Source organism: Fukomys damarensis, unplaced genomic scaffold (genome assembly GCF_012274545.1).
Source record: "Fukomys damarensis isolate Sample0158 unplaced genomic scaffold, DMR_v1.0_HiC HiC_scaffold_30, whole genome shotgun sequence".
Classification (NCBI taxonomy): Eukaryota; Metazoa; Chordata; class Mammalia; order Rodentia; family Bathyergidae; genus Fukomys; species Fukomys damarensis.
This window is the reverse complement of record NW_022900942.1, coordinates 31,466,072-31,538,160: the sequence shown is the minus strand read 5'-3', so window position 1 is coordinate 31,538,160 and position 72,089 is coordinate 31,466,072.

The window sequence follows — 72,089 nt, the reverse complement described above, 5'->3', positions numbered from 1 at the left end:
TTTCATGAAAAAACTTTTTCCAGATTTCTGTTTTTCTCATTCAATGCTTACTAAAAGTAAAAGTTAATATGTCAATAATATCAAATCTTTAAGTGACATGATTATAAAATATACTTCCATATTTAATGTATTCTCTCATCTAACATAGTGGGTTACCCATTTTCAAAGCAGGATTATTTTTAATTCTGGTAAAAATATAGCAAAGTTACCAACACAATGGATAATTTTCCTTCCTTATGAATTCATATGATCATTAAAAGGGTGAATTTCTTTTTGCTTGTCAAGAACCTGCCTCTGTGCAACTGAAAGCTCTGTAAAGATACAAATGGCACTGATTTTCAGGTCAGCAGCCTAAGGAGAAAATAGGTCTAGTTAACACCATTTTAATCAATAGGAAACCAAGAGGAAATGGCTGAGGATATAAAGGAAAGTATGGGGACAGAATTTTCACTATTGCAACATTTCACACCAAAAGACTCATTTTACTCACCTCAAGCTATCAAGTCATTCAGCGAAAATTGGGCCCAACCCTAAAGTAGCTATGCCAGCTGCTTCCACAAATTAATTCCCCTGATAATTGCCAACCACTTTCCAGAGTGCCTCACCCTGAAATCATTTCCTCCTCTGGGATTTTAGGATGCTTGCCACCTGAAGCATTCATTCAGCAGGTGTTTTCTACCATCACTTATATTTTACTAGCAAAGTCTTTTCACTTCTACTTAATTGTAAATGGGACTACAAGGAGAAAGGCAGAAGCATCTGGTATGTTTTGTGCAACTAGTCTGTTGAAGGCACTTTTAATGCCTAAGGAAATGGATTTTGGGAGTGTTATTGAATTTCAGAATGTCAAAGGTAGTGACACATGCTCAAAGATTTCTACTTTCTTCTTGAAGAAAGATGAAGCTACGTCACTCTGAGTATAGTCTAAGAACTTTTGTCCTCAAAGGTCTACTATCTAAAATATATAAAGAACTCAAAAAAATCAGACCCCCCAAATATAAAGACCTCATTCAAAATGGGCATCTGAAATGAACAGCCACTTCTCAGACAAAGAAGTAAAAGCAGCAAATATACATTATGAAAAAATGTTCAACATCACTGCTCATTTGAGAGATGCAGTTGAAAACAACACTGAGATTCCACCCCACCCCACAAAGAATGATTGCTATCAAGAAATCAACTAATAACAAATGCTGGCTGGGTGGCAGAGAGAAAAGAACCCTACTCCATTGTTCGTGGAAGTGCAGACTGGTACAACCACTGTGGAAATCAATATGGAGATACCTCAAACAACTAGGATTAGAGGTCCCATTTTACCCAGGTATCCCTCTGCTGGATATCTTCCCAAAAGAATTAAAAAGAATTATACCACAGTGATATATTCTCACCCATGTTTATAGCAGCACAGTTTGTAATAGCTAAAACTTGGAAACAGCCCAATTGCCTATCAACTGCAGACTGTATAAAGAAGATGCATTTTTGGTTTGTTTTTATTAAATACAGTACTACTCAGCCATAAAGAATGAGCAAGTAGAGATGTTTATAGCTAAGTGGATGCACATTGAGGTCATACACTTAAGTGAAATTAAGAGGACACGCATACACCAATACTAAATAGTTTCTCTGGTATGAAAAACTAAGTGCAAATAAGGATCAAAATGTATAATTATTATTGTGTAACAGGAAGAAAAGGTCTAAAAGTGTAGGGGAAGTGGGAGGGATAGGATAAAGGTAAACAGGGAAAAGAAAAAAATAGAAAAGGAAAAATATGGAAACAGTCTTTGCAAACAGGAAAGGTTGGAGGGGGTGAAGGGAGGGCTGGGAATTGGGAAAAAATAAGAGCCAAGATAAGTCATGTAAAGCTCCAAGATCCCAATGATAAATGTAACTGTATTGTGTACCTTAAATGCACCAATAAACTTAATTAAAAAGTAAAAAAAAAAAAGAACCTGGAAGCTGCAAACTGTGTTAATATGCCTGCATTAACTTTCCTATCTCTGGAACAAAATACCTGATACTTCAACCAAAAGCAGTTTATTTTGGTTTCGGAAGGTTCATTCCACGGTTTGATGGATCCAAGGTATGGCAGAGGAAAACTGTTCACCATAAGGTGGCCAGAAAGCACAGAAAGAAGGGAAGATCTTGGGACAAGAATACACCCTCCAAGTCACAACCCTGGTGACTTATCCTTTCTGACCTAGCCCTTCCTCTGATGATTAGACTTGGAGGAACATTTTAGATCTAAACCATATAGTGCTAAAAAAGGGAAGAACATAATCTACTAATGTATTTTCTTCCATGTAATTAGAGAAATACAAAAGCCAGCATTTATTGAACACTTGTTGCTGATAGACATTGTTCCAAAGTGCTTTATATAATTTTTTCTTTCATTCTTACAGCAACTATATGAGTAGGTACTACTTTTGTTCTTATTTTACAATTGAACAAAGTGAGATACAATGAAACTAAGTTAATTTTCCAAGGAATCTTGACTGATAAGTGGTACAGCCAGAATTTAAAACTGATGTGCCTGGATGTATAGCCCTGGCATTAACCATTATAGGTTCCAATGTAAGGCTCTGCTACAGAAAGGCTGTAGTTGTAGAAAATGAGGATCTAAGATCTGAAAAGACTGACTCATAAGCACAGTATCATCAGCTGCTGAGGGTCAATCCTTACCTCTGCACTTTGCCGGGATTTCAACCTTACTTCTCAGGAATTTGGGAGAGAGAAGCTGTTGACAATGTGACACAAACTCCTACTTAAACTGAAGAGAAATCTATAAGATGTGTTTTTTTTTTGCCTAATAATTCATTTAATATTATGTGGTGGCAGCCTTGAAGATGTCCAAAGTCATAGCTGCTTTCTGGTACTCATACTTTCACATAATCCTCTACGCTGTCAGTGTAAGATGGACTTTGTGACTCATGTCTAGTAATAAGAATTCTGTAGAACTGACAGGATTAGGCTATATACATATAATGCCACCTGTTTTAATGCCCAGCCCCTCGGACTGTACTGCTCTTGAGGAAGTGAGCATCCATGCATTAAGGCAGCACTGAGAAGAGTCCAATATGTGAGAACCAAACCTTGCCAACGGTCATGAGAATGAGCTTGGGAGCCAATCCTACCTTGAAATGATTGTAGTCCTGACCATCATGTTGATCGCAGACTTGTGATAGATCCCCAGCAAGAACCACTTGCCTAAGTCACTTCTGAAATCCTCCCCCACAGAAGCTGTGAGACCGTAAGTGTTGCTTTCTGCTTTTAAATTTCAAAATAACTTTGCTCTACAACTATAGATTACTAAAATATACCATAGGGGTTTATATGAAGCAGAGAACTGAGCAATTTGTATATAGTTTTTTTACATAGGCAAACCACAGAGTAGGCCTTAATATTATCTCCCTTTTACATATCACGAAGACATGGTATGAAAACTTAAAATGACTGGTTGAGGCTCCTGTGGCTTCTGAACTGAAGATTGGGATTTTAATGTATTTCTAAATATGAAGGTCTTATCTATAATGTGTTCTCAATGAATCAGTGTTTATTGAGTTAGTGATTTCTAATGACTTTATACAGAAAACTACAAATAAGAGAGAGCAAAAAGGCAAGTTCTATTATTTATGTATGAAGCTAATAGACCACAGAAAGTGGCTATCTCCATTAAATTTACTTAGCCATCATATGTGTCTTTCTCATTGTTCATCCAGACTTTTGGATTTTTTCTATGACTATCCCTCTGGAACCATGATCCCCTTCACAAAGTGGTAAAAAACAGTTCAGAAATACAAGTTGCTGTCATTCATTACATTTTTGTTTTGAATGGTCTGCATACATCCCTCCAAAATTCATGTTGAAACATAATCCCATCTGTGCTGTTTTTTTAAAGGTTTCAAGTAAGTAAATCATGAGGGTTCCACTCTTCAATGAGATTAATGAACTTTTAAAAGTGATTAAAGGGTACTGCCTTGCCCATTCAACAAAACCAATCTCAAAAAGAACAGGTCCTATCCAGACATCGAATCTGCTGGTGCCCTGATTTAGAAATTCCAAGCCTCCGGAATGTGAGAAATGTATTTCAACTATTTACAAATTACAAATTTGTCATAGCAGCACAGAGACAACCTGTCTTTGGGTTTCAGAACTGCTTCCTTAATGTACTGATCTGTTAATTCCTGCTCATTCTTTTAGTTTCTATATCCTTTTTCTGCTGCTTGGTACACCTGATTGTCTTTAACAGTTCAGCCTCTTTTAGGTTCCCTGTTGGAGTAAGTATTGCTTCACCTTGAATCTCCAACAGCTACTACTTACATAAGCAATGCTAATTAATATAAAATCTCCTTGACACTGTACTGAAACCAGCACCAGGAAGATTATTTTAATCCTGTATGGACCAAGAATGTCAGATGAAATGTTATTTTATTCATATTATTAGTAGTAAAAATAAAATGAAAAATTTTGATTAAATGCCAAGAACTATACAGTATTATTTTTAATGTGAATTTATTTATTCTTCTTAACAGCAAGAAAATTTGCACTGAATTCATTTTAGAAATGAGAAAACTCAAGTTCTTCAAGCTTAGCAAGTTACTCAGTTTTCAAGCTAATGAGCTAAAGCAAGAAATCTTATCCTAGACTTCTACTTCTTTTTATAATGTAGTACCTGTTATCATACAAAATATTTTTTCCAAAACAATTGCAAAAGCTGGGTGAAATTCAAAACAGCTAAATAAAGGCAATGGAGAATGACCAAGACATCTAAATACCGAGGCAAGTCAAAGATAGGCTATTATTTTTCCCCTCAGGACTGATGCCATTAGTATCACGGGGTACAGAGGCTAACATGATAAATGCAGTCCAGAGCTTTTGGTTTTCTAACAGGTTTAAAAAAAAAAACTTAGGATTTGTGAATTATTAAAGGAACCAGGACCAAAGGGACCCGCCTCTGAAGAAAAGAGTAATCCCAGAAAGTGAGCTTGGCATTTTGTGTGCCTTGTAGCTTTGGGTATCTACCACATATGGATAGGAATGAATGTGGGTAGGCATAGAAATTAAAAGACCAAATATGGGGATATCAAATCAAAATAAGTTACCATAAAAAAGGAACATTAAAAATGCCTCAAAGTTTTCAGTTGATCAATTGAAATCCACCCTCAGGGAATAAGGAAAAGCTGGAAATAGGAATGTCTAGGTGAAACCAAGATGATCAACTACAATTACCTTCCAGAAAAAATAAAAATTAACACAAGCTGGAGACAATATCATCGAAATACTCTGCACGTTTTTTCATTCACTAGAAGAATTTTGTCAAAACATCGGCTAGTGTGCTAAGAAACACCACCAAATGCGGAAATAATGAAGGAAAATGCTGGGGAAAACAAAGAGAAATTCACAGTGATCTAGCAGTCATAGATGGGCATCTGAATAACTGCAAATTTCAGAACTGAAATGAACTTAAAAAAATCAAACAGAGGACTCAGAATTTAGCTCAGTGGTTCTGCTGCCCGCCTTGCAAGCACAAGGTCCTGAGTTCAATCTCTGGTACCAAAAAACGAAACAAAACAAACAAAAAACCCTCAAAAAATTTTGAGAAATAAGCTGAAATTAAGATCGCAATAAAATAAATTTAAAATAGATGGACTGCAAGGGCAGACTAAATGTAGAAGAAAAGGGTAAATGGCCAGGAAAATGGGTCAGATTGAAGCATAGAGATGAAAAGGATGAAACATACAATATAAAAGGTAATAGATAAATGAAACAGTGAAAATTCTATTGCAAATGAAATTGGAATTGCAAAAAGAGCAAAGAGAGAAGTAAGATTGAAAAATATTTGAAAAGATATTGTTAATTGAGAGGCTGGCCTTCAAATACTAACATCAGAGAAAAAAAAAAGAAAGGGGTTTTATTTAACACCAAATCCATTCAAACTACATCAGAGGACAAAGTCATTGTAATAGAAAACAACAAGTGAAGAACAGGGAGAAAGGGCAGAGGAGGGGAGGAAGAGAAGAACATGAAAAGACAAAATATGAAGAACTTGATATATACAGATATGCCTCTATTGGGATATATATAGATACACAAATGCCAATGTTCACAGCAGCATCATTTGAGATAGTCAAACAGAACCAACTCAAATGTCCACCAAAAGAAGAGAAAATAATTGCAGCAGAAACATATGGTATGCCAGACAGTAGTGAAAAATGAAGTGTTACACACAGGTGAATGAAACTCAGAAACAGCAAAAGAAACTAAACACCAAAGCAAGCATAAAATATGATTCTATTTATGATAATATTCAGAAGCAAACTATTCTATGACAAAACAATTTAGAATAGTTACTCTTGAAGAATACTAAGTAGCAAGCTGCAAAAGGACATGTTTGAGCTGCAAGGAATCAGAATATACATGAAAGGATTTCAGAGCATATATTATAAAGATGTATGCCTAGATGCAGGCACAAATTTATTCATGGTAAACCGTATGATAGAGAAGATGAGCATGAACAAAATATTACAAGAGTTCATTAAAACATTGTTTCAACTATGACTGTAAGAAGATACAGCTACTCTGAGAGCCATTTGAGTGACACTATTCCATTATAAAATTGCAAGTATCTTCCCAAGGCCAATCAACCAGTCACTCAAGTTGTACATTTGCATGTCATCTCTGCCCAACCTCCAAGAAAGATTCCTGCAAGTCCAGAAACCGTTTGTCCCCTTTGTTCATGTTACATAATTCTATGCTAGACTATCCGTTCCAATGCATGGGTTTTTTTTTCCCCCACAAAGGTCTTTTCATACCAGGGTAATAAGGTAGGAATGCAATAGGGTGGTGAGATCATGGACTCCTAGGTTCAAATCTCAATTCTAACACTCTCAGGATGTGTGATCATAGGTAAATTATTCAAATTCTCTAAGCTTCAATTTCACCTAAACAATGGGATACATATAGGGATATTGTAAGGGTGTTTTTACTATTAAATTCATTTTAAATAATCCATAAAACAAGAATTGTACATGTTATAGTGTATCATGTTTTGTTTCCATAGACATATACAGTATATAAATGTTTAAGTCAAGTTAAATACACATAGCTTGTCAAATATCAGTTCTTTATGGTTTTTTTAGAATATACAACACACAATTGTTACCTATAGGTAACCCTCTCTGTAATATTTTATCAGAGCTTCTTGTTATTAACTATAACTCAGTATGATCAACTTTTCCCCATCTTTCCCTCACTCTCTCCCACCTCTGATAATCACCACTGTACTCTCAATATCTATGAGATCAGCTTTTTAAATTCCACCTATGAGAAAAGTCATGCAGTATTTCTTTTTCTATGTCTGGATTAGTTCACTTAACTTATGATTCCCAATTCCTTCTGTGTTGTCACAAATGGCAGGATTTCATCCTTTCATGGTGAATAATATTCCATTTGGTACATGTACCATGTTTTCTTTATCCCCCCATCAGTTGATAATGATGTTGCTTTCATTTCTCAGTTACTGTGAAATATACAATAAAATTGAAAGTGCGTATGTCTCTTCCACACACGGACTCCACTGAATACACACCCTGCAGTAGTATTGCTGGATCATATTTTTAACTATATTTTTAATTGTTTGAGAGGCCTCCATACAATCTTTCATAAGGGCTATATTAACTTACACTTCTCCAGATATTTGTGCTGTTTAGTATTTTTCCTATTTTGGTCTGGATAATGAATTAACAGACATAGTCTCTTTTTAAAAATTCATCAAGCAGTACCTTAAAAATGCATGTTATATTTGATAATAACATTTGCCTAACAAAAGCTTCAGTATCACCTTCTGCTGTTTCACTAGGCCATGTTGTCCCTGAGGTTCCCAACTTGAAAAGCTAAAAAGTTTTGATTAAACTACCCTTCTGTCCAGTAGTGTCTCCTGCCTGAGCGAACCTTCTGGAAGAGTACATTTGCTTTCCTATAATTAATTGTCCTCCAGTCTTTCCATCTGCTCCCATGTCTGAATCCTGGCATGCTTCTTTTATATCCTGTTATAAGCACAACCTTGGGCTAAGCAGGGAAACTGCAGAACAAGTGCTGATCTTTAGATGAAATGAAATAGCATGAGTTTTCTTCTGATCCTCCTGGCAGAATAATAGCCATAGTCTCCAAGGGGAAAGATCACTTCAGAGCGCTCCCAAACCAATCCAAATATTACTTCATCTGGAAGAACACACTTACATGGCTCTGAGAATATTGTGGGCAATTTACAAATTCCTATTGACTAAGCCAGTACATTTTTGGCTTAATAAAAATCTCTTAAAATTCTTTATTTCATCTTATATCGCTAATCCTAGGAAACTTTCCACTCCTCAATTCCAATTTAGTCAAACTGCAATATTAACTAGGGGTTTTACCACGGGGGGAAAATGTAGTAATTATGCTTATATTTCTGTTAGGAGAAACAGCAATCACCGCATTTTACATTTAGTTGGCTTAGTTTACTTTAAATTTGCCTCTGTATTAAAAATTATGCCCGTTTCTAATGCAACTGGGAGAAAGGGAGGTAAAGGAAGGAGACGTTAACAGGAACACAGCATTATTCAACTAAATTAGAACTCTGTGGAAAAGTACTACTGATTAGGATGGTAAAGAATTCCAGGTGAACCCATCAGTTTAACCCAGATATCTGTGTGCTGGGGCGCTAATTTACACTGATACAACGTTACTAATAAAATGATGGATCTCAAATCTAATTCACTAAGCCTGGAACATCACGCAGAGACCCTCAGTCAGTGAAATTGCAGGCCCCTACTGCCTCATTACGTCTTTGGAATCCAAAGGCCCCACTGAGGCACTGCCTATAATGGAATTATCACAGCTTGCCCTCTCTAAATTTCCAATTTATGCCTCCTCTTTCAGTGTCTTATGCACATACTAATTACCTACAGCCTCCATTTCATTAAATAATAAATCCAAACAAAGAGGCCAAGGTTAGAAGAAGGAAGTGGGGGTAAGAAGAAGAGAAATGGAAGGCTGTAGATTGTTATGTGCAGTAACAAGAAAGATTTAATCAAGCTGGACTATGTGCCAAGAAAAACAGCAAACAGGAAGCCAACTGTTCACAAAGGCAAATAAATGCATTTCTAAAATGACTGCTAGCACGAGTCTGGAAAAAATCTGGTCTCTATTTGTATTAATTGTAATATAATTACAATTAATATAGCAGCTACAAAGGTCCAAGATAACTGCCCAACAATTCTTCCTTTTAAGCACTTTGAATTTTGCCAGCGTGAACTCAGTGAGCCTGATCCAAGCTGACATGGGAATGTTACGGTTGCTCATCCACCTAGAATTAGTCAAGTTTAAAGCATTGTGATACTAGTTAGCAACCCCCACCGCCCTTAGCAAAGCTCTACCGTAAGTGTCCATTCATTCTAATTTGCCTGTTCTTGAGTTACTTTATTACCCATGTGCTGAAGACCAGTCCTAGAATTTTCTGCTCAATTGCTTTTCAGCATATTGATGACAATTACTATTCTGAAAGATGAGCATTTTTCCTATATATTTAAGCAGGCTTTGCATCCACAAAAGTTCTCTTGTGGTTCTGAGCACAGGCATAACTGTTCCACTTGTTGAAAAGCTAATTTTGTCACACTGTTTCTCCCATCACAAATTTGAGCACCTATTCTTAAGGGTTTTTTTCTGATTTTAGGATCTTGTCCCATGCACAGATTCCCTCTGCCATGTCTCTTCTGACTAAAGTCTAGATGGATAGTCTTCATCTTCACTTTCTTCCTATGAAACTTTCACCTATATAGCTTCCTTCTCAGTCCCAGTGAAGTTTATGGACAAGTCTTACCCTACAGTGTTTGAATTCCTGAAGTAGCACCATATAGCCTGGGATGAGAACCTCTACTTCTCACTTGCTTGGGAAGTTAGCTTGGAAATGTGTCTCATATCTCCTTGAAAATGCCTCCTTGTTAAATGACCCAAATCCCCTGATTACAAGGAAGATGCCAACAAAAATGCTTGATCCCTGCCTATTTCAGACCAAAATTTACTTATCTCCAAAATTCATACTCAGAGGCCCAACTCCCAGGGTGAATATATGATCTTCAGGGGCCAGAGCCTTCAGGATGAGATAGTGGCCTTACAAAAAAGAGGAAGAGAGGCCCTGCTCTTTTTCTTTCCTCCATTGTCCCTTCTCTCCCCCTCCTCCTCTTCTCCCTCCTCCTCTATCTCTCCCCCTTCCACCCTACCTCCCTCTCCATGTACACACCAAGGAAAACTATCTTTAGATGGGGGAGAAATCAGCCATCTTTCCAAACAAGGAAGAAAGCCTTCATCAGAAACTGAAAAAACAAGCACCTTGTTCTTGTCTTTCCAGCCTGCAGGACTGTGAAGAAATACCTATCTGGGACTGGGGATTTAACTCAGTGACACCACACCTGCCTCGCAAGCTCAGGGACCTGAATTCAATCCCTGATATATATATAAAATTTCTGTTGTTTCAACCACCTAGTCTATTGCATCTTGTCATGGCAACCCAAGCTAACTACTACACTGCCATCTTGGTCCCCTTTGTGCTTCCATAAAAGAATACTAGAGACAGAGTAATTGACAAAGAACAGAAATTTGCTTCTCATAGTTTTGTGAGGCTGGGAAGTTCAAATTCTATGTAATGGCAAGGCCTTCTTACTGTGTATTCATGTTAGAAAAAGCAGAAGAGCAAACTTGCTGTTGCAAGCCCTCTTCAGTTGGCATTAACCCATTCAAAAGGGTACATCCTTATGACTGGAACACCTCCCCTTAAGCACCAACTCTTAATACTATTACAAAGCCAATTAAATTTCCACACCAGTTTTGAAAACCACAGTACTACATTTCCCTCTGGACATCTGCATTGTGCTGGTCTACCTTTTCACTTTAATACTGCCTCAGGAAATGTGACAGGCTCTTTCTTGCTGTGCTTACTAGACTATGCTGTGTAACTGGAGCTACACTTACAATGAATTTGTAGAGAGTTTCTGAGGAGTCTTAAGGCATACAGTCCAAGTTAGTGTGGTAATTTACTCTCCTAAATTAAACTTATCCTCAATTATAGTAAGATTAAGCAATACAAAATAAAAAAAAAATCTGTTAAGCAACATTTATAGTGTATGAGCCTAGACCTCTCTTACTTATAAATTGGAGATTAAGCTTCAACATTTATTCCAGAAGGATATAAGCATTCAAACCATCAAAATAGGGTGTTTCTTTTTGTAATACCCTACTAGTTCTTATGCAGGTTATGTAAATATCAGATGCTCACAAATTCCCTGAACAGCCTTTAGCTCTTCTCCTTTATCTCCTCATCCAGTCAACATACTGAATTTTTTCTTGTATTTATTTTGTTGTTTATATTCCTAAGATATTCAAGCTCCTCTCCAAGATCTTAATCTTTGAGTAGTGAAATATCCTGTGAATAACATGTTTAACAACCAGCTGTGACTAATCCCATTCATCCTACTGTCTTATGATTACATTAGTTTTCTCAGAGTACCTCTGCTCTTTATCGTTTGCCTGTGAAAGTTTCAGCGGCTGTTAATGTTACCTATCAAAGCATGACAAGAAAGACTTTATTCAGGATCATCATGATAGGTAGGGGTTTTGTCATGGTGGAGAGACTTTGGACTCAAGTCTGGCTACAACACGGCAAGTGGAAATTTAGTCAAGCAGTAGTGTGGGTGAAGGTCAGTGGATGAAGTGAAGTTACCAATGAAAAATACCAGGGATGAGGGAGATTCTGGCTAAACCAATCTAACAATATTCTTGCTGAAGACTTACCAGGGTGCTCAGATACTGCCTGGGGTCTGGTGGAGGATGAGGAACCTGATCAGATAGTGAAAGAAATCAGATGTCAAGAATTTGGCATTCTTGCTAAACTAATTTAGAGTTCTTTGCTAAAACTGAATTATAAAGAAGTATACCATGGGACTATGAGAGAAGTTTCAGAAATCTGACTAAACTTTGAACAAAGAAAGAATCTGTCACAGTTCATTTCTATTTCAGGTTTTTTATGCTCTGATTCAAGCCTTCTGGTATTGTTCTACATGAGCTATCTCCCCCAGTTATTTATTTCATCTAATCTGATCTAGTGATTTTCACATTAATGCTATGGTATCATCTGATAGTTTGTCTCTTCAAAGTTTCCTTGCTTCTAGACTCTTTCACAAGTGCTCCATTTGCATGCCAGTACCTATGTGCATTCCCAAAAGATCATTTTTGCTGAAAAAGTATTTAATATCTCTAATTGCCCTTAGGATAACATCTAAATTTTCTAAACTCATAATTAAGATTTTCCACAATTTGTCTCCCATTTATTCTTAATCATAGCTCCCACTAAAACTTCATAGCCTCTTTGCTAGTTGCTACATGACATCACCTTAAAATAGCCCACTTTTGTTCTCATAGTCTGTTTCCTCCTGTGGAATCCATGCTGATTTCTCTTTTTGGCCTAACCAAAAATTTCCTTAAACTATAACTTTTAGGATAAATTTTTTTTCTCACTTACAAAACATTCTGGAACCACAATGGCCTCCCTCCTCTGAACTCAAGACAATGTAGTGCTTTGTTTGAATATTAGTCATACATTACTTTACCATATTAGTTAGAGCACTCTTGGTATGGCTATTTAATCTTTCAGTCTTAAAAATAGTAAACATCCTTTGTTTTGATTGTATGAGTGTTTTAAGGAAATAAATCTTTTAGTCCAGATAATCCAAATAAAAACTTCGAGTCACTACTTACTTCAACTGGTATGGATATGTCATTTAAGTTTTAATTGACAGTTCGGATTATCACTTTAGTCACCAGGTAAGTAATATCAATATAGACCTAGTCACTCCCTAATGTTCTTTGTATAATTATCAACTTTTTTGTGATCTTCTCATTCTAACCTTAGTTGTTAATTTCTACATATAAGCAGTACAATAGGAGACAATGTCTTTGTACTTAAAGAGATAATCACTACCTTTGCAGAATATATACCTTTATTGAACTTCTTTCATGTCTCTTTAAACTTATCTTCAATATCATTTTCTACTTATGTAATTTTCTTTTAAAACCTAGGAACAGGTAGAGCAGACCCGTGAGGACTGAGCTACCCCATGGAGCTGGGCTGCTGCCCTACCCCAGCACACCAGGCCTCTAAGTGGAAGGGGCCAGTGAGGACTGCAATCTGCACAGGCATCTCAGCAGCACCCCTCCTTGGGCCTTCTGGTTGTACCAGTGCCTAGATCCACACTGCAGAGGCACAGGGGATCATAAAGGCCATTTTACTGAGTTCCAAAAGACAGAGCAGAAGTGAACAGAAGGCCTCTCTAGGGCTCCTAAATGAAAACTGAAGCCCACTGGTAAAGTGAAGAGAATATCTTCAATAAAGGCACACCAGACCACCACAGTTGGTAAGTTGAAGGGATCACTTCCTCTCATCAGAACCTGGGCTATCTTCAGGGGATGGGCAGCTGAAACCTCCAGTAGAAACTTGCAGCGTTTAACCCTCCAGGTGATCAGGGAGCTCAACTTAGATCTTGAAGCCAGAAATCAGCTTGAATCTCTGGGGTCTGGTGCTGGCTTGTTGAGACCAATTGACTTAAATCTTCACATTGTTGCCCACATCATCTATGGTGACAGCAGAGATATACCCTGAAGGAGGTCTTTCATTTTTACTCACTTTAAAATTTTTTCTTTCCCTATTATTTTAAATTAATTTAATTTTAAAATTTTTTCCACTCTTTCAATTCTTTCTTTCTTCCTTTTTCTACTCAATCTCTCACTATCCTGCTTTGTTCTTTTTCTCCCTATTTGTTCCTGTTTCTGCCCTAATTCAGTTGCTTCTCTCTTTTACTTTCCTTCTCTTTTTCCTTCTTGCAGTTGTCATTAGTTTCTAAGGAAAGTGACTACAATATACAGCTTCCCTATCACTAAGCTGTCCTGTTCTTGTCTTTGTTCTTTCTTTCTCTCATATCTTAAAGTTTCCTAGAGTTTGTGAAATATTCCTGTATCCGGTGGCTTAACTTGAAACCTTCTCCTATCCTTCTATCTATATATCCCTCTCTTCCAAATTCCTTCTAAGTCCTCATCATGAGGGGTAAAGTAGTTATTTTGAAGAGTTATCCACTATAAACATGTTTTGGACTGTCCTCAATTTTGATTTAATTCACATGGTTAAAGATGATAGATTAATAACTACCACAAATTGTCAATTTCTGAACTGTGCTTGATGCTATTGTGTTGCTAAGTGTATCACTTGAGCTAAGGTGTGGTGATTGATCTAATCATTTGTCCTTCCTGGTATGAAAATGAGAGTATATGTGAGTCATTAGAAAGTCAAAAAGGGTCAGAGATTTAGCTCAGTAATTCCACCACTTGCCTCAAAAGTGCGAGGGCCTGAGTTTGATCCCCAGTACAAAAAGAAAAGAAATTTAAAAACCTAAAGACAAGCTTTATCTGGAAGATCTAAGTATTAACCCAGGAATTAAACCAAGGACAGTATCAAAAACAAAAATAAAAATGAGAAAACACTTAAGCAAGGCAAAAATATAGACTTCCAGAGCATCAAGGGGAAATTCTAGGGAAAACAAGATGGAAACATCTGATAATCAATCACCAGGACACCCTGAACTCCTAGCACAGGAAGTGACAAAATAGATCAATGAGGCTCTAGAAAAATTCAAAACGGAAATAATTTCCACAATGAAAGACCTGATTAGAGACTCTAGAACAGAAACAGATAAAACAAATGGATGAATTCAGAACCATGATAAAAGCCATGAATGCCCAGCATAGGAAAGAAATGAAATCCATGAAACAGATTCAAATAGATATCCAGGAGATTAAAAACTCTATTGAAAAATATACATAACAGACTGCCCCAATCTGAAGATAGGATATCAGATATAGAAGACAGAATGGCAGTCAGTGACCATGAAAAGAGAGTTCTCTTAAAAACAGTAAAGGACCATGAGAAACCAACCCAAGAGCTCCTAGATGATGCAAAGAATATTAAGACCATGAAACAGCAGGAGAAAGTACAATGACATAAAAGAAACTGTTCACAGAATGACAGAAAATTTCCCAAAGAGAGCAAAAGAATTTGACATACATATAAATTAGGAATATAGGCCTCCAACTAGGCAAGATTTTTTGAAAAAATTTACACCTAGACATATAATATTCAAAATCCTGGAAACTCAACAGAAGATTCAAATAGATCCAGGAGATTAAAAACTCTATTGAAAAATATACATAACAGACTGCCCCAATCTGAAGATAGGATATCAGATATAGAAGACAGAATGGCAGTCAGTGACCATGAAAAGAGAGTTCTCTTAAAAACAGTAAAGGACCATGAGAAACCAACCCAAGAGCTCCTAGATGATGCAAAGAATATTAAGACCATGAAACAGCAGGAGAAAGTACAATGACATAAAAGAAACTGTTCACAGAATGACAGAAAATTTCCCAAAGAGAGCAAAAGAATTTGACATACATATAAATTAGGAATATAGGCCTCCAACTAGGCAAGATTTTTTGAAAAAATTTACACCTAGACATATAATATTCAAAATCCTGGAAACTCAACAGAAGAACAAAATACTACAGTCAGAGAAAAGAAACAAATCACAGGCAAAGGAAAGCACATTAGAATCACAGAACACTTTTCAACACAAACCCTCAAGTCAAGGTGAGCTTGGAGTGAAGTATTTCAAGCCCTAAAAGAAAACAGCCTCCAACCTAAACTGATGTATTCTGCAAATCTCTTTCAAAACTGATGGAGAAATAAGATACTTCTATGAAAAAGAACACCTGAGAAACTTCCTGAATACCAAACCAGCACTTCAAACAATTCCAAACAATATTCTAGAAAAAACAATGAAGGTCACAACACCATAAGGACCAACAGAGCAAATCAATCAGGCAAGGCATTAAACTAAAGGGACAGCAGGGAAAAATTTAAAAGAGCACACTGAGGCTATACTCTTATGTGTAATAAAAAGGACACACTTGAGTAAATACCAAATAGTTTCTCTGGTGTGAAAAGCTAAAAGTGTAAACAAGGTTTAAATGGTATAATTGATAGTGTGAAATAGGAAGAAAATGGCTAAAGAGGAAGTGGGAAGGGAAGGGGAAAGGAAATAAGAGAAAAGAAATGTGAAAAATGGAAATAAATTCTTTGTAAAAAGGGAAGGGTGAAGGGTATGAAGGGAGGGCAGGGGTATGGGGAAAAAACAAGAACCAAGACATAACATGTAAAGGTACAATATCCCAATGGTAAATGTAACTGTATTGTTTGCTTTAAATATACCAATAAATTTAATGGGGGAAAAAAGCCAACAGAAAAATAATATGATGGTGATAAGTCAATATATATCATTTACAACCATCAAAGTTAATGGCCTCAAACCACTAATCAAATGAAAAATAGACTGACAGAATGGATTAAGAAGCAAAATCCAACAATATGCCATATACAAGAAACGCAACTACTTCAAAAAGAAACTCACAGACTCAAAGTAAAAAATGTAAAACAGTTCTCCATGTGACGGGAACCCTGAAAAAAGCAGCAGTAGCTATCTTATTCAAACACAAAGTAAATTTCAATCCCAAACTAATTAAGAAAGACAAAGAAGTTCACTACATCCTTGTAAAGGGAACAATACAAGAGGAAGAGATGGCAACCATAAATGTATATGCACCAAATATTAATGCCCCCAACTATACAAAACAAATATTAACTGACATAAAAAACCAAATAAGCACTAATACAATTGTAGTGGGGGACCTCAATAGCCAACTGTCACAAAAAGACAGATCATCTAGACAAAACACCAACAATTAAATAGAACTGAATCTAGCTTCTGAACAAATGGACTTAATAGATGTCTAAAGATTGTTCCTCCCCACAAAATCAGAATACACATTCTTTCCAGCTATACGTGGGTCATACTCCAACATAGACCACATACTAGCACACAGAACATGTTTAAATAAATGGAAAGCAATTGAAGTTATTCCATGTACATTATCAGATTATAGTTCAACTAAACTGGAGATCAATAGCAAAAGAAACCACAAGAATTTCACAAACACATGGAAATTGAACAACACTCTCCTTAACAATCAATGGATCACAGAGGAAATAAAAGAAGAAATTAGACAGTCTTTACAAATAAATGATAATTCCAGTACAACATACAGGAATCTAAGGGACACAATTAAAGCAGTTCTACCTGGAAAATTCATAGCGGTGAATACCCACACTAGGAAAAGAGAGTGAGCTCAAATAAACAACCTAATGGTGAATCTTAAGCCCATAAAAAGAAGAGTAAGACAAACCCAAAGCCCACACGAGGGAGGAAATTTAAAATATCAGAGCAGAAATCAATGCAATGGAGACTAAGAGAATGATACAAAAAAAATCAATGAAATGAAGAGTTGGGTTTTTTGAAAGAATAAATAAAACTGACACACCCTTAGCCAACCTTGTCAAAAAAAGGAAAGAAAATGCTCAGGTCCATGCAATTAGTAATGAAAAAGGTGAAGTCAAAACATAAATCCATAGGATCATCAACACCTACTTCAAGAACCTGTACTCTAATAAAATGGAAAATATAGAAAAATGGAAAGATTTCTATATATATATATATGAATTACCAAAGTTGAACTAAGAAGATAGATAAATTCTAACTACCCAATTAAAATCAGTGAAATTGAAAATGTAATTAAAAATGTAGCAACAAAGTAAAGCACAGGTCCTGATGATTTCACTGCTGAATTCTACAAGACATTTAGAGAAGAACTATTGCCACTACTCTCTAAATGTTTTAATGAAATTGAAAGGGAAGCAATACTTCTAAATTCATTCCTGGAAGCAGGTGTTACTTTGATTCCAAAACCAAGGAAAGACCTCACCAAGAAAGAGAACTACAGGCCAATCTTCTTAATTAACATAGATGCAAAAATCCTCAATAAGATACTGGCAAAAAGAATACAGAAGGTCAAGAAGATCATACACCCTGACCAAAGTGGATGTATCCCAGGGATGCAAGGATGGTTCAACATTCATAAATTAATATATACAATACACTGTATTAACAGAGTCAAGGACAAAAACCATATGATCTTCTCAATAGATGCAGAAAAAGCATTTGACAAAAATTCAACACCCATTCATGATAAAAACTCCACAGAAAATTGGAATAGATGGTCTATATCTCAATTTGATAAAGGCTATCTATGAAAACCAACAGCCAGCATCATATTAAAAGGCCAATATCTGAAAACCTTCATGTTAAAATCAGGGACAAGATGAGGATGTCCACTATCACCATTCCTGTTCAATATAGTTTTGAAAACAGCCAAATCAATTAGACAAGAGAAAGGAATAAAGAAAAGAAAGCAAGAAGTTAAACTGTCATTATTTGCTGATGATATGAGAGTCTACATAGAAGACCCAAAAAACTTCCAGATTTAACTAACAGAGTGAGCAGAGTAGCTGGATCCAAGATCAACACTCAAAAATCAATAGCTTTCTTGTAAACAAATAACAGATTCACTGAGAGAGAAATTAGGGAAACAATTCCTTTCACAATAGCATCCAAAAAAATGAAATATCTAGGAATCAATCTAATGAAGGAAGCAAAAGACCTCTACACTGAAAACTGTACCACTCTGAAAAAAGAGATCTGAGAAAACATAAGAAAATAGAAATGCATTCTATGATCCTGGGTAGGAAGAATCAACATAGTGAAAATGGCCATAATACCAAAACTGCTATACAGGTTCAATGCAATCTAAATTGAAATCCCAACAGTACATTTCACAGAATTAGAGAAAACAATCAAGAAATTCATTTGGAATCAGAAGAGATCTAGAATAGCAAAAGGAATTCTAGGCAACAGAGACATGGCAGAGGGTATCACAATTCCCAACTTGAAATAATCCTACAAAGCCACTGTGTTAAAAACAGCATGGCACTGGCAAAGAAACAGAACAGAGGATCACTGGAATAGATTGGAAGATACAGAAACACCACCAGATGTCCTCACCTAGCTCATCTCTGGCAAAGCAGCCAACCATCCTCAGTGGAGGAAAGATAGCCTCTTTAATAAACTGTGTTGGAAAAACTGGATTTCCACCTTCCAAAGATTAAAATTAGGCCCTTATCTTTCACCATGCACTAAACAAAAATCCAAGTGGATTAAGTATCTTACTATTAAAACACTAAACTTGCTGGAAGATAAGTTAGAACTCTTGAAGACATTGGCATAGGAAAAGACTTTATTAAAAAAACCTCAGTAGTACAGGAATTAGCACAAAGAATCAACAACTGGGATCTCATCTTATTAAAAAGCTTTTGCATTGCAAGAGAAACCACCAACAGAGCTAAGAGACAACCTACAATGTGGGAAAAAATTTTCGCCAGCTGTTCCTCAAAGGTCTACTATCTAGAATATATAAAGAACTCAAAAAAAAAATAATCCGACCCCCCAAATATAAAGACCTGATTCAAAAATGGGCATCTGAAATGAAACACTTCTCAGACAAAGAAGTAAAAGCATCAAACAAATGAAAAAATGGATACAAAGTCAACAATAAAAAATCAATAGCTTTCTTGTACAAATGTAACAGACTCACTGAGAGAAATTAAGGAAACAATTCTTTTCACAGTAGCATCAAAAAAAATGAAAAAAAACTTCAACATCACTAGTCATTTGAGAGATGCAGATGAAAACAAAACGGTGATTTCATCTCACCCCAGAAAGAAGGGACACTATCAATAAGTCAACCAATAACAAATGCTGGCGGGGTTGTGGGGAGAAAGGAATCCTTCTTCATTGTTAGTGGGAATGCAGATTGGTGCAACCACTATGGAAATCAATATGGAGATGCCTTACTCAAGTAGGATTAGAAGTCCCATTTGACCCAGCTATTCCCCTGCTGGGTATCTTTCCATAAGAAATGAAAGAATCATATCACAGTGATATATGCAAACCCATGTTTATAGTGGTGTAATTTGTAATAGCTAATACTTGGAAACAGCCCAATTACTCATCAACTGGAGACTCAATTAAGAAGATGAGGTTTTCCTATAAAATGGAGTACTAATCAGCCATGAAGAATGAGAAACAAGAGTCATTTATAGGAAAATGGATACATATTGAGGCCATATTCTTAAGTGAATTAAATAAGTCACGCATGTGTAAATACTGAATAGTTTCTCTGGTGTGAAAAACAAAGTGTAAATAAGGTTCAAATGGTATAATTGATAGTGTGAAATAGGAAGAAAATGACTAAAAGGGAAATAGGAAGGGGAGGGGAAAGGAAATAGGGGAGAAGAAAAAAATGGAAACAAAGTATTTGTAAATAGGGAAGGGTGGAGGAGGTGCAGGGATGGGAGATGTATGGGGATAAAAAAGATCCAAGATATATCATGTAAAGGTACAAGTTCCCAATGATGTATGTAACTGTATTGTATAGCTAAAAAGTACTAATAAACTCAATGAAATAAAATAAACTCTAGGAACAAAGTCATGTCTAATAGAAATGTAAATTTCAAACAATGTAACACTCATTTTGAGTACAGACTTTAATTGAATGTTCAAAAAGTCAAAGTTATGGTCTCTGTAATAATTATAATTTCTCTCTAGTGAGTTCAGTGGTTGGACTAAGGCTCTTTGAGATTCCTTAGATATGGAAAAAGATACTAAATTTCTATCATGAGGTCCAGTTATTCCTGTGATGTTAAGCTTACTTTGATCATTAAGGCATCAGAGAATTCATAAAATCTAACTAATTATGGGAAAATTGATTTTTTATCACCCACAATATGACTCAATTCTTTGAGACAACCAGGGTCTATAATCCATCAGGGCATGGTCACCACATGGACCAGCCCTCACAGAAATGTTCTACATTTTTATTGATATCAAGAGCCTAAAGGAAGTTTGTTTTTCTCATTACTATGATCACATTTAAACTCTTTTAAGAGCATCTCAGCAACTGAATAAACTATCTGTACCTTATTCATTCTTTTCCACATTGCTTTCTGGGTAGAAGTTTAATGATATATTGAGATAATTTGATTTTCCTTCCTAAACCACTGTTACATTAAGTTGGAGTGTCAACTTCATCACCCGGATATTAATAAAGCACCTTTCTAGATTTGCCTATGTGAGTCATGGAGGTGTGATCCTGGGCACTATATCTGGTTCTGGGTCCCTTACTATCTTGTTCCATTTCCCTCCTCTGCTTCCTCACTGGTGTAAGCTAAGCCATTTTTCTCTATCATGACCTTTCATCATGTTCTTGCCTTAAAGCCAGCTGATCATGGACTGAACTCTCTGAAACTATGAGCCAAATAAAACTTTCCTCTTTTAAATTCTGAATGCCAAGTAATTTGTCTCAGGGATAGGAAAGTTGACATAACCACTTAACCTTAATAGTTAAATTACTTAAAACCTTGACTATATTTATCCCACACATTCTCCAGAACCAAGCCTCTATTAAGTATAGAACCTGTTTTTGAAAGACATAAGAAACTGTTAGGAGAAATTAGCTATTATCTGTTTATAATATGAATGAACTCAACTTTCCTTACATTTGTTCAGTTTTCCCAGAGGCTTGGAGACATCTTAACCTCTAATTGCCTTTGTATATTCTCTCCAGACAATCTTGATATCTCTTCCTGACCACATGGACCAGATAAAATTACTATTATCTAGATTTTTGCATTTACTTTTCTCTGTTATTTAGTAATGTTAGTTATTCTAACTTCAAAAAATAATAAATACAGAATTTTCTCATGCTTACACAAGTTCCCTTAATAAGTGCATCTGTGTCTCCCAAAGATGTCCTTCCATCTTGTGAATTCACCATTTTAATATTTGCCTTCCAATGGTCCTGTGCTTATCAGCATAAATCCTACAAAAACGAGGGACTGGATAAAGATATCTGCTGTAAAGTTTCTTGGCATGGAGGTTACACTAATCACTGCTAGTCATATTTTGTTAGTGAGTTCTGCTCATATGGCTATAGCTAGAATCAATACAGCAGGGAAATACAGTTCCAGTCTGGGCATCTGTTTCTTTGAAACAATTGTACCCTGAGAAAGAAAAGGCGCAAATTTAATCAATTGTTGCTGTTTCAATTTTATCTGCTTATCCTTTACTTGCACTGATATTCTAACCCTACATAATTTCTCCAAGCTGATAAATTTCATTTTTCCAGCCAAAAATAATCTCCTGAATATGAGCTTATTATAAAACAACTCCCTTTTTCCAAATTCAACCCATCAGTTGAAGCCCATCAGTTGTCATTCAAAGGTCTATTCTATCTTACTGCTTACCGAGCTACTTATTTGAATCTATTGTGTTGTAATATGTCCTAGTTTAAATGGAGTTTAAAGATTGTACTCATTAAGAATCATTTAAAAATCCAGGTCCTAAAAAAGCCTTTCAAAAAGAAAATTTTGTGGATTTTATTTTGTCAGAGCCACAAAAATATAGTAGAACATAAGAATAAAGATGATAAACTTTGTAATAACCCATACAGAAAAGTAGTAAGAGAAAAGCTAATGACAAAATAAAGGCACGTACACAATTTATTTAATTATCTAAATAGTAAAAAAAAAATCACACACACACAAAAGAAAACTGATTTTAAGTGGGTACTTTCAAGTATAAAAATTAAATTAACAATTTAAAAAGTCAGTAAATGGGGCCGGGGATTTAGCTCAGCAGTTTGGTGGCCTGCCTTGCAAGCGCAAGGACCCGAGTTCAATCCCCGGTACAAAAAAAAAAAAAAAAAAAAAAAAAAAAAGGTCAATAAAGAAATTACTGTTTTTAATATAGAAAAAACACTATTGTATTTGTTATATATTTCTATTCAATCAAAAATATATTAGCACATGTATGACATAGGGAGAGAGAGTAAATGCTATGTCAAACATACACATGGCATACATAAAGGGAAGGCAGCACTTACTTAGGTCATAAATTTACTTAGTAGGAAATAAAGATGATGTACTTGGGGCCAGGAATTTAGATCAACTGCCAGCTACCTTGCAAGCACAGGATCCTGAGTTCGATCCCTACCAAAAATAAGATGATGTACTTGTCAGATTTCTCATCAATGGGACAAAATACTTGACATTTACAACTTAAAGGAGGACAGGTTTAATTTTGACTCGCAGGTTTAGAGGATTCAATCCATCGTTAGCTGGCTCCAAGGTGTGAGTATCACAGTGGAAGCACATGACAGAGCTAATCAGATCAGAACAGTGATAGAGAGGGAAGGTTCAGGGACCAGAGATAACACCTAAGGTAATGCCTCCGTGACCCATTCAACAATACTCAGAGATGTGCTCTACTAATTCACTGGACAGGTCTCAAGCTAATCAAGTTAATAGTCACAGAAGATCAGCCAACTTCAAGATCAAAATGGAGCTATAAAACATTATTTACTTGTAACTAGTCCCTAACAAGAGTTCTACAAAAGTTAGTGATCAGGATATAGCAGATTCAATTTCCAATATTTGTCCCATTTCACACTTACATATTTTAAAGAATTATATAGAAATAACTTGAAAATAAACACCAGAATCTAAAATCTAATTCTCTGAGCCAATTTGCAATAACCATGTGGTAAAGAGCACATACAAAATGACTGAAACAGGAAGAGGTAAAAGTATCACACCACAGTTGTCTCACAAGGTTACTGGGATAATGATTCCCCCAAGTGAATACCAAAAAATATTGGGAACATCCATCCTCTTCATGCAGCCACAGAGAAGTTCAAATAAAGGAGTAGACAAAAGTGTAGGAACTGAAGAGAATCTAGTAAATCCTTCCCCTAAACCAGAAGAGTCTTCCTCTTCTTCAAAAAAAGAAACAGATTTCACCACATAACTAGAATCATTGTCACTGTTCTCTTTACCTGTCATCTGCTGAATATCAAACATTCTCAACTCCATTGTATTAAGAATTTCATTAACAAAAATTATATAAAGAATTGTTAGTAAAATATAAAGATACCCAATCTATAAACACATATCCTTCATCTGACATCTTTGATGTTTTGTCCCCTTATTTAACTAGATATTAGAATTTTAGGGGAAAATCGTCACTGTCAAGACAATATCTTTTGGGGATTTAGTTTATCAGTACTTGTTTGAAGTATATAATGACATTTACTGTGGGGAAGTGATACATAAACATAATATATCATAATTCTTTTTTTAATCCACTTTCAACACTTGATTCCCAGAACATTTCAAAGGCCCTATTTTCAACATTTCCACCTCAATTGAGTTTTTATCCCCTTTCTCTCATTTCCCACTCCACTCCATCTGTTGCTCCCTCATGCATTTGAACATGATCTCCCTACTTTTTGTTTATCCACCTTTTATTTTGCACTCTCTTCTCCCCCTCTCTCCCCTCCCACAGGCACATTTAAATTTCTTATATAAGAGAAATCATGCAGTAGTTATGGATCCAACTTATTTAATATTATGGTCTCAAATCTCATATATTTACCTTATGAATGCTTCAAGTTTATTTTTACAGCAGAGTAGCACTCCACTCTGTATAAATATTACATTTTCTTTATCTATTCATGGGTTGATGGGCATATAAGCCATTACTAAGATTTAGCTATTATTATACTGCTATGCATATATCCCAGTAATACGGTGACTTTAACTCTCAGGAAGATACCCAGTAGAATAGCTGAGCCAAATGGAATTTCTAGTTTGTTTTTCGAAGAATCTCCATACTGATTTCCATAGTGGCTGTAATAGTTTATATTTCCTGTAACAATGTTAAAGAGTTCCTTTTTTCCCCACATCATTTCCAGCATTTGTTGTGATTTGATTTCTTAATGATAGCCATTCTTTTTGGAGTAGAACAGTATCTCAATGTTGCTTCAATTTGCATTTCTGTAAATGGCCAGGAGTGTTGAATATTTTTCATATCTTTATGGGCATTTGTTCTACTTTTGACAAGTGCCTTTTCATTTTGGTTGCCCATTTTTGATTGAGTCATTTCACTTGGGGGGTCTGATTGTTTCAGTTACTTACATTTCTAGATGTTAGTCCTCTGTCTGAAGAATAGCTAGCAAAAAACAGTGTGTCTTCACTCTTTTGATAGTTTCTTTAGCCATTCAGAAGTCTTTTAATTTGTTTTGATCTTGTTTGTTGATTCTTGATATTATTTCTTGTGCCATTAGTATTATGTTCCTGAGGTTGATTTTTATTTTGACTGTTATCCTTTCCAAAATCTCTATGAAATATATTACCAAACTACATAGCTGGAGCTCCCTTTACCTAGGATAAGCACATCACCATGTGCAAGATGAGGATAGCCAGAAATCTCAGAAATAATAGCCACTTCTCTTCTGAACCATTACTTCCACAACTCGGGATTATTCCCAAATCTTTCACTTTCTGTCTCCAGAAAGGCATAACCACAAAGACCTCAAAGCCTGATTCATGTTAAATATTCATGATGCATGGTTTCCATGTCATTGTGTCTCACTCTAACTTGGATGAAAGAGTATAACTCAATTTCCCCTTGCTTCTGTTTCCTTCTATAACTTTTATTTTATTCCTCTCCATAATTTAAAATTGCTCATAGCTTCTGGTTCTAGCAACTCATTTAAAATAAAAATCACTCAGAAGTGCTTCTCTGAACAAATTTCATTTAAGAAAAACTGTACATTGTACATGCAGCATATTTTCTGTATTTACAAATGATGAGTAGGATTAATCAGAGATAATGTTAAAATATTTTGTATTATTCAAGTGTTCACAAATAAATGGCATTCTTATTCATTAAAATTCAAATTTAGATAAATAGTATGTCTCACTTGTAACTAAACCTTAACCATATAGAAGCTGCCAGAATTCTAAAGTTATTCTCAATTTTATGCTGCAAGGGAAAGTAATTAGGTTGAAAAGAAGTTATGGCTTCAAATCAAGGATGGATGGTCATTTTAAATAACAAACTGTTGATATTTACAGAAAATTGAGGCTGCACAAGAAATAAGCACTATTATTCCATCCATAAATTGTAGAACAACTATTATAAATATTGAAATTCAACAATACATCATGCAAACTAGCCTTTATTTTAGCTACTTTGTCTGGTAGTAAATAACAAATTATATTTGTTAGATATAGCTAGAGAGAAAAACATTTCCTTCATTTTTTATGAATTTGGCTGAGGATAAGAATATCAATTTATATGTTGACAGAGAAAATAACTTGGCATCCTGAAAGACCAAAAGATGTTACAAACATAATGATCTCAGTACCAGCACCACATGGTGCATTGTCAGACTGAGCAGGGAAAAAATCCAAGACGTAAAACCTAAGCAGGTAATCTTGCCAATAAAAAGATGCATCTGCGTGTGTCTTTGAAATGGCCAAAATTTGTACCCTGTTCCTAATTTTGGGGGGATTTTATATTGATTTATCTATCATCTTTTATTTGACCATGCAGGTTGATTAGATTTTTCTCCAATAATCTCAGCAAAGATAAGTCATTAGTATATGCTGACTGATTTTTAAAAGTTAAAGAAATAGAAAAAAATCATTATAAAATATGCAGATATTTTCTATCACCAGCAAGATTTACCACTAGTGTATAAATATTTCTAAGCCTCATATTTTTACTTCTGACAGAATACATTTATCTTACTGGGTGGGCTGATTTTTCAACAAAGAGTCAACGTGGTAGAAAAGCCTATCTATTGGTTAAAAAGCTATCAAAAGAGTGTACCAAGAAGCTCAGTAGCCATCCTTACCTAAAACTTTCCTAAACATTCCCAAATTCAGTCTTAAAATATTTTTCAAATTCTAGAGTTCTGAGATTTTGGATTTTGCTTCTACTTATCCTCTAGCTTTTTGTGTGGTAATCCAAGTTTCAGAAATGTATACAACCTTATCAGTGGTACCTTGGTTTATGAACCTGATTCTTTTCACAATTCTGGTCACAAACAGAGTTCGACAAGAACCAAATCAAATTTAATCATTAGGTTCAATGTTGACCTCAAGGGGAAACTTGATTTGGTTCTCACCCAGTTCAGCTGGCAACCAGAATTCTCTCATGGAGAGAAATGAGTTCATGAACTGAGGCACCGCTGTGCATACAAACTACTCTCAAACAACAAATCTTACGAGACTAGTGGCCAGCACCTATCCAGAATGTTAGGAATGCTGTACCAGTGTCAGGACAACTAGAAAATAAAACTCCCTCTCACTCCAGGGAGTGAGAAGACACATCCCCTTTGTAAGGGATGCTGAAAACTCTGATACATGTTTATCCATAACTCTCTTCCTAAGTCAAGGAAAACTACAACACAGTTGACAAATTTGCTCTATTAACCCCCACAGCAAAAATGTAAACCCCAGTGTGATATGTCTTTCTTTTGAACTCACCCTCCTGGACCAAAAGACCCACATCTTCCTCCACTTGCCTTCCTTGCTTTCTACATTTTCCCCAGAGAAGCAGTACTGTAGTAAGTTCTGTGAAAGGCCCAAACTCCTCACCTGGGAAATAACATCTGAGTTACTGAGCAGACACTCCTACATTTGTGACATTCAACCACAGAAGGCCGTCGTATGTGGGCAATATTTTATGCCCTAGCTACCAGGTCTGATAATACTAATGCGAAAAATGCTCCTGAGATTCAACATTTTCTGAATTGAACCAATGTGAATACTACTACTTTCCCAGGGAATTCCATCCTTGCTACAACCCACCTAGTTGGGTAAGTCAGAGTGTTGTGCACCATCCAGTATTTTTCCTTCTCTGTTTACCTTTGGATCTAAACTTTCACCTACTCCTGCAGAGGCCAACTCACAAATACTTCTTTTCACTCTATTTCACAATTGTTTTCCAGGTGTCATTTTCCTCATGGAGCATTTCAGTAACCTCTTCCCTAGACAGCTATTTTGCAAACTATGAATCCTTTTCCCCCATTTTCTCTGTATCTCAAGTCACTCCTGCAGCTTCAATTATCCAGAGGATAGACCAGAACCAAAATCTACTGTGAGGTCTAGACTCTCAGTTGAAAGGCTAAAGTCTGATGGTCTCGATGGTGTCTGTCTCTCTCTCTCTGTCTCTGTCTCTCAGTCTGTCTGTCTCTCTCCCTGACAACCCACACCTCTCATCCCCACACACACACCACACACCAGCACTCCCTCTTTAAAATGCAACCCAGTGCTCTAAAAGGAAGAACAAGCTGGCAATTACTTAAGAGTCTAGACCTTACTTTAGTTAAAAGAATTCACATGCATAGTTTTAAATGTTCTACTAAATGTCATCCTATTAAATATGAGGCAGTTGAGAAAATTATCTAGCTTGAAAGGGAACAAAGCAAAACAATAGAAAAAATCAATTCAAAGAATCCAAAGATACAGAGAAAAATAACAAAAATCACTGTATCCTTAGAGATTAAAACATTTTTCAAAAAAGTCTGATAAATATAATTTTAAGAAATAAACTCAATAAGAGGATTAAAAGGTAAAATCAAATGAAATCTGGTGAAGACAGTTACAAGGAAAAAGAAAATAGGAAAATTAGAGGGCCAGTTCAAGACTATCCATACCATATCAGGGGTCCCAAAAATAGTTAAGAGAAAAACATAAAAATATCCAACAATAAAGGATATGCATTTTCAGATTGAATAGGCCTGAAGTAACCTTGACACAGTGGATAAAATTATAACACACAAAAGACAGCATTGAAACTCGGAATATTAGGGGGAAAGATCATGTAAGCTTGAAGACAGAGGAAAACAAAAATATTACATAAAGATCAACTTTCAAAACATCATCAGACATCTCCATCATGGTCTCAAAATTTATGAAAGTTGAAAATGCCTTCAAACTTCTAAAAAAATTAAGCAAGAACACTTTCACCCAGACAAACTCTAATGATAATAGAGTAAAAATAAGAGTGTTTAAGTCATGAAAAGATCTTTAAAAATGTATTTCTGATATTTTCAGAAAGATAATTTGAAGATACTGGAAGATGTGCCTACCAAAGTGTTGAAACGATCAAAAATTCAATACTTAGAATTCAGAAAATGGAAAATTTCCTTTCCTGCTGGGAGCTGCCATTGCTCCAGCACCAGGTCCTGAACCCGCACAACCACCAAACTCCCCCCCCCTCACTTTCATACCTCCTGATTGTGCCAGTCTTTGGACCCACTCTGCAGAGGCAGAGGTGATCATAAAGGGTATTTTTCTGAGTTCCCAACTTTGAATATCTTTAAAGAAAGGGAGTAGGAAACCAGTAGTAGAACAGTGTGGAGTTCAACCATTCAGAAGGTTACAGAACTCAATCTGGGCCTTGAAGCCCAGGTCAGTCCGTGTCATGAGGTTCAGCCATCAGCTAATTGAGATCAGGGGTCTTGCATCCTAGCTCTATCTGAGCCCCCATCCTAAATGATAAATATACTATTTTGAAAAGTTTCTTCACTGCAGACATGTTCTGGACTGCTTCTTGGATTGATTTCAAATTAATTCAAATGGTTTAAGGGTGACAGACTAGTGACTACCACAGGTGGTCAGTTTCCCAGTTGTGCTTGGTCATAATGTGTTGCTGATAGCATCAGTTGGGATAAAGGATTGTGGTTGATTTGATGAGCTGTTTTCTCTGATGTAATGAAGATGAAAATGTCTGTGGGTCATTAGAGACCCATAAGCTAGGGTGCAACTATATCAGGAAGATTTGATTAAACCAAGGTCAGCCCAACAACAAAAATAAAAATGAGAAAACACTTAAGCAAGACACAAAGACAGACTTCCAGTTCACCAATGGCAAACAGTAGGGCAAATGAGGAAGAAAAGGCTTATAGTGAACCACCAGGACACCCTGAACTCAAAGCACAGGAAGTAACAAAATAGATCCATCAGGCTCTAGAAAAATTCACAACAGAAATAATTTCCCAGATAACCATAGAGATGGTGAGAAAAATGGAAGTCATGACTTGAGACTCTAGAACAGAAACTGAGAAAAAATTAGATGAGCTCAGGACCATGACAGAAGTCATGAAGGCCCAGCATAAGAAAGAAATGGAAACAATAAACACCCAACATAGGAAAGAAATGGAATGCATAGAACAGCTTCAAACAGATATCCAGGAGATTACAAACTCTATTGAAAGGGTACAAACAGAATAAAAGAATGCGAAGATAGAATATCAGATATAGAAGATAGGATTGCAGTCAGTGACCTTGAAAAAAGAGGTCTCTTAAAAACAGTAAGGGGTCATAAGAAATTGATCCAACAACTCCAAGATGATGCAAAGAAGAATAGCATAAGACTGATAGGAATTTATGATGTATCAGGAGAAAATACAAATGACTTTAAAAAGCTGTTCACAGAATTAATGACAGAAAACTTCCCAAACAGAGGGGAAGAATTTGACATTCAGATAAGTGAAGCATATAGGACCCCAACTAGACATAATCAAAAAAAAAAATCTACACCTAGACATATAATAATCAAGATCCTAGAAACCCAACAGAAGAACAAAATACTACAAGTAGTAAGAGAAAAGAAACAAATCACATGCAAAGGAAAGCCCATCAGAATCACAGCAGACTTTTCAACACAAACCCTTGGGGCAAGGAGAGCCTGGAGTGAAATATTTCAAGTACTAAAGGAGAAGAACCTCCAACTTAGACTGATGTATCCTCCAAAACTCTCTTTCAAAATGGGTGGGGAAATAACATACTTCCATGACAAAGAACACCTGAGAAACTACATGAATACCAAACCAGCACTACAAGCAATTCTAAACAAGATCCTAGAAAAAGTCAATGAAGGCAACAATGCCCTGAGGCCCAACAGACTAAATCAAATAGGCAAGGCAAGAAACTAAAAGGAGAAGGTGAAAAGAGTCAACAAAAGGCCAATAACAGGACAATAATAAGTCAGTACATATCACTTATAACCATCAATGTAAATGGCCTCAACTCACCAATCAAGAGTAATAAACTGGCAGAATGGAATAAGAAGCAAAATACAACAATATGCTGTATACAAGAAACACAACTAGTGCAAAAAGAAGCCCATAGATTGAAATCGAAAGGATAGAAAACAATTCTCCATGGGACAGGAGCCCAGAAAAAAGCAGGGGTAGCAATCTTATTTCCAGACAAAGTAAATTTTAAACCAAAACTGATTCTAGTATTACAGAGTAGGACAGTACTGTATCATATCTCTGTGAATGTAAAATATCTTGTACCTGCTTTATAATACGTAGTAGTGACCATGCTTTATCAGAGCTATTTTTAATGATGTTACTCTAGAATGTTCTCTTTCCAGATGATGATTAAGATGCTAATAAAAAAAATGGTGCCAGGTACAACAACAGCAACAGAACTTTGCTGTTTTCTGGGTATTATTCTTTTCTCTGTTTTTTTGTTTTTGTTTTTTTAATGGAGTGTGCTGAATGTCTATAATTTTGTTCAGATGACTGCAGAACCTGGAAAAGCTGTTGCTGCTATTGATGCATAACATACTGCTATTATTGGTCTTTTATATAAATGTGCATATATATACACACATACACACACACACACACACACATATATATATTTGGAAACTTTAACTATGCTCTCAATTTTGGAAAAAGTTATCCCTATTTACTGTGTTGAGTTGGCATTGTACAGAAATTAACAGCCATATTGGTCTAGAAATGTTATTTTTTTCCCATTTGTACAGGGGTAATGCACTGTATTAAATATGTAAGGTCATAGCTACGTGGGTTTGATTACAGAAACTAATAAAGTATTCTCTAAATAATGAAAAAAAGAATAATATAAGACTACAAGAGCAAGAAGCAATTTAAATATGTTCAGGGACCATTTTCATCTTCAGAATTAAGGATTATTTTAATTTTATAACATTGCCTTTTCTCTTTTACTTTCCTTTCTAGTTTTATTTTAGGATTCCCTATTTTTAATATTCATACAGAGATTTCTTTAACTGAAATACCAAATAGTTTCTCTGGTGTGAAAAACTATAACAGTACACAAGATCCTAATGAGATAATTAATAATATGAAATAGGAAGTAAAGGGCGAAAGGTGTAGGGAAAGTGGGAAGGGTGGAGGAAAGGTAATAAGGGAGAGGAAAAAGATATGATAAAATGAAAAAATGGAAATAAAGTGTTTGTAAATGAGGAGAATAGGAGGAGGTGAAGGGAGAGCAAGGACCAGGGAAAAAATGAGAACCAAGACCTATCATGTAAAGCTATAGGATCCCAATAATGAATGTAACTGTATTGTATACCTAGATCGTACCAATAGACTCAAAAAAAGAAAATGGACAATTTACTGCAAATGTTCAGGCAAAGGAATTGCTAAGCTGATGATGAAAGGAATTCTCAAAGTGGGGCTATACTGCATGTCCAGAAATCCATTGTGTCACACAGCAGATAGACTCTAGAGGGGTTTTTTATCATTAAAATCAAATTGACAGAACATGGGAACTATTTCAATATATTGACACGAAATTTTCAGAAATACAAAGGTAAACATCAAAACAATCCACTGAAAAGCTTGCAAGGAAAGTGGGAAATGATAGGAACAGAGAAGTGATGATTTTTTATCAAGCCCTCAAGAACTACCTATTTAAATGCATGATTTTGGAAAAAAAACAGAATAACAGAAAATATTTACCTGTGGAAAGTCACATATGCATCTTTACTTTTTTGGGTTTTTTTTTTTTTCCTAGTTTCAGGCACTGCTGCTGCTGTGGCAAATGAGGCTTTAAAATATTTCAATTAATTCTCCAGTAACCATTAAATTACTGAACATTTTCACTGAGTTTTCCACCCTCTGTTTGCTGTCTATACTTCTGGATAATCAGCGCTCATATGATGTAAAAAGACAAAGAACAAATAAATATCAAGTGACAGATTGTATTTAAGTACAAAAGCTGGCTGATAAAGGCAATATGCACACCAATTAAAAAATATACTGGCAAGTGCTCCACACCTCAAGATCAAGCAAATGTATAGCCCTGTCTTTGATTCTACTTCCCAGATAAAATTGCATGCAGTAAATGGTCAGAGTTATAACTATCCTGGGGGAAATCACTGACAAAAGTAAATAAATTCCACATAGCATGGGCTAAATTGTTTTATTAAACTGATTGGTGGTGCAATAGCTCCTTCCATTTCTTGACATGAGGATAAGATGTCTCAACCCCTGAAAATAATTTAATTCTCAAACCTAGATGAAAAAGAGAAAATGCAAGATAGCCATTCAGGTCGCAGAAGAAATTTGTCTTTTTCCAACTCATTGTCAATGCTGTCCTGCTTTAAAACAATGTGTTTTTGATTTTCATATTTGGATGGCATTTCTGCTTAGTGAATTACGCACATTTTGATCTTTCATTCCTTTTGGGACAGCCAGTAAAAAGTGCTTTTCTAAGTTACAGTCTGACCTTTTTAAGATTCTGTTATTTGATTAAAAAGCATCAGAGGTCTGCTGTCTGACAATGTTTATTGCCTGCAACAGTGCAATCAGAAATCCAACCAAAGAGTAATTTGTAAAGGGTTACAGATTCATTCACAACAAATATTTTTTTGTTACTGATACAATTCCACACTGAAAATAAAATACACCAGAGATTGGTTCGCCTTTCTCTCTTGGGCCCATAACACTTAAGCATGAGAGTATATAAGTGAAAACAATTTCTACAGACAGTATTTGGCTCTTTGAGAATTCAAAGGTCTTGAATAAGATTCAAATGAAACATTGCTCACTAAGTATTCTTCGAGGGAATAGTGGTAGGGCATGATGCAAGTGTTGCTCTGTGTGGCACTTTTTTTTCCCTCTGATGAGGTCTGTAGATAACCTGGGCGTTTCTGTGCTCTTTTCAGATTCTCAGATTAAAACTATTTAATAATAATATTATACTATTATTTATTTTGGCTGTTGCAATTTGCATTGATGGTGCAAAAGCCATGGGGTAAAACTTCAGTGCCTGACCATGAATCACAACAGTGTCACCAACTTGCTCCACTTTGCTTATATCTTAAATAACACTATTATAGAAGAATGATTTTTATACATTTCATTTTAAGTATACAATGCAATGGATCTTTGTATACACCTAAATATACACAACTACACTACAATAAATTTTGGAACATTTAAATCACTTTTAAGAACAACTTTATAAACTTTTGGTTTTATCTCCCCACACCATCCAGTCTACCCCAAACCTAGGCAATCATTAATCTACTTTGTCTCTTGCTGTCCTGGATATTTCCTATACAGTGGATCCTTGACTTATGAAGTCAATTTATTCATTAGGGCTGGTTGTACAATTTGGTTATAAGTCAAGACTATTTTTTCCTTAAGTAATAATAGAAATACCCATAATGCATCCCAAACCTCCCAAATCACCCCTTAACTAACCTTTTCATAATTTAAAAAATGCATTGTATAATGTACATAATTTAACCAGCCATGTCTCTAGAATAGTCTTTGCTATTCTAGGTCTCTTCTAGTTCCAAATGAATTTTTTTTTATTGTTTTCTCTAGTTCTGTGAAGTATACTATTGGAATTTCAATCAGGATTGCACTGAATCTGTGTAGCAGTTTTGGTAGTATGGCCATTTTCACTATGTTGATTCTTCCTACCCAGGATCATAGGATGTCTTTCCATTTTCTTATATCCCCTTTGATCTCTTTTTTCAGAGTGCTGTAGTTTTCAATGCAGAGATATTTTGCTTCTTTTGTTAGATTAATTCCTAGATACTTCATTTGTTTGGATGTTATTGTGAAAGGAATTGTTTCCCTAATTTCTCTCTCAGGAAGACTGTTATTTGTGTACAAGAATGCTATTGATTTTTGAGTGTTGACCTTGGACCCAGCTATTCTGCTGAAAGTGTCAATTGGTTCTAGAAGCCTTTTGGAAGATTTGGGAGGTGGTTCTTTTATGTAGAGTATTGTATTGTCAGCAAATAATGACAGTTTAACTTCTTCCTTTCCTATCTTTATTGCTTTAATTTCTTTCTCTTGTCTAATTGCTGTAGCTAATGTTTCCAAAACTACGTTGAACAGGAATGGTAATAGTGAGCATCCTTGTCTTGTTCCTGATTTTAACATGAAGGTTTTCAGTTTTTGGACATTTAATATGATGTTAGCTGTTGATTTTTCATAGATAGCCTTTATCTAGTTGAGATAAATACCATCTATTTCAAATTTTTGCAGAGTTTTATCATTAATGGATGTTGAATTTTTGTCAAATGCTTTTTCTGCATCTATTGAGATGATCATATGGTTTATGTCCTTTACTCTATTAATATAGTATAGTACATTTATTAATTTATGTGTGTTGAACCATCCTTGCATTCCTGGAATAAATGCAACTTGATCAGTGAGTATGGTCTTCTTAATGAACCTCTGTATTCTGTTCGCCAGTATCTGAGGATTTTTGCATATATGTTCATTAAGGAGATTGGCCTGTAGTTCTCTATTTTGGTTGGGTCTTTCCTTGGTTTGGGAATCAAACACTTGCTTTTAGGAATGAGTTTGAAAGTATTGTTTCCCTTGAGCAGGTTTCTCTCTCTCTCTCTCTCTCTCTCTCTCTCTCTCTCTCATTGAATTTATTGGTACATTTTAGGTATACAGTACAGTTACACTCATCATTGGGATCTTATACCTTTACATGACAGGTCTTGGTTCTCATTTTTTCCCCTTGTCCCTACCCTCCCTTTATCCCCTTCTCTCCCCATTTACAAACACTTTACTTCCATTTTTTCATTTTCTCATATTTTTTTCTTTTCCCTTATTACCTTTCCCATACCCTTCTCACTTTGCCTACACCTTTAGCCCTTTTCTTCCTATTTCACATTGTCAATTTTATTGAAAAGTTTAAAGGGTAGTGGCAATAGTTCTTTTCTAAGTATCTTGTAGAATTGAGAAGTGAATCTATCAGAACCTGTGTTTTTCTTTATTGGTAAACTTTTAATTACAATTTCAATTTCACTGATTGTGTTTAGATTTTTTATCTTCTTTAAGTTTTGTTAATTCATCTGTATCTATAAATCTGTCCATTTCTTCTGTGTTTTTCATTTTGTTAGAGTACAGTTTCTTGAAGTAGGTATTGATCCTCTGAATTTCTGCTGGATCTGTTGTGACTTCAACTTTTTCATTACTAATTGCATGGATATGAGCCTTTTCTTTCCTTTTTTGATAAGGTTTGCTAAGAGTTTATCGATTTTATTTATTTTTTCAAAAAACCAACTCTTCAATTCATTGATTTTTTGTATCATTCTCTTAGTCTCCAGTGCATTGATTTCTTCTCTGATCTTTGTAATTTCCTCCTTTTTATGAGCTTTGGGTTTGTCTTGCTCTTCTTTTTCTAGGAGCTTAAGATTCACCATTAGGTTGTTTATTTGAGCTCGTTCTGTTTTCCTAGTGTGGGCATTCATTGGTATAAATTTCCCTCATAGAACTGCTTTAATTGTGCCCCTTAGATTCCTGTATGGTATACTGGCATTATCATTTATTTGTAAAAACCATCTAATTTATTTAATTTCCTCTGTGACTCATTGGTTAAGAGAGTGTTATTCAATTTCCATATGTTTGTTAAGTTCTTGAAGTTTCTTTTGCTATTGATCTCTAGCTTGATTGCACTATGGTCTGATAATATACATCAGATAGCTTCAACTCCATTGAATTTACTTAAACAAGTTCTATGAGCAGTATGTGGTCTATTATGGAGGATGACCTGTGTGCAGCTGAAGAGAGTGTATATTCAGATTTTGTGGGGTGGAACACTCTGTAGATGTCTATTAGGTCCATTTGTACAAAAGCTTGGTTGATTTCTACTAGTTTGCTGATATTTTTGTCTAGATGGCCTATTTGTGACAGTGGGGTATTGAGGTCCCTCATTGCAATTGTATTAGTGCTTATTTGGTTTGTCATGTCCCTTCATATTTGTTTTATATAGTTGGGTGCATTAATTCTTCATGAATATATATTTATTATTGTCATCTCTTCTTCTTGGATTATTCCCTGTACAAGGATATAGTGACCTCCTTTGTCTCTCTTAATTAATTTTTGGTTTAGAATTTACTCTGTCTGCAAATAAGATACCTACCCCTGCTTTTTTCTGGATTCTTGTAGCATGGAGAATTGTTCTCCATCCTTTTGTTTATTAATTTCTTTTGGAACTAGGTGCATTTCTTGTACACAGCATATTTTTGAATTTTGCTTTTTTTTTTTTTTTTTTTTGAGACAGGGTCTCACTATGTAGTTGAGACTGACCTGGTACTCACTATGTAGTGCAGGCTGGTCTTGAACTCACAGCGATCCTCCTGTCTCAGCCTCCCAAGTGCTGGGATTACAGGTATGAGCCACCACAACTGGCTGAATTTTGCTTCTCAATCCATTCTGCCAGTCTATTTCTTTAGATTGATGAACTGAGGCCATTAACATTGATGGTTATAACATATATATTGACTTATCATCATCATGTTATCTTTCCTGTTGTTGGCCCTTTTTAATCACCCCTCTTTAATTTGCCTTGGCTGCTGGGTTTGCTCTGTTGGGCCTCATGGAGTTGTGGTCTTGTCTTTTTCTAGAATATTATTTAGAATAATTTGCAGTGCTTGTTGGTTGTTCATGAAGTTTCAGAGATGTTCTTTGTCATGGAAGTATCTTATTTCCCCATCAATTTTGAAAGACGGATTTGCAGGATACATCAGTCTAGGTTAGAGGTTTTTTTTTGGGGGGGGGGCTTGAAATTCCTCACTCATGCTCCCCTTGAATTGAGGATTTGGTTTGAAAAGTCTTCTGTGATTTTGATGTGTTTTCCTTTGTATGTGATTTTTTTCTTCTAATTTCTTGCAGTATTTTGATCTTTTGTTGAGTTTCTTGAATCTTGATCATTACATGTCTAGTTATAGATTTCTTGTGATCATGTCTAGTTGGCATCCTATAAGCCTCACTTATCTGTATGTCAAGTTCTTTTGCTCTCTTTGGGAAGTGTTCGGGCATTAATTCTATAAACAGTTATTTAATGTCATTTGTACTCTTCTCCTACTTCATGGACTCCTATCAGTCTTATATTATCCTTCCTTGCATCATCTAGGAGCTGTTGGATTGATTTCTCATGTTCCTTTACTCTTTTTAAAAGATATCCCTCTTTTCATCGTCACTGACCACCATCCTGCCTTCTATATCTGATATCCTGTGTTCAGATTAGCTCAATCTGTTATGTGTACTTTCAATAGAGGTTTTAATCTTCTGGATATGTGTTTGAATCTGTTTTATGGATTCTATTTCTTTCCTGTGTTTGGCATTCTTGGTTTCGATTTATTTCCTATGTTGGGTCTTCATGGACTTAATCATGGTCCTCAGCTCATGTATTTTTTTTATCTGTTTCTCTTCTAGAGTCGCTTATTATATCTTGCATTCTCCTTAGTAGTTAACTGGAAAATTATTTCTGTTTTGAATTTTTCTAGAGCCTCATTCATCTGTTTTGTTACTTCCTGTGCTATCAGTTCAGGATGTCCAGGTGGTTCATTATCAGACTTTTCCACCCCATTTCCTTCAGAATTTGCATGTGATGAACAGGCAGCCTTTGTTTGTGCTTGTGCTTTGCTTGAATGTCTTCTCATTTCTATATTTGTTATTGGCACTGTCCTTGGTTTAATTCCTGGGTTAATGCTTCAATCTTCCTGTTATAGCTTGTCTTTAGGTTTTGAGTTCTGAATGACTCTGGGGCAATCACATTTCCATTAAACCAGGAATGACAACTAATTAAATCGATCACAACACCTTAGCCCAAGTCATACAATCGGCAACACAATATCACCATGCACAGCTTAGAAAAAGGACAACTTGTGGTAGTTATTAATCTATCACCTTTAACTGTGTGAATTAAATCAAAATTGAGGCTAGAGCTCAGAACAATGGCCTTTATGACCCCCTGTGCCTCTGTGGTATAAATCTAAGTACCAGCCCAGCCAGGAAGCCAGAGGTATGTGTGGGAGTTGGGAATCTGCAGGTGCCTACAAGTCTCTGCCTCTCATTGTTCATCTGCTGAGGCCTGGAGGGGTAGGGCTGTAATCCCAGAGTCCTGACAATTCTTTATAAATTCTAACAAACGCATTACATTATTATATGTTGTATGTAAAACAATGCATTATATCTATGAATTTATTCAATTGTTAATTTAATCCATTAAAAGGAAGAGAACTGTGCATTTATACTAGCCTATATAATTACATAATTTGTTTTACTAGTGCTTTTTATTTTTTCATGTGGATTTGTTGTGTCTCTTTCAGCCTAAAAATATTCCATTCAGTGTTTCTTAAAAGGTTGATTCTCCAGCAACAAAATCACTTGAATTTTATTTATATTGAAATTCTTTTAAGTTTTGAAAGATGGCTTCACTGAATATAGAATTTTTTCTTTGAGCATTTAAAATATGTCATTATACCACCTTCTGGTTTCTTAATTCCTAATGAATAGACTGCTATTGATCTTACTAAAGTTCTCTTCAAAGTAATGACTTCTTTTTCTCTTGCTGTTTGCAAGATATTTTCATCCTGTCTTTGGTTTTTATCTTCTTTTTTTTGGGGGGGGGGTTTAGGGTTCAGTTTTTAGTTTCTATTAGTACATTTTGTATTACATAATGACCACATTCCTTGTGGGGAGTAAATCCATGTTCTTTTTTGGATCTCTTTATGTTCATACTGGGTTCTCTGGATTTTGATGTGTACATTAATGTTCTCCAATATATTTTAGAAGTTTTCAACAATTATTACTTTCAAGATTACTTTTTCTTGTTTCTCCTCTTGGTACTGAACCTTGTACTTCTGAGACACTATTCATTTCTTTTGTTTCTTCAGATTATATATTTCCATCAATCTTCAAATTTTCCCATTTTTTTCTTTCAGTTCAAATCTACTTTTGGGCTTCTCTAGTGAATTTCTTTCAAATATTTCAACTCCAGAATTTTTATTTGCTTTTTATATAATTTTTATCTTTTTATTGACATTTGTATATAATATCATCTTTTCATCACATTGTATTTCTTTATTAAGTTATTTGAACATAATTGTAATGGACACTTTGAAACCTTTTCATTTAAAGCCTATATTTGGTTGCTCTACCAAACAGTTTCTGTTGCTTCCTTTTTCCCAGTGTATGGTCATACTTTTCTATTTCTTTGTGTTCGCTTTAAATTTTCCTTGGGAACTAGACATTCTAGAAAATGTAGCAATTCTCGGTATTTGCCCATTCCATTGGCTTGATTTAATTTTTTGTGTTTTCATTGGTAGAATGACTGAGCAGATTATTTTAATGAAGCTTATGCTGTTGTTCACCAGGGTTGCAACTGGGGGCTCAGGTAATACAATCAGATCTGTTTGGGGGCTTAGATATGGTGACTAGGAAATCTAGGCATCTTTGAATTTTTCTTATGACTAATGAGTAGCAGTTGGATTTTAGGGTCCCAAATTCAAAGGATAAATTTAAACTAAAAAAAAATTTAAACTTAAAGAGTCACCAATACTAGACAGAAACAGCTTCTGAAGGTGTGCCTTTAAATGTGATAAAGCAGAGGAAGTATAATGTTTAGGACTGAGCCTTGAACAACTCCGAAATTCAGGGGTAGGTGGAAAAGGAAGAGCCTACAAAGGAAACTAAGTTGTGGCCAAAGTGACAGAAGGTAACTCCAATATTCGACATGCCAAGCATGATGTAATAACTCAGTAACTGGAGGTGGCTGAATCTAGAGTATGTGTCTGTGGATTAAGCATGTGATAATTGGATTAGTCCTCTGATTAGTTTAGCATAGTTATGGGCATGAGTACTGGCAAGCCCCACCTAGGGTGTGGGTGGCACCAACCAAGAAGCTTGTAGCCTGGATGAAGATGGTAGTCAAGGTGGCTGCTTGCTGCCTTATTGCCAGCCCTGGCATATACTGTTTCTCCTATGTGATGCTCTTCTGCCATGCTGCTCTTCCTTGGAGTTAGCTGTCTATGAACTGAAACCTCTAAAAACTGGGAGGTAAACTTTTCTTCCTTTAATTTGTGGGTGTTGTGTATTTTGTCTTAGCAATGAGAAAGCAATTAAGATATTAATTACTATATGGAACTATAATAAATTATAGTATTATTCCTTAAAATGCTTTAAAGTAAAATAAGATAGTACCCTGGCACACGATCTATAAAGTCTGCCCATAGAGGAAGAATGTTACAGTCCTTAAGAAAGTTAAATTAAAAATCAGTTTGTGCCCTAAACATTAAGATGCTCATTAGTTGCCAGAAATATTGTTTATATCAAATGGACTATGAGCACCTCAGTCAAAATTAAGGTAGTATCTAATTTTATTAGCAAGTCTTAACAGTGTATCAATCCATGTAAGTAGCAATTTACTGTATTAACCTGAGGAAGTACTTGATAACATGTAAATATATAACTTTATCAAGATAACTTGTAGAAGAGATTTATTTATAAATTATATTATTTCCTCTTCTAAACCTAGAGGAAAACAATGACGAAAAGGGTGGTGATCTGGGTAAATGCCAGTAGGCAAAAGTATCAATTGCAGTAAATGCAAACCAGTAGGCACCTCTGGTACACCAAGGCTAACCCTTTAATTTCATTTTTAAGACCATCCAGAAGTCCAGGAGGGTTGGCCAGTGCAGTCAGCTTGATAAGGTGAGTTAGAGATAGAGGTCTTTTTTCAATATCAAAATAAATTTTAATATCAAAATATAAATGAGTGCATCAACATTTTCATGAAGAGTAGGGTTCTGGTATATAAGTTTTCTGAATTTCAGCTCTCGATATAGTAGCAATGAATAATTATCAGTCTAATCATATGCAACAGTCTATGCACAAATAAAGCCATATTCCTTAGAAAAGAATATAGATTTATCAGTTTCTCAAAGATATATTTTATTCTAGAATTTAAAAGTAATATGTTATTTTATCTAGGAGAGATGATTTTTTTAAGATCATCCAACCTTTGCAATTTTCATCTTCCCATCACCCCAGCAAAGCTAGGTTTCCTGATATTGTTGTTACCTTCACTCAGAGAATTCTAATTATGGTTAAAACAACAATGCATATTTGTGTCACCTTCTAGATTTACATTTCTCCCCATCAAAACAAATGAATATCCTAGTCTTTCAAAAATGGCACATTTCTAAGGTAATATCCTTCTTAAAAGCTGTTGTGTTGTATAAGTATATCATTAGCACTGAATGTGTAAGATTCCATTGCTTCAAACACAAAATCCAGAAATATTCTGAGGATTTGCTAAGCAATTGCCTCATGGAAGAAAATGTATTAAAACACTGCCTTTCCTCAGTATCTTTACAGGAATATTCCAGTAAAACATTCTTAAATCCATTATCCAACACTTGGCATGAAGTGTGTTTAAACCTTCAAACTAGAGTTGTTAGGATTGTGTAACAACCTCAGAAAGTAAGAATGAGGTCATAGCTTACCATTACTTCTTGACAATGAATTTATGATCTTAAATCATCCTGCTGACCCAGCTACTCAGGAAACTCTCAAAGCATTATGTTTCCATCATCAATAGCACAGCAATAGCTAACAGCATGACAAAAGTCAAAGGAATCATTTATGCCTTATGGAGGAAAGTTTTTATTTTAAATGGGTAGAATCCTCAGTCCTAAGGCTACCAATAATATTTCATGCATTAACATCACCATCATCACTGCTTTTTATTCATTAAGTGTGGGTCATGCACTGAGCCTTTATATACAGAAATTATATGTTTGCAAAGAAGGTCACAACAATTTCTACCTTACCTCTAAGGCAGGTCTCTGTGATGTAACCTTGCTATTATCTTCATTGAGAAATAACAGTTTATTTTTTTCCATTGAATCTCATCAGGCCTTTACTTGCTTTATTAAATAGAAGGTGGTAGAAGTGACTTTGTGGAATTCCTGAGCCTCCATCACAGGAAGCCCTGCAGCCATTGTAACTTCCACTCTTGCCTTCTTGCTGTCCTAGACTACCATGTCGAAAGCCAGGGCTGGTTTCCTGGCAAATAAGACAAATAGAGACCATATTGGGGGAGGAAGGGATGGAGAGGGGGAAGGAGAGAGAGATATCCAAGCTACCACCATCAGACATTACAAACAAACTTTCTTGGACTATCTGTTCCAGCTCAAGATGATAGCAGCCACATGGGTGACTACAGACAAGACCACCGGAAATAACAACCTCCTGTTCCAGCCCAAATTTTTCAATCCAAAAAACCATAAGCAAAAAGTGAGGTTTTTTTTTTAAGCTATTACATTTTGGGGTGGTTTGCATTCAATAACATAGTAAATATATCCATTTCTGATGGGTTCTTTATAGAAATTGTGGTCTTTCTACCGTGTCTCTAGGATTACTCTGCCAAATGTTGATTATATACTCGAGTGTCCCATGTTATACAATGTACTCCTTTGGAAAAACAAAAATATGCCACTAATCTCAACAAAAATGCAGGGGAGGAATGATTCATGGCATAAAACAGAAAGTTATATTTAATGGTATTAATCATTCTCCTCGCTGGACTGGGCAGTAGGGTGTGAGCAGACCTGAAACTCATTCCTTCTAGTTTCCACTTCCCCCAAATATGTTTCAGGAAGCAGGAGGAGGAGGGGGAGCTCAGAGGATCTGAATCCTTACATTTCAACTACTATTTTAGGTTCTAAAGCACATTCTTTCCTGGACTATTCAAGGACTCTGATTCATTGAAAGAGTCATTGTCCATGAAGAGGGGTTTACAACAACAGAGGCACAGTAACCCTGAGGTCAACAAGAGTATGCATCATATTACACAGTCCCTGTCCCTGTTGACTGCTATTCTCTCTGGTCAGCAGTAAGAATGACAAGAGAACGGATATAACAGTGCTCACACAGGTGAAGACTAGATCATCCAAGATGAGACTAGATCATCTCCAGGGTCAGAGTAAGCTCTCTCACAGGGTGAATGAACTGCATCAGTTATTGCTCTAAATCTTTTCTGACCTAAATCTTTCTAAATCAGAAAAGTTTTAACATTTAAAGCTCAGATAAAAAAGAATCTAACCTTTCTGTTCCAAGTTTCGGCTGTGATGAACTTTCTCTAAGGCCATGGATGACTAATTTCAGTTGGTCTGGGTAGAGGAAAAAATTCAATGAGGAGAAGAGGGAAAAAGAGGTCTGCTTTCAAAAATCTAATGCTGTCACAAGGTATATTATGATTTAATGCTGTGTGGAGGAGCATCTGTTTGAGGAAAACTCAAGAGAAACTGATGATCATTGCTGATGGTCAAAAGAGTCAGTAAAAGTTTAACAGAGAAGGTAGGACATCACTCAGTCATTAGCTATTTAATTTACCAAAAATAGAACCAGCATTATTTTATGAGGATTTTTTTTCAGCTTTGAGTTTATTGGTACATTTTATGGATACAGTACAGTTACATTCATTGTTGGGATCTTGTACCTCTACATGACAAGTCTTGATTCTCATTTTTTCCACTTACCCCTGCCCTCCCTTCACCCCCTCCTCCCCTCCCCATCTACAAACACTTTATTTTCATCTTTTCATTATTTTATGAGGATTTTAATAATGACAATATTATCAGTAATTAGTCATCTGGGAATTTTTTTAGCTTATTCTGAGACATATACCAAGTTATATTTATTCCTAAATAAAGCAGTGCTTATAATCCCAATGCTTTCAGTTCCTATTCTACTCTGTTCAGCTCATATATATAAACTGTACCTTATGTACATTATTAACTGTAAGTTATTCTTGTAAGTAGCAGTTTTATCATTCATGCACACTGTCACCAGCCAGAAGTACTATTTGATTCCTTTTGGGACTTGTAGGTATTTTTGCTTTATTTGATTTTATTTTCTATTTCATAGCCATACATGCTAAGTATTAGGTATGAGTCACGCAAGGAGAGCAATAGCTAATCACCTCTGGAGGGTCTCTTAAATCACTGATATTTTAGTCTGCTCACAGTTGAAACATAATGTTTTTCCCTTATGAGTACAATGAACCCAAACACATAGATGTGACCTCTTCAAATATTTCGGATCTTTTCTCCCCTTATTCATCACTGCTGACTCTGTAGACACCAGGGCATCTTAGAGCATATCCTGTCTCTTCCCCTGCAGATCTCCTGATTCACATTTCTTATTTCTTGGCTCACTTTCAGAGCATCAAGTTTTATGTCTTGCCACTCTCTTTATATTTTTTAAACTAAATTTACCCTGACTCTAGTTCTGAGATGTTTTCTTATACCACAGAACTCATGAATTGACATCCTTCACTCAAGATGGCATAATCTGACTTTTCTATTAAGTAAGGTTACATTCCATTCAGGATATGGAAAATCTAAAAGAGTATCACTCTCACTGTAACAACAATAAAAACATGGGTAACTCCCCAAATCACAAGCTTCCTGTTTCCAGGGGAGGTGTGAGGTCACAATGAAATCTGAAGAGCAGTAGGGGAAAAGCAACACCAGCACCAACTTAGAGCACAGGAGGAACACAGTGCCTTCATACAGGTGGGATAGAATAGTCTTTAATAATGGTGAAAGACCAAACCTGAGTTAGCGTGAGAATGAAGAATCACTGCAACTGCACATCTCCTAGCAGGATCTTCACTGTGATTACAAGACAGAGCATTAAATTGAAGGAAGGGCAGTAGAGCCCTATTACCAGGCACAGCACATGTGAGAACCCATCATGGCTACAGGAAGGAAAAGGCCAAAACTCTACCCTGGGGAAACCTAGAGGTTTTCCTTTTCGTGAAAAAAGGAAGGATCACTAAAAATCCCTATCGCAGATATGAAACAAGGCTGACCTAGCACAGACTGGAGTAGGAACAACCTTTCCTGCCAGGCCATCAAGCACTAAATTCCATGTCACAGCAGTCTGTGAAGAGAGGGGCAGAACCAGAGAAGGAAGTCCCTGGGCCACAGATATAAGGAGCGGGCCTACAGCTGAGGTAACAGCAAAATCCTCCTGCAAACCAGCCTGAGCACAAGGGAACAATACTGGAATGTGAATCTGGTAGTACTTGGAAGGTACCCAGAGCAACAACAAAATTCAAGTCATCTTGACTGCTAGAGACATTAATTCAACCCTCTGCTTTGTGGGCCTCGGGGAAGAGAAAGTGTTTCCATTTTTTACCCTAAATACTATATATCTCCGTGTCTACCTTCACACCTAGAATGACTGCATGTCAAAGAAAAATTGTGAGATACTAAAAAAAAATTAAGAAGAAGCAACTTATTGTCAAAGGACAAAATAACCAACAAAATCAGACCCAGGAATTAGCTAGATGCTGGAAGTAAGTAACAAAGAGAGTTTCAAATACATGTTAGTTAAACTGGTAAAAAATGTAGATAACATGCATAAATAGGAAGTTTAAGTGAAGGGGTGAAAACTTCAAGAAAGAACAAACTGAAAATGACAGGCATGAGTATTCTATGCCTTTGTTAATCAAAAACATCAGATTCTTAGTATGGAATTCTAGTTTGACAATGTTTTTCTTGCATTTTAAAGATGTCACTCCTCTGTCTTCTGGCTTCTACAGATGAAAGATCTCCAATTACTACCATTTTTTGTATAAAATGAATTCTCTCCCCTACTCCACTCTCCAAATTACTTCCAAAGCATTGTATTTTGTCTCTTTTTAGCAGTTTGAATACACTCGTTCGTGTGTGTGTGTGTGTGTGTGTGTGTTTGTGTTCATGTGTGTCCTTTTTTCTGGTACCAGTGATCAAACTCAGGACCTTGTGCTTGCAAGTCAAGCGGCTGAACCACTGAGCTAAATCCCTGGCCACTATTTATGTGTGTTCTATGGTACTTGAGGCCCTCTGAATTTCTTAGACATGTAACTTGATGTACAGTATTTTGCTGTCTTTGTATCAAACACAAAAATGAATTTCAAGCATGGAGAAGAAAAAGATTTTGTTACACTAACAAAAATTGAGAGAATTCATTTGCAATACTTTCAAAAAAAGAAAAAGATTAAAAGTTCTTCAGGGAGAAGATATATATCAGATTTTGATCTACACAAAGAAATAGAGATCTGGGCATAATATACATGAATGTAGATATAAGATACTTTTTTCTTAAATTAATTGCTATAAAAGATGGTTAACTGTCTAAAAAGAAAGTGTAGCAATGTGTTTTGAGCATGTAACGTAGAGTAAAATACATGAAAAACATAACACAAAGATAGGAGGGAGGAATTCAAAGTACACTGTTGTACAATTCTTACTCTCCATATGAGGCAGTTAATATTATGAGAAAATAAAGTGTGATTAAAAACATAAACCTAAATGCAACGAAAAAGTTTAAGAAGCAAAAAAATGAAAAGGAGATAAAATGAAATAAAAATTTTGATATAAAGGCAGACAGAAAATGGAGAGATAAATATAATGGGTAGAACAATAGAAAATAGCAAAAATGTTATATTTTTAATCCAACCATATTAATAATAACATTAAATATAAATAAAACACTTCACCCTATATGAGCAAAATACATATTTTTTCAGGGAATTTTCTCACAGAATATTCCTAGTGATGGGACAAATTTTAAGACATAAAATAAACTTTTAAATCTTGAAAGAACAAAAATAATCTATAGTATGTTTGGGACCTAATGGAATTAAACTAGAAATCAATGCCAGAAAGATATTTAGAAAATTCCAAAATATTTACAAATTCATTAAGTTAGGTGAAATTCTACTTTTTTTTTTTTTTTCTGGTACCAGGGATGGAACTCGGGTCCTTGCACTTGCAAGCAGGCACCAGAGCCACTGAACTAAATCCCCAGCTGAAATTTTACTTTTTTGTGGGCCTTTAAAGAGAGTGTGGAGTCTTTGAGGAAAAGACTTCATTTGTTTCAACAAAATTGCTTAAGAATTTGTGATAACTCAGACTCAGTCAGGACTGACCCTTATCATTCAAAAAAGGATAGTCTGAGAAACTTTGGAACTACTGTGAAAAAAATGCTAATTGTAAATATTTTTAATATATTGGATATAGTAGGTGGTCATTAAATAATTCTGTAGTAAAAAAGTACAAATAGAAAATTGACTATGGAATTTTTGGATGGCATATATGGAAATGTCTGTCCGAAGAACAAAGGGTTGTTATGTTTATATCAAAATAAAAACTTTTTACTTTGATTTAATCACATACACTTTCAATTTCCTGATTAGTTTTTTCTATTTTATATAATGTTCAAATAATAAAACTGTATGCCTTCTAATGTTTCCTTTAAAAATCACGGTCAAAGTGGTCTTCTTGATGACTGTTAAGAATACTTAGATTTTCACTACATTCAGTTCTTCAAAACAGATGCTCCTAATACTTTGTGTTGACCATTAGGCTTATGGAGGGGGGTCCCAGAGAATACTATTAGCTAATATTCCTGAATAAGAGACAAGTCTACAAATATTATCTCAGCTAACCCTTAATCACCTCATTATTATTTGCTTATACTCTCTACAAATACATAAGAAAAAAAATTTAGAGAGGTTAATTAACTTTTACCTTGTCACATCTAGAGTGTCAGGAATTTAAATAAAGTATTTTTGTTTCCAAAGTATATGTTCCTAATTGCTCCCTAACTTAGGTCAGTTTCCTCATTGACATAGTGTTACAAGGTAGTTGAGGAACCAAGCTATGCAATGGCAAATGTAAATAAAAGGAGAAAATAGCATCAAGAGGTCTAGAAGAATGGCTTCTGATTAAGGCTGCTTGAGTTCAGAAACTGCTTCAGCATTTGATGTTCATGGGCAAGTCATTTAACCCCTGTCAGCCTCAATTGGAGGGAGGGAAGGGGAATGGGGAAAAACTAAGAACCAAGATGGATTATGTAAAGGTACAAATTTCCAACACTGAGTGTCATTATATTGTACATATTCAATGTGCCAATAAAATTACTTTTAAAAATGAAAATAGAATGGGGGTAAAAATAACACACTATCTCATAAACTGTAAGACAAGTCCCTTAAAGCTTTTATCATGGGGATTTGCAGAAATCATACCTAACAAAGTCCTTGGCACATGGTAACACTATTCATCTTAGCTATAATTTGAGAATTGACATCTCTAATTTAAGTAATTGAGTTCACACATAGGCAAGGAAAGGCTTGTCTGATTTACTCACTATTTTATCACTAGCACCAAGCTCTGTACCCAGTACAGAGTAAGAAACTAGCTAAATGAAAGACTTCAAAATCATCTGAGAAGGGACAGAGGAGAAGGACAGAGAACAGTTAATTTCGGGAACCAAGGACATTACCCAGGAAGTAGAATGTAAGCCAGCCTCTGGCAGGTTTAGATATTGAGATAGATGAAGTCTGTTTTATGTAATTGGAAAATCATTTAGAAAGCTCATCTAGTAAGAGTAAAAAAGTTAATGTTTGAAGGACAAAGAGTAGACCATCCTTGCTGAAGGAAAGCAGTTAAGGAGAGGAGACTGGAATTGGGGTTCAGGACCTTGGATATCAGGCAGGACAAACAGTTCTCTTACTTTCCTCCTTTAGCACTGACATCCCAGAGAAAGTGAATATATTTGCTCCTTCTCCATTGCCTCAGGGAAAAAAACATACAGTTTCGGTCCTATGCTTTGTTTGACACATCTAAGCCAGCCAATGCTGCTGAAGTAAGAAATGTGAATAGTCACATAGCACAGGTTCTGGGGCCAAGGCTAATACGCTTTGCTAAGGTCTCGCCTATGAGATCCCCACAGACCTACCGTAGAGGAAAGCATTAGAGCACTCACTTCTGCCACCTCTGAAAGATGCAGGGCTTAGGCAGCTCTGCAGGAGTGCAAGTAAATCTCTCTCTCGTGACATTGAAAATGAATGAGAGGTTGGTGCCAAGATTCTTAATGGTACTATTACATGGTATTACTAATGACAATACTCAGCTCTGCCTCAAAATTGCACAAGAAAAGGGCTGCCTCTAAGCTTTCAGTATCTGGAAATGAGTTTGGGCATGGAAATTCAAATCATCTGAGCAAATCCTCCCTGAGAAAATCAGAGAAACTTGGAACACAATCTATGGCATGGCTATCAATTAGAGACTGGGGATTGGAAGAAGTCCCTGGCATTTGCTAAAGCCTCACTTGAAAACCGAGGAAGATGGAATGTAGAAATTTTTCACCATCAGGATTGCTTTTGTCAGAACATAATGTCCTCTACCCTATGCCTAGCTAACAACAACAAGAACTGTTTTTCTTCAAAGTCTCTATTAAACCTCTTGTGACCTTTAACCCACCCCCCCAACTAGTAATCAACCCTTTTCAATGTGTTTGCGCACACCCTTTTCCTGCTACCCCAAGGCTTTGAAGAGGAATCATGTGTCACTTAACAATGGGACTACATACTGAGATATGTATTACTGGCTGACTTTATGGTTGTGTAAATGTCATAGAGCGCTCTTATACCAACCGAAATGATGCAAACTCCCACACTAAAGAAAAATGGGCGATGCTACTGTTCCTACTATAAACCTGGCAGAATGTTCCTATACTGAATACTTACAAAAAATTGTAACTCAGTGTTGCTTGTGTATCTAAATACATCTGAACAAAGAAAACAGTAAAAATAGTCATCTTACAAGAATTTTTCAGCTCCCTTATAAATTTACAGGACCATAATCTTGTATGTGGCCTAGTATTGACTGATGTGTCATTATGCAGTATGTGGTATTTCAGATTCCACTCCACAGTCCTGTACCTGTTCTCTCCAGACAATGACTGTTATTGTTGAACAGCAGACTGCTGTACTCCTCATATTCACCCATCACCGTCACAGCCTTGTCCTTATGACTGAGCTCATATCTTGGGTTAAGTAGGACTGAGAATCGAGCTAGCCCAGAACTCCAAATGTTTTTGTCCTTTGCACATTCCAAGAATTATTTGCATGCAGTTTGTGATTTCTTTTTGGCTCTCTCCCTTCAAAATTTACACTTTTCAAGAGAATTCATGAAAGAGAAATGTGTATCAAAAAAAACAAATCACTAAAAATTGTACAAGGAGATTTCTGGACACATATAATTTTTTAAAAGAGGGTGTTTTCCATCTTTTCTTTCCTGTCCTGTCTACTCAGAAAGAATTCCCAAAGATCTAAACTGTGTACAAGTTTCTACATGAAAGTTTCTTAATATATAAAGAAAGAAATGCTCATTCATTCAACCACCAACTTGATCACCTTTAAATTCCATTCATTCCGATTATTAAGAGGAAAAAAGTAAACAAAATTCATGGGTTAAAAGTACTCAGTTTAGAAAGCAGGCATCTGAATAACTGTAGTACAGTATGTTAACTGCTATAGATGCAGGAGACCTTGGATATCACATTGAACTGAAAGAAACCCTAGGGAGATAGATTTTAGGATGATTTGACACCATAAAAGTCTTAAACGATGAGCAGAAATTAGCTGGATGGAAAGAAGAAACTGCAAATAGAAGGCATACAAGTAAAGACATAGCTACATAATCATCATAATATGTCTACAGAAATAAAAAGAGCTACTGTACTGATTGAATAGACTCAGAAGGCTAGGAAAACAGGCAAAGAGCAGTCTCAAATCCTAAGTTAAGGAGCTTGAATTTCATCAATTCTGATTGATCTATTTGCAAATTCAAGCTTAATGGATATATTAATTCTTATAAAGTAGTGAGCAAAAAATTCACAATTCTTAGACATAAAATCAAGTATATAACTGTCTACTGTCATTTTCATTTGGATATCTGATAATAATATTCAATGTATTGTCAACAAAACAGAATAAATGCTTACCTCAACCAATCTATTCCTCTCCAGAAAACCCTTCCGTCTCATTGACACTACCATCCATTCAGTTGCTCAATTCTTAAACTTAGAAGTTATCCTTAATTCCTCTCTCTCTCCCTTTTTCTCTACTTTCAAATCTAAGATGTCAGGTCACTCTAATTTCAGCAATTACTCAAGGCCTAACCATTTTAACTATCAACCTGCCTATAATTAATTCTGCATCTCTTCATTTCCCACTTGAATAGAAGCACAACCTCCTGCCTGCATTCACTTCCTCTCCTCTTTCCCTCTGGTGGTTTTTCTACATTTGGTGACAACAGTTATCCTTTTAAATATAAATCATATCATATTATCTAATACTTAAAATCAACAGCGACTTCAAGGACCTACCTATTTGAACTCTTGCCCTAGAGAATCAGGCATGGAGTTTATTATCACAGGAATGTATTCTTCCAGTTACTTGGCTCATAATGTACTCTGATACTCCTTATCAAGGAGGAAAACCAATTTAAAGCCTTTTTGGAAAATATTCATCAGACAACCTGGAAACTCTCCAGACACGACAATGCTAAACCTTCCAATGATTCTTTTAATTACAGGATGTTATCTTTGTAAATGAAAAGCAAAGAGATTGACCCAGTGGTCATGTTAATAAGTTAGTACATCTTATTACTCCCACTGGAAATATCTACTTCTGAAAGCATAACACAAAAACAACTGGAGAAACATAGTTTTAATGTGCCAATTTTGGCAGACTGCTGATAAAAGCTATGTGTGTGTACAGGTGTAGCTATAGATTGAGCAAAATCATTCTTTTTCTGTCTCTTCTCTCTACATGCACAAATACATAAACTGGGATTTGTTTCCAGAGATGTCTGCCTTAAATAACCTTCCTAAAATGGCTTTCAAAGAGGTATTCATCGTGAAGTTGTTTCTCTTTCTGATTCCCAAAAGATTTGTCACTCGGTTGTTGGCATCTAATTTGATTTCATCGCCAGGGAAATTGATTCAGTGGCTGTTTACAATTCTGCATGAAGTTGTCTTTGTGGCCTATGGCCCTTGGGAGCAATTTGGCAGCACACCCTGTGGATTGATTTTACTTACACTTGGGAGTACCAGATTCTACTGCAAAGGATAGATTAGATTTCCAAACACATATTCTTGGAGAAAATATTTAAGCTACCGTTAATTTAAACATAGATGCATTAGAACCTCTGGTTGATACAATAGAAAAAATGTATTTAGAAACATTTTTTGGTTTTGTTTTGGGGGACTAGATTGCAAATAGAAGACAGGGTAGGAAGGAAAGTTTTGTTGTTGTTGTTCTTTTTAAAATTAAAAATAAATCAAAAAATATTTTATCCTCACAGATTTAGATGGCACAATATTTGAATTGATGCTAGATCTTATGGTGATAGTAGTTATTCTTACTGTGTTTTGAGAATTTGAGATAGAATACAAAGCAGAAATACATTATTTACAGATGCTGCCAAACATACCACAAAGGAATAACCATAATTAACATTTTCAGAGTGGTTTAGAGCTTACAAAAAGGTTTTATTGAACAAATATTGTCTCGCTGGATAATGAAAATGAGGGATTATAGTCACTGCTTCTTTTTCAATGAGGAACCTGCTTTCTGTGTTGTAAGAGATTTTCATTTCTCAATGAGAGAGATCATTCTGAAAAACAGGGCTCCAATGCCTACTTTATATCTTCTGGCCACTAAACATAGCTGTTGCCTCTATGTACTGAAGCAAAATGAATGAGACAAGTTTGACCTTCTAATTCATGAAGGTCCACTGTATGTCCTGGTGTTTCCACACACACTACTTGTTCAGTGATCTTGGCAACGGTCTGCGTAGTATCCTCAAGCCATTTTTACTGGGTCATAAGCACACATGTTAAAGGGCAATGGGGAGGGACCCCAAGCACTCTACTTTTCAGAACCCTCCCATTCTCCTCCCAATCTGTTATGGAATGGCCTGAACACTCAGCTCTAGGAAAGACCTCTCTCTTCTCTCAGTTTCCAAACATACCATAGAAAAATGTAAAGTTAAAATTAAAATGTGGAAGTCCTGAGTTTGAGTCATAAGCAAACATATTTCAGCTCTTTGTATGTACCACTTAGAGAATGATTTCATTAAAAATATCAGTAACTGAAAGAGCACATTATATACTTTGAAGTTATAATTAGCATCCTTACCACCTCCCTGGAATCCAGATTCCACAAAGATCTCGTATTGTTAATTAGTGTCATTTTGCCAGGCAGCGGTAATCAATCCAGAGTGACTACCTTGGGCTCTGTGTTGAGGACACTGAGAATATAAATCTGCTCCAAGGGATAATATAGTGATAGGATGTGTGAAGACTTGAGTGACAAGTGATCGCAAAGTGTCACATGCTAACCACGTCAGCCATCAGTAGGACAGCTGGTACTTTAGGTCAATTTATGATACTTACCAAAATTCCAATCATGACTCAAAGCTTTTTTTTAAAAATTAATTTTATTGGTACATTTAATGTATACAATAAAATGACATTCATTGTTGGAAATTTGTACCTTTACCTAATCAGTCTTGGTTCTTATTTTTTCACAATTCCCCTTCCCTCCTCTTCAACTCGTCCCTATTTACAAGTTTTTGTTTCCATTATTTCTCATTTTCTCATATTAATTCCATTCCCTTCTTTCTTCTCCCTGCCCCTCCCATTTTACCTTCTCTTTTCTCCCTTTTCTTCCTATTTCACATTATTTATTATACCTTTTAGTGCTATTTACACTTTCAGTTTTTCACACTAGAGAAACTATTTGGTATTTACACATGTGTGTGTCCTATTTATATCACTTAAGAGTATCACCTCAATGTGCATCCATTTAGCTACAAATGTCTCTAATTTATCTGGAATACTACTCAAAGCTCTTTTGTTACTCTCTGACTCCAGACATAACCACCAACAAAAGAATGATGATCTGGAATACACACCCTGGAAAATATTTACATGAATGTTATCTTACAATGCAAACCCGTCTTCCAAAAACTTTTCTTTATATTTAAAAAGGTATGGTTTTGAAATTAACACTTGGATGAAACAAAGGTGACTGCATCAGCCTTGTTAGCCCTTTCATCAATCTCCACCTTCTCCCAAATTTTATTCAAAGTATTTATTTTTAAATGTATTTGTTCAAAGTATTTATTTTTTAAAAACACCAATAGGCTAAATTCATCAAAATTGAGTTAGAAAAATTCATATTTCAGCAACTTTTCTCAGAATATCGATTGGGCTAACACCATGAACACAAGAAAGAAGGTTCAATGACAGCACAGGTTCGATGTTGGGCCCACCCTAATTCTCCAAATTCACCACTCATTTACAACATGTTAAAAGGGGTAATATGAGAACAACAGATCAGTATCAGCTTCACCCGAGTTATGGTCTGCCTCTGCCAAAAAGTCATTCAAGAGATTAATTAATTTCAGAGGTGAAATATTTGGGGTTTTTTTAAATCAACTTTCTTCTGTCAGTAACGCAAATGTTTAAAATATGTTCTTACAGAATAATCTTTTACAGAATCTATTGTCCTCCAATGTGACTTGTTTTCAGTAATTTCTCTAGTGAAAAAAGTCACATATAAATTCCTTTTGCTGGTTTTTGAAAAGCTTCTTCTAAAAGGGATATTTGAAATGACTGGTGTCAAACAGCACCTCTGTGGTAGATCTTTGACATGGATTTAAGTAAAAGAAAATGCAATAAGCCTGAATTTATCTCAGGTAGTAACATACATTTTAGTGGCACAAATGTTAGTGAAAAATCTAAAAGAGCCACTCAGTTCAGACTGATTTCTAAGGTACGTGTATCTTGTATTTTTATAGTTTAGCTTCTTTTATATTTTGAGAATATAATCCCAAGTTCAATTTCTATGCAAATTCAAAGTATTGATGCTTAACAAAATTTCTAAATCAACCACACCCTAATGTGTTAAGTCAAATAGGCACAGGAGACTTCACAAATAGACGTGATTGCATTACTATTTTTAATCCCAGATTGAGGATTTAACCTTCCTCACAACAGTTATTAGTCAACTAAACTTTTTATACAAACGTACAGATGCTCCTTAGTTTATGATAGGGTTCCACTATACATTGAAATTATCATTTTGAAAGTGGGTTTAGAATACCTGACTTACTTGTATAGTGATCTAAATAGTGTAACCTAGCCTACCTTACATATGCTCAGTTGCCTACCCTGAGCCAAATCTCTAACACAAAGTATGAATTCTCTAATACAATAAAGTATGAATAGGTCCTGAAATTTACGAAATCCCTGTGTCCATAAACAAAAGCACTGCAACTCAGCACACAGCAGCATATTGGTTCTTTCCCCCAGTGACCATGTGGATAAGAGGGAGCTGCAGGTCACTGCTGCTGGCCAGAAACCTGATAGAGGACCCTTCAATTTATCACTAGCCTGGGAAAAGAACAAAGAAGTACACTTTCTACTAAAAGCATATCGCTCTCATGCTATCATAAAGTCAAATAATCCTAAACTAAACCATCATAAATCAGTAATTGTCAGTACACAAAGATACAAGTGAGGGTCCTCATAGTTTACAATGGAGGCAGAGAGAAATACTTAGCATACGCAAAACAATTATGAGGAAATCTGAGTATCCATAATCAAGAATATACACACAGGACAATGGAGAGAGAAATGTGGGAGGCAAAAAAATCAGAGCCTTCATGGAAATGGCAGAGATTCGGGTTTGAATTCATAGAGGAAGAAGGTAGAAGAGAGATTATTTCTTGAGGCTGTTAACCAAAGCAATCATCCTCTTATTGCATTTTATTGCTGTTAAGGCAATAAAGACTTAAAATATTCTAAAACTTCTTTTCACATATGTTTCAGAATCTGTATCCTCCAATCAGTAACTTGTCATAATTAGCATTTCTTTTCTATTATGAAGGTATGAAATGGTATTCCATGACTCTGGGGCTTAGCCTTCAATTGATGATAACTTATATCCCCAGATACAGAATATGTACAATTATCTAATAACCTAAATCATAGGAATTGTGAAGATTGGGCTTATCTGCTTTACACTGTAGGACCACAAATCCTAGTTTATTACCTTCTCTTTTTATGTTTCCATTACATTCTTACCAGATTTCATCATACACAACAAAGAGGAATGTGCCAGTTATCGTTCATTCCCTCTCCATTCCAAATCTACTCTTCATTTCCTACTTGTGATACTGAAACACCGTTCTCTTTGCAGCTGATATATTAGTAGAGGACCCAGGAGAGGCAGGGACCCTCAAGTCAAGAGGTCTCCTCTCGGTTCTGGTGAGCTTTAATTGTTTCTGCTTCTGCTACATTGAGCTGATCTTCAGGATATCTAGAGAAATTCACCCCTAGTGAGTTCCGTGGCACTAGTGAGGGCAGCTATCAAGAGAGTCCCATAAGGGGCTGGGGGTTTAGTTCAGTGGTTCCAAGGCCTGCCTTGCAAGCGCAAGGACCCAAGTTCAATCCCCGGTAACAACAACAACAACAAAAAAAAAAAAAGAAAGAAAGAAAGAAAAGAGCGTCCCATGGATACCCCACTGGACTTCTGAAGATGAATTCTGTAGTGTATGTCAATTAATTTCATATCGTCTTTCTGATCATGGCTTCCCAGTGAATTAAAAAATATCTTTTCCCCCTTGAACGCCTCCCAGCGGATAACACTGGCATCTTCGGCAGGCAGTTCTCACTCTGACAGTCTTGGCTGACTGACCTGAGTGACTCAGCAAATTCATCTGCCAGTCAGTGACCTACAGCTCAACCTGAAGTCTGAAACCTTGCCTTGAGTGGATTCATTGCTTCTAGATTCATTCCTTCCTTCACCACTTCCCTCAGTCATTTAGAGATCTCATGCATAACCTCTTGATCTCTTGTTAATAGAAAGTAATTTGTTATCTTAAAACTTTCCTGATCAAATTACTATGAGGTTTCTGTCTCCTGATTGGATTTTAGTGAACTGGGGAGAGAGCTAGCAAAAGACCAAAAGTTTCACATTCTTTAGGAATTGAAATGAACCTCCTGCACCAATAGGAAAACCTAATCATCTTATCAGCTTTCTCCATGAAGACCCACCTATGAGTACAAAGTTAACAGTGTAGGTTTAGGTTGAGATTAGGGATAAGGGATGTTTAGAAAATTCAAGAGGGTGTCTATGTTTTTCTAATCTCAAACCACAGGCAAACTATCAGAGATATCAATGTCTTTCAATCCTGACCCTTAGATATAAGTCATCCTGATGATATAGGAGAAATGTAACTCCCAACCCGCTAGATGTCAGATGTGCCAAGTTCCTGTCCCCTGATATCAAAGAATGAATTCCAAAGGACAAAGTCGTTGAAGAGTAGGAAAGGTTTATTGAGAGCTCCTGAGAGGAGCGTTCCCAAAAGTGGGTTGCCACCAAGTCCCCTTGTCAGAAATAAGTGATACACCAAAGTCACAATGTGGGTACAAGGTGAGTCAAAGTACAATCAACCTATAGGATTAGAACTATAGCTGCTTAGCCAATATTGATCCAATGGAGAAGCGAGTCACATAGTAAGGATACACAGGAAGAACAAAGGCATTTTTGAGAAGGGATGAGTCTGGATGCTCTGGTCAACCATGTGGGTGACAGGGTCCAAATATTCTGATCACCCACCTGGGTGGCTGATATCTATCTAGATTTTAATGGACCAGGTGATACCAATCTCAGTATAATTTCAAGTTATTGTTTATGCCTCAGGGAGGCATGTAAGCCTGATCATTGCATCTTTATCTTAAGGTCTGACCTTCAGTGGCAGTGCCTCCAGACAGAGTTCTGGTGTGTTCTTTTTTGCACTGACTCTTTCCAGGGTATGACCCTGTCTGTCTGATTATTAATTTTTATCTAATTTAACTGCCTATAATGCAGATGCATTCAGATATAACAAAAGAACTTTCCACCATTACAAAGCATTTTCAGCATAATGACAAGCATCCAGATGTTTCCAAACAACCAGATATTTAACAGGGGAGAAAAAATTGTTTCCTGACAGTTGATTTAATGTTTATTTTTTTATCCAGATGTCTTAGTATCTTGAACACACTTTCTAATTACTTCAGCGCAATATATCCTTGTACAGGTTGGCATTTTGGAGATTGTATTGTCTTAACATTGAGAAGTACAATAAATGTGAAAATGACAAGTAAAATAATTTTCATTTCTAACTCAGAAATATAATGAGTAGAATTCATGGCTACAAAGAGAAGGAAAGGATGATTAGAAAGTAAATTACAGTTCAAACTTCATTTTAAAAACTCACATTGTTATATTTAGATTTCAGTTTATTTTTCTGTTGTCATGTTAGAGTGTATAATACTTTTTCTTCCCTTTATTAGTATATATTTTCAATACGTAATAAATGCATTCATTGCGGATATATTAGCACATATACAGACAGCGTCTTGATCCTTTTTACTTCTCCCTTCCCCCTTTCTCCTGCTTTTCCCCCATAACTAGATTCAGGACTTTAAAAGGCATATTAAGTTATTAGATTATTTTTTAAAATGAATTCCTTTATTATTTATGATTTTTAAAAGAACAAAATATCTAGTTTCTAAAAATTCCAAATCTTCCCAAAAATGTGAAAACTCAAGTCTTAAAAATAAAATTACACTTTACTCTCATTTTTGTACTGTAAATTGACAGTTGCTTTAGTTGTATAGTACCTGTGTCTCTTTGACACCTTTTTTTCATTTCTAAATGCATAATTTTTAAATTGGACCTCTGTCTGAATATCGTCTCTGTGCCTTCCATATCCTTATTCTATTTTCTCATTTGATTTCTTAAAGTAAGGGTAAAGGAAATAAAAAGACATATGAGTTGGAGAAAAAGGTTTTTTATATGGAAGAAGAAAAACATTTCATTCAGATATTCTAAAGATAAACTCAGGCTGGGTATTTTACCCATTTGTATGAAATCATTTTCAGCTCAGAATAAAGAACAGTGAAGAGATGACTCCTGTTCTGGTTTGTTGTATTCTGTGTTTTCTCAATGATCTAAAGTAGTGAAATATAGACTTACCTTCCCTAGCTGGAGGCCACTGAAGCAGTTCAAAATTCAGACAACTATTGCATACGCAAGTACATACACCTCATTCTGTGCATATACTCACAAAGTTATTCACATTCATAACTCCCTTTAGATCTATACTGTATGATCAACCTACTCAACACTACAAACCAGACACTTTCATTTTTTCAAAAAACATGGATGTAGCATTCTCCTATACTTCTTTCTACAGCAATGTTCTACAGCAACGATGATGCTGGTAATTCTCTAAATGGTGACATGCAAAGAGTATGTCCTACTATCTGCTGCATTTGTTAATGAATATGCCATCAGGAGAGTAGAATGTAATTGACGGAAACATTGGGAAGGAATGTCAGAGAGCCCTAATCCCTCTGTTAAAGAACGTCAAGTATGTGAGGGTAGGTGCCTTTACATTCTTCTCGGGGAAGGTGGCAGAACTAGAAGTACAATACTTCCAATCCATAGCTCTTTATAGCACAATATCCTTTGGTTGCCTTTACTTTTTAATGTCTTCTTTCTTACAGTAACCTTAACACCCTCCAAGATTTCTTTCTCCCTAACTAGACTACTCCTCAAAAAAACTATTTTGTCAAAACAATTTCTTTATTGTTACCATCAATAAAAAAACATAGTGAAGTATGCTAATACTTGTTAGGTGATACGGAGAAAAAGTAAAATATGATTGATAACTTCTGATGGGAAAGAAATATGAACAAGTGCATGTTTGAGCTCAAATTCAGATTTTGGAAAGTCCCGGCCATTGCTTCCGGACCAGACTGTCTAATGAAGTAGAAGTCTCATTGTTAATATCTCGTTTGAGATGTTTAATTAATTCCACAATCAGAAATACTTTTTTATGGGGGAGGAAATTCACTGCAATTGGGAGGGTCATTAGGCAGCATGTGAGTTACAACCATTGCACCCTTGACCAATAGAAAGAGGAAATCTCTGGAAACAAACATAAGGGACATGAGGCAGCAGTGTGGGATCATATCCTAAGGCCACCTCACTCACAGCTCAGTTTAAAGAGCTTCTCTGCACAACACCCCTTTACCCACACACAAACAGACGCTCTCCTGCCTGTGTTCATTCGGTAATGACGTTGGAGACTCCTAATAATATCCCCTATTTTCTAGACAAGGGACTCTCCATCAGCCCTATATTCTCAGTGCATACATGAGAAGGTTCTCTCATTTTCTTCTCAAAGCTCCGCTTGATGGTAGATTCAGGCTCTTCTGAGATATGCACCTTATCCACTTCTTCTTCTCACCATTGTCCTTCCCAGTTTCCCTCTCTCATACGCTGTACAAGTCAAGGTGGGAGAAAATACCTGTGTCATCGCTATGATTTCTTCCCAAGTGGGCACTACATATATGGCATGTATTTTATGAAATGACTCCCTAGGGTATTACATTTGATACGCCAAACCAAGCTTTAAGAAATTATAAAATTTCAATTTCTTAAAATATTCCAAGGGTACGAATCAGAAGCCTTATCACTCAAGACTATTTTTCTGTCTTGCAATACAAGAGCAGAACATTCCTTGTTATAATAACATTCTGCAAAAGGCAGTGACCAGAACACGGTTAAAACAACACATAGGGAAAACACAAGCTAAATATTGCTGACACAAATGTTTCTCTGAGGTTTATCTCAGGGTCCCCCCACAGCCTCTTCTTATCTGACCTTCTACCTCACCTCATGTGCCACATGGATGTCATGCTCTTGTCTCCTACCAAATCAAAGGTTTGAATTAAAAATAAAAACCAAGTCTGGATAATAAAATTCCCAGCATCAGTGACTCAGGGTGGACATTTTAGATCTAGGGATATTCTGAGATTTCCAAAAATTTTACCAAAAGCAATTATTTCTCCACCAAGACATACTAACTGTATATTCAGAGAAATTTTCTCTTTCCAGTCAGAGTTAATTATTTCAAATCTCAATTTCAAATAATACGTAAGAAGAATGCAAGTTGTATATGGCATCCCCAAACAGAATGTAAAGTACTATAAATAAAATTAAAATAGATTTCTAATTAAAGTATGATTTTGAATCATGGTGTTACACTGATAACATGACACACTACTGTAGAGGATGTACTGTGGTGTCAGTTTTAATGCAAGCATTAAATTGTATGGACATTTTATAGCTGGAAATTTTCAAAAAGCTGGAATAGATTGGATTTTAGTATCATACCATGTTGGTAAATTGAGGAAATAGTCTGAGGTCAATTCATTTGGGATCAACAAATGTTGAAAGGATGTAGAATACTATAAAGACATAAAATGAATATCATATGGGAACATCTTGAGTCATAGCCACAGAAAAAAAGATTCAGACAGGCAGCAGGGCATGTAGATTGGCCCTGAATGTTGCCTGCTTTCCACACTTAAGAGGCAAATGCCTTCAATAAGTAGCAAAAATAAAAGAATGGGGGATGATCTAAATATACAACGAATGTTTCAGTTTTTTTAAATTACCTTTAAAGCCACATTGCCACTCCTCTCATTTTTGAAATTTGCTGAAGCAGTTTGGGGAGTCCTTTTTAATGAGCTTTTTATGGAGTGCGATCAAAAGTAAGGTTAATGCTGTTGCTGAAAGGGCAAGTTTATGAAAGAATTTTTATGTGTTCTCATCCGCCCTATTAACTGGATCTGGCATCATGAGACTCTTTCCCTTCCCCAAGTCAAAATGACCATGAAAGGTAGATGTTTTTGAATTGGTTCAGGACACAGAGGCAACCATGGCAATGCAACTAAAGGAACTCATGAAAGATGCCCAGAACAGCTTCTGAAAGTGGCACCAATGATGGAATAAGTGTGTTCCAACTTAGTGGGAATATTTTGAGAGGACTAGTGGCAATATATCTTTACTGCAATTTTTAAAAAATTTAAACATTCACCATGTGGTTTTTTAAATTGTTTTTTTTATTTTTTCCACATTAAGTTTATTGGTATATTTAAAGCAAACAATACAGTTACATTCATCATTGGGATCCTGTGCCTTTACATGACAGGTCTTGGTTCTCATTTTTCCCCTTGTCCCTGCCCTCCCTTCACCCCACTCCCCATTTATAAACACTTCATTTCCATTTTTTCATTTTCTCATATTTTTTCTTCTTCCTTATTACCTTTCCCCATATGTTATTAATCACGCCTTGCACTGTAGGATCCATATACTGTTTATAGTCATTGTTTTGATGCTGCATATACTATTTGCAAAACAATATCCAAAAGAAAAATTTAATGATGTGAAAAACTATAATTGTACATTAGATCATAATGGTATAATTGACAATATGATATAGAAAAGGGATAAAAGTGTAGGGCAAATGGGAAGGGTAGGGGAAAGGAAAGAAGAGAAAGGAAAATATGAAAAAATGAAAATAAAGTCTTTGTAAATAGGGAAGGGAGAAGGGGGTGAAGGGAGGGCAGCGACAAGGGGGAAAAATGAGAACCAAGACCTGTGACGTAAAAGTACAAGATCCCAATGATGAATGTAACTGTACTGTATACCTAAAATGGGCCAATAAACTCAATGAGAAAAAAAATTTAAAAGACACTGAATAAAAGATCATTTAGGGTAGAACAAAATAGCCCTTTCAAGTCTTTGAAATGAAAACTTCTAAAGAATGAAAGTTCAATAAAGTATGAGGTTTTACCTCTTGGGATAACTGAGGGTCAACAAAAATTTTTTTGGGGGGATACCAGGGATTGAACTCAAGACCATGTGCTTGTGAGGCAGGAGTGGTGCCACTGAGCTACATCCCCAGCCCAACAGAATTGTTTTTAAAAGTGAACATCACAAAAAGTTGGAGGATCTTTATTTGCTGAGTCAAAATTTAAAGATTTTTCTCAAATATTTAGATGTTTTGGATCTCCAATTTGATTAATAAAATTTTAAGCCAAGGAATGACTCACAAATATGACTTCTTGGAAGAGTTGAGAAAGAATAATGAAAATCAATAGTTATTCTAGTAATAATAATATCTGACAGCTAGATGGAGTATAATAAAAAACTGCACTCATCATGACAGTATGAGGAAATAAAACAGGTAATATTTAATTGTTCATTAATCAATGCAAATCCAAACAATTTTGCCTCCTCTGAAACCACAATCACAACAAGTGCTAGAGGATGAAGTATTGGAGTGTTGCTTCCAAAAGTAGACAAATAATATTTTTAATATCACTAAGTTTCAAGTACCATGATGGTCATTAGGTCATCAAGTACTAAAATAATAAAATTTAGTCATTTTACATTTGTGTGGTTTCCTACCATCAACAAATTTCAATTTGGCATTCTCCAGGCACCTCAGATGGCTAACTGCCCACAGATACCTTATTCTCCTGAACTCTGACTTTATGCTCCTTACATTTGATATTTAGAGACCATTACTAACCAATTACCTTAGTCAGCACTGATTGCTGCCAATCTGATTCCCAGCACCTCAATCAATCCATCAATCAATCTAATCTTATGTTGGTTTCAGGCTGCCTTGCAATGTAGGGAAGGGAATGAAAGGGGGTAGTCATTAAAATAAATAAATGAAAGGCATCAAAATCATGAAGAAATAAATTATAATAGTTTTATGGAAATGTATTTCAAAGAAACTTTTAAAATAGAACTAAAAATAGATTTAAAATAGTCCAAAGCCTTGTTTATCTCTGAACTGGGTCCCATGGAGCTATCAGAGTCCCTGGCATCAAAAAATACAGTTCTAATTGAAAAAGATTAAAGAGGCTAACAAATATTAAGGAGAAAACTATGAGAGGTAGTATATGGTTATGTGCTAAATTACGTGGCATCCACAATTTATGTCATAGAAACTCAGAAAAGATCAGTGGGCATACCACTACCCAAAGAGCAGAGAGACCATGGTCTATAAGATTAAGATAAGCAAGAGGGCAATGCTAGTCAAAAGATTAGTGTAAATCAAGTAGTGCATGAAGACTGTGGAACATATAAGAGCTCCTGTAAGAAAGAATGTGAATATAATGAAAACGTCTTTGAAAAGCAAAAATAATCTCAATGTGGAGAATGAAGAAAACCTTGCAGTTCATTTAGGCCTGGTGCAAAGACAGTATAAAACAATGGTCGATCCTGGTCCCTAAGTAAGGAAATAATAGAAGCATTTGATAAAAGAAGCTAAGCTTTGAAGAGGGATTTTTCAGCTCTCTAAATTCAACTCTTAGTCTAGTCACAGTATCATTGTGCAAACTATATTGCATATTCTCGAGGACTGGGTGTACCTTCAGTGTCAGTCACACATAGGATTTTTGCATTAAGATATTCCTGAATATTATTTTTTATTTCAATTAAAGTAAGCTATGTATTTATTTGTGGCATGTGATCTTAATGTAACATTATGATTCAGGGATGCTACTGATGTGGTTGCCCATTTTTTTCAATACAACATGGTTGCAAACCCAGGTCTCTGTGCTCAGTTCAAAACTATAACTATGGCAAAACTGTCAATGATTCTTTAACTTGGGAACTTCTAGAGGCAACATGTATCCGACAGACTGGAAACGGCTCCCATACAAGGAGACTAAGTGATGATGCCGTTCATTTAAGCATATTTATATAAAACAATGTTTCTACATATTTGCTATTCTTCACCAAAAAGTGGTGAGATAGTAGCTAAGAGGAAGGAATGATGTTTCACCAGTATTAGTATTTAGGCTCTGCTAGTTTATCTTCATCTTATTTGCTACATAAGTCACTGCACATATCCACAGTTATGTTTAAAGTTTTTATTAATTTCATTGATGAGAAAAGAGTTTAATATCAGCTACAAAAACATCTGTCAGTTGTTTCTTAACTTCCCGTGTTTTTACAGAATGTGTCCTTCTTTCTGCTGATCAACCTACTTTTCAGTTCTGCAAGAACCATAGCATTCAGGGTTTTCATGAGGCTCCAACCTGATACCACTTTTGCTTTCTGAAGATGTTATCACTGTATCGAGGAATTCTTTTCTAAAGCCAGTCCTTTTGTATACATCCCAGCATTTCTTTGATTTAAACTGGATCTACATCCCACCCTATCTTGACTGAGGACAACTTCCATTTTGAAGCCCAGTCTTAAAAATCAATCTCCCAGTAGACAGAAATATCCCAAAATTATACTTATATTATTAAACATTTTTAATGTGTAATAGGAAGAAAAGGGCTAAAGTTGTAGGGGAAATGGGAAGAGTATAGGAAAGGTAATAAAGGAAAAGAAAAAATATGAGAAAATGAAAAAATGGAAATAAAGTTTTTGTAAATAGGGAAGAGAAGAGGGGGTGAAGGGAGGGCAGAGACAAGGGGAAAAAATGAGAACCAAGACCTGTCATGTAAAGGTAAAGAACCCAATACTGAATGTAACTGTTCTGTATACCTGAAATGTACCAATAAATTCAATGAGAAAAAACAAAACAAAAAAACATTTTTCTGATTTTAAAGATTTTGCTTTGTAACCAGTATAGCAAAATAAAAACACTATAGCCCTGTATTTGGAAGGTACAGATTTGTAAAATACGTGAAATGGTTTGGAATTAAATATGTAGCTAGCTGTGGGTTTGGCTCAGTGGTTCCGCCACCTGCCTCACAAGTACAAGGTTCTGAGTTCAATCCCAGTCAAAAAAAAAAATTTTTTTAAAAAGCAGCTAGTCACAGCTGCCCCCTTAGCAACAGACTGATTCACCCACCAAATTGCGATACGAGCTAAGAAACAATAAATTTTTTATCAGGAACTACAGACTACCCAAATGTGAGTAGACAATGGCCTATGTATTTTAACTGAAAGAAAAATGTTGATTTATCTCTCATATTTATTACCAAAGTACTCAAGAACCTGTTTTGTGGATTTACTTATCAGATGTTTATTATTAAATAACTACTATGTGTCATGCACTACGATATCTCTAATAGACATATCTGTCAGGAAAGTTCCAGAATCACTCCTCTTAAAAAAAAAAAAATCACATTTTCCCAAGCATATACTCAGAAAAAACAACAAGTTGAAGACAAATGGGATCAACAAAAAGGTTGCACTTTGGTTAAAAAAAAAAAAAAAAAAGGGAGAAAAGACTGCCTTTTTTTCTTTGGTCCCGGAGATCAAACTCAAGGCCTTGCACTTGCTAGTCTGGCAGCCGAACCACTGAGCTAAATCCCCAGCCATTGCCTCTTAATTTTTAAAGCAATCCAGTCCAGAATTTCACTTCCTAGGGCCTTGTTCTTCCCAGTAATGAGGATACATTTCACATCTAACTACAGAAGTAGAATGAATATGTGTATGTGTGTGCGTGTGTGTGTGCGTGCACATGCGCGTACTTAAGTTTTAGGGTATGTAGAGTTCTTATTTTGTGAAAAACATGGAAATCTCTGTGGCACATGTAAATCATATGGACTCCTCCATTTGACAACTTGTCCACTTTATAATTTTTTATTTCATTTTAGGCCTTATAAGCAAGTTGTTCTTGAAGCTCTCAATTGTTAATTGGTCCACTTTAAAATAAAGTTATGCTTTGTTCCTTATGGCTGACTCTCTATTTGAAATGCATTAGCATTCATTTTTAAATGCTTAATCATGTAAAATTGTATTTCAAATTCAATAATTTAGCCTGGAAAGTTTCTAGTTGATGAAAATGTCAAACATAAAAAGATAGGAATGTTTTTAATTAGTTAAGTGCCTTACATTTTTGACAGATACTAAGGGGACTTGTTGAACACTCACTACCAGAACAACTGATTTATTCAATATAGAAATGAAAAGGTGCATTTCTAAATATACTATTCTCAATGACTCAGGCAGAGCCTGCTCCTCAGTTGTCAGTGTGAGTCTCTTCCCTGGGAAGGGTCCGTCCTCTATGCTGTTTTGCTTTTACTATATATTTAAAAGCAAATCAAAGCAATGGGAGAAAGAACGAGGGAAGCTGGTTTGAATGCTATAGATTACTGAGTGCCTGACTCTGAATAAGCATGTTTTCACTCTTCTAGTCAGATTTGTCAGCAATAAAAGTAGGAGATTAAATCAAATGAACTCTTGGATGCAATGTCAAAGTTCTCTTGAGAAACAAAAGCAATAGTAGGTATGTACATACTAGAACGAGAGAGAATGAGAGAGAGAGAGCGTGTGCGAGCAAGTGAGCATCTGGCATGATGCTTTTTAAGAAAGTTGTAGTCTAGTAGGAAAATACAAAACTACAATCCTCAGTCCCCATAAAGTGAGCAGCAAAATATGGTAGTCTTATTTAATGAAATATCCTGAATCTATTTTCCCAGCTTAGAATATCTAATATTTAATATCTAATATCTGTACTCACATTTCTTCACTGACAATTTCTAAATATTTAGAAACATTAAATTCATTCTCTTAAAAACATATGCTTTCACCTTCCACTAAAAGTCTGCTCTGCGGGGATTGTGTTTTGCTTGGGGCTTCTTTCCCGTGCCACATTCCTGGCACTTGGCATTCTACCCTTCTAGTTCCCCACATCAGAAGAATAACAGACCTTTCTGAAGAGCAACTCTTGCTCAACCTCCAACCTGAATCGTTTAACAAAGTCCTCTGAACTAATTTATAAACACTTCTCCAATCGCTTTCTCTTCTTCCAACATTTAGTTGCATTTATCATCTTGGATCAAGATATTTATGTATGTTTCTTTTTCACCATCTATCAATTTCAGTCCCATAAAATCAAGGAAGGTGCCTTCTTAAAGTTGTGTCCTGACTATTTTGTATAATGCTTGGCAACAGTGGCAGGTACTCACTCCATGGACTGAGTTCTGCTTTTTTAAAAATAATATTTTTATTGGTACATTTTAGGTATATAATACAGTTACACTCATCATTGGGTTCTTGTACCCTTACATGATGTATCTTTGATTCTTATTTTTTCCCCATTCCCCCAGCCTCCCTTTACCCTTCCCTATTTACAAAGACTTTGCTTCCATTTTTTTCCTTTTCTGTTTTTTTCTTTTCCTATCTATTTTTCTTTTCCCTTCTTATTGTTCCCCTACCCCTCCCACTTCCCTTACAGTGTTCTGCTTTTAATAATTAGTGATAAGTAAATATTTGTTAACCTCCTTGAGAACTGATACATTCTAAAGTTAGTTCTAAATGTTTAGACTTAGGAAGTAGAAAGTAGCATTCTAGAACAATGCAAGAGTCACATTTAGTCTAATGTATATTATTTTCTACATCTGAGCAATCTACTTCCACCAACTGCTCATTCTTAAATACTCTCTCCATAAGTCTTTTCCCTAAACTGTGATTATACCATTTCTCATCCTTTGAAACACAGCAAGTTTAGGAGTTAATGGACACCATCCCATATGAAAAACTTGATTTAAACCAGCCAAAATCCTACAAATGTGCTTTCGCTGCTTGCGAGAAAAACACATTGTGTTTTAAGCTCTATTGAGGCTTCCTCTTCCCACAGAACTGTACCTAAAGGAGGGGATAGAATGCAAGAACATGTGGCATTATGCTTGGAATGTTTCTCTGCCTAATTGGCCTGAATTTATGAGTACATAATAACCCTCTATGCATTTTCAAACTCAGGCAACATTAAAATAAGACTGAGTAATATCCAGGCTGCTCTGTTTTATGGGGATCTTTACAGCATGAGCATGTTGCACACAAACACATGGGGTATGCACAGATGTTTGCATTCATTTATACTTCTCAGGGTAGCAGCAATAATATGAATGCATTTTGGATAGCATCATTAAGAATTGCACTTGGACTTACTTTGTTAGATTAAAGGGAAATGTGTTTCTTCTCCCTTTCAATTCACTTTAGAAGTCAAGAATTAAGTTGGTCAGTAGGTGAGTACCTCTTGCCCTCCAAGATCTTTTCCCACATTATTATTATATTTGCTTTCACATTCCAGTCTCTGGGTTTCTCTCCTCTTCTGTATTTTAAATAGCTCATTGGCTCCAGGAGCAGAACATTACTGCTGCTCAGGGCCTGCTGTTTTATTCTTACTGTCTGGTTACTTGAATTAATGCTATAATATTTGGGATGCCATTACATTATGCCAGAACAATCTTACTTCTGCTCTGAGTACCAGTGGAGAATAGTTTGTAAGTAATGTTGTAGTTTCCTGACTCAATAAGTGGCTAATATGTTCCAGTGAGCAAACTTGCAAGACTTTCTTATTATAAAAATAAATGAAATAAGGTATTCACCTAGCTTTTCAAATTCTACTACAAGGTTTGTTTTGGATTTTAGAAGACATGAAGAAAAGCACAGAGGTAGAAACTTTGGAAAGTGATACAAAAGCACTAATGACATCTCAGTTTGCAGCTGCTAAAGAATTTGCTCACTCTGCTTTGTGATCTGCCATGCTTCTCACAATTGAGTATTTAACTCATCACTCTTTCGTGAATAAGCCAGAAAGAATCAGAGCTTACTATTTGTAGCTAGGTTGTTTGTAGAGGGTCCTAAAATATGCTCAATTATCAGGAAGCCTTTATAGAATAACACTATAAAATCTTTTAATGCATGTAGAGATACGGGCATCACCGAATAGGATTAATTTTATATTTTTCCTTATAAAATCCTAGCCCAGTCACACACTGATGTTGAAATCTATTTAGTTAAAATTGCTAAATCCAACTATCTAGTTGCTCATGTAACACGCTTTTAAAATTGCTTAGATTCAGAGTTTTTCTACCTAAGAATACAGACATTTGGGGCTGCATAAGTCTATGGTGCAGGGAGATAGCCAGTACATTATATACTATTTAGTAGCTTCTCTGAACTTTACCCAATGGACAATGAAGAAACCTTCTCAAAGTCATGATTACTAGAATTTCTAGATATTGACAAATGTCTCTATGGAGGCAAAAGTTGTCACTAGTTAAAAAGTAGTGCTTTAAGTAAAACAAGATAATTTTTAATGGAAAAAAAAACTTTCAGTATTAATTTTCAAGAAGCTGATGGCTTGTAAGGAAAGTGCTGATGAGGAATCAGCCTGGTCAAGGTTTATAGTTTCCTCATCTGTAAAACTAGATCATAAAAACCTACTGTTGAAGGTAGCTGAAAGGTAATTATATATGCCAAGTACTAGAAAAGTGTCTGCAGCATATTAGCTATTTAAAAAGGAATAGATTTATTTGTTTTTGTTTTCGAGACAGGATCTTGCCGTGTAGCCCCAGCTACCCTCAAACTCAGCAATCCTCTTGCCTCAGCCTCCCAAGTGCTGGGATTAGAGGTATATTCCACCATGCCTGGCTTAATATTTTATCATAAGAAAGTAAAATCCATTTAACAAAACTTTCAAGATCACCTTTAGGGCGCATTTTATAACTTATATTCATTTTTCAATGAAAATGTTAGACTGAATATATACTAACACTTGCCTTCTTTGGACTTCATTTTCTATACAATTTCATCTTATGTTTATGAGAAAACTGGCAACTTCCTTCTGTAGTGGCACAAGTCTGAAGCTGATAGATTTAGTAACAGTAGCTTCAATTTGGTCAGGAGATGTGAACTCTTTGGGCAGTAAAGTGATCCTCTGTTTTAGTTAGGCAAGGGCTAGCAACCAGGGTCCAGGAAAAGCAATGGGTCATAACAGCTAGAGTTAGAGCTTAAAGAAAAGTTCCTTATCATCCCTCAATGTGGTAATACTTAGGAACATAGAAGAAAAGTGGTTAGTACTCAAATCTTCTGATCATGGGCAATGAGGTAGAGCGAAGAACTATTTGACTGGAATCTAAAAGGTCAGACAGGCAAAGGCCTGAATGGGAGAAATCAAGACCTGAATAAGAGTTTAAAAGTAGGAACTGCAGAAGTTGACATAGCTATGAACAAGAACATTTTGGAAACCTCCAAACTAGCAGTAATAGTATTTGCTCAAATAGGCTTTAGACCAAAGAGTTCTTCCTTTTAGGCATTTAGCCAGTGTGGCAATTAGGGTAGAATTTCAATTTGACTGGCTTTGATACTTGCCCTGGGGAGGAGTGGACCACCCTCCTAAGTGTGTCTGGGTAGGTCTTGGAAATATTTCCTGGGGTCCGTGCCTGGTCCCTCACCCCTTCCTCACTGGCATTCTTGCCCTCTCTACTTCTCAGCCACCATAAACTAAGCAGCTGTCATCCAC